The sequence below is a fragment of the Dipteris shenzhenensis genome, chromosome 21 (assembly GCF_047967505.1).
Source record: "Dipteris shenzhenensis isolate YYH24624 ecotype China chromosome 21, Dip_SZ_1.0, whole genome shotgun sequence".
Taxonomy (NCBI): domain Eukaryota; kingdom Viridiplantae; phylum Streptophyta; class Polypodiopsida; order Gleicheniales; family Dipteridaceae; genus Dipteris; species Dipteris shenzhenensis.
This window is the reverse complement of record NC_141616.1, coordinates 47,965,242-48,037,330: the sequence shown is the minus strand read 5'-3', so window position 1 is coordinate 48,037,330 and position 72,089 is coordinate 47,965,242. Positions and strand designations below refer to the sequence as shown.

General features: G+C 43.0%; 1 protein-coding gene across 1 annotated transcript; it reads right to left on the bottom strand.

Moving 5' to 3' along the window:
• Window positions 1-25,164: 25,164 nt before the first annotated feature.
• On the bottom strand, window positions 25,165-67,017 carry LOC147888973 (SH3 domain-containing protein 2-like). Its single transcript, XM_087392545.1, has 10 exons — window positions 66,626-67,017; window positions 66,312-66,443; window positions 66,170-66,239; window positions 65,850-65,998; window positions 49,727-49,828; window positions 40,965-41,165; window positions 40,803-40,865; window positions 40,459-40,650; window positions 40,181-40,255; window positions 25,165-25,623 (listed from the first exon to the last, which is right to left on the bottom strand). The coding sequence occupies exons 1-10, from the start codon at window positions 66,683-66,685 to the stop codon at window positions 25,507-25,509; spliced, it is 1,161 nt and encodes a 386-aa protein (XP_087248671.1). The 5' UTR covers window positions 66,686-67,017; the 3' UTR covers window positions 25,165-25,506.
• Between the last annotated feature and the right edge of the window lie 5,072 nt (window positions 67,018-72,089).

Sequence of the window (72,089 nt, the reverse complement as noted above, 5' to 3'; positions counted from 1 at the left end):
AAAAAAGGACCTTGGCAAGTCTATAGAAGCTAAAGCCAAACCTCATTATCCTCATCATAGCAATCATAAGCGGCCTCTCTACCTGAGTTAGTGTACCCTCAAGTGGGGTCAAGAGAGGACTCCTCAATCTTTCTTCTCTATAAATTGGTGTTGATCAATCTAGCCAAAAATTGCACCAAATGTTGTGCTATGTCACTCTTCTTCACAAACTCCTTCCCATTATCATCGATGAGTAGCGTGATGTTCTTGCGTCTACGTTTTTCCTTAATAGCACAAAAAAAGAAGCTAGTGGCTCAATTCCCCTTTAACATCCAGTGCATGCTCACTTGAACTCTCTTAACTTCATCCTTGTTTAGATATTGTTCCACCTCTTGGAGGATGGTAGCTAAGCACAAGTCATCTGGCTCAATAAAAAGTTCCTGTAAAACGCTCTCCCTGGCTTGGGCAGTATCTCTCCTATGCTATCAAGCTTGATGACTTCCATATTGCTTGTCACCTATATTATTGAGCCCATACAAGTAGACTAGTCATCAATTATGTTTCTTGTAGATAATTAATAAGCCCAAGTAGATTGGACAAAACACATACATTACAACCAAGCAAAATATGCAATGTTGTATCTCTCATATGCTAACGATCCTGATGGCATCTATATTACTTCTTCACCTCTAGTATTGAGCCCATACAAGCAGACTAGTCATTAATTATATTTCTTGTCCGTAAGTAATCATCCCAAGTAGACCACACAACACACATACATTGTAGCCAAGCAAAATGCCCAGTATTCATCTTGGAGGTCATTATATGGGAGTTGATGTTCCTCAATTGGCTCCGATTGCCATTCCTTGTATGCCCTCTCATAATAAAGTTCCAATGCCTTTGATATTTGGTGTCCCTTTGGTTTTTGTTGAGTGTGTACCTGCATGCACTTGAAAGCTCAGTCGAAAGTTGGGCTGGGTTTGAGAGCATTTATTGGAGGGGCCGAGTTGAGTTGGGAGGTTAACTCAAGGAAGTCATCCCATGTACTTACTACACCTCACATTGAGGCCCATGGTGAGGTAGCTTCAAGACGTGAGAACTTTCGCATCTGGAGTCAAATTAAGGTTCTACTTTGACGATTGTGAACAACAAGTTGAGTTGTTTGAGTCAGCGATCATCAATTGCCCCTTGTTGGTTGGTACCAAAGAGTTATTTTGGGAGAAGCATGGAGGAATGTCACAGGCTAAGAGTTGGGAATTTGTCTAAGTGTTGGCCCTTTACGTGGTACATGCCCTCTTCTTAATTCACTCTGGCACACTAAATTGAAAGACATAATAACATGCAAAGGAGGTGATAAGACATATTATACTCAACACTTGACGTGAGGGTTTGCCCACCACACATTGTTAAGTCTTGCCACTTGCCAAGCTCTTCCCTCTTGCTTATTGTGCCAAGTGACCTGACGGGCCTTCATAACCTTATCTAGTAGTGCTGAATCTAGGGGCGACTTTGCTCTTTCAAGGGATATTCATGATCTTTGTTTCTCCTATGATGTTCCACCATCTCCACGCAAGTAGTCTACTAAACTTTGCATCATGTTGAAGTCGCCTACTAGCAAGCCTTTGGCACTTTCACTCCTAGGATTCAACTCAGCCCATAACCCTGCTCCACCACCACCATCTTCATCTTTTGGCACATAGATCAAAATCACTAGCAGTTGAGTATCATCTTGCATCATCGTAATGCCCTTGTTTACTGGTAGATACTAGCTTGGGTTGGAGGTTATGTTAGAAGACCAATGCAGTACCACCATGACCTCTTGTGAAACAATTCATAAAGACATCAAACCCATCCCACTTGGAGAAGTGGCTTATCTCCATCACTCAATTTTAATTCTTGTAACTAGTATGCAATCTGCGTGATGTTGTGGATGACATAGTCTGGAGGCACGAGTTTGGTTCAAGCCACATTCTTCCCACAAGGAAAACCATGTGCTGGGATGTAGAACACAACAACTTGCGAGCATAGAGTGTGGTACTTAACTTCTCAGAGCTATGGCGTCTTTCCAACAACAATGACTATGGAGTTGGGCTTCTCCATATAAGGCAACTTTCAATCGGTTGTCGATGTCTACATTGTTGATTGCTTCAAGAATTGGATCCATCCATCGTTGTTTGTTGCATCGATCAAGCTTGATTCAACCTCCATAGCTGCTACTGGAGTTGTTGCTTTTGTGGATTGTGAGCTCATGCTTGCTCGCTTCAAGTTTGCTTCATTATCAGAGGTTTGCTTCCAATCCAAATGGTTGCTCCTCTGACTTTAGAGTACATTAAAGTTCATGATAATGGGGTGGCAAGTTGCTACCCTTCATCCTCCTTTTAACACTTGTTGCTCCAACTATCATGGTGATGATCACCTAGACCATAGCCAAAGGCTCCCTTTCATCACTTTTTACCACTTGTTCACAACATCAGCAATCCGACATACTTTCTTCCTCGTAGCAGTTTGATCTACTTCTTCCTTGATCACACACCTCAACTTAGATCTTATGCTGATTTGATTTCAAGAACTTGGCTATGATGTATGCTACACTCCAGAAGCTCCAAATTAATTCTTCGATGATGATGACGGTGACGACTACCACACCCTCACCATGGCTTCCTCCCTCCCTAGTGTCCCTCACATCAACCTTGGTTTCCACTGCATAAATCACATCTCCCTCTCTTTGTCCAACATATTGAATTTGTCAGTGCCTTCTTTACGTTCATTACCTTGTCGACATCTATGTGCAAGCTTTCCTTTTTTGCCTCTGGACACTTGCATAGGTCGTGTGCCCCTCCTTATCTTTTCCTCTCTTATTGAAAACCTTTTTGGCTTGAGTATGTTCCCTCTTGGATCCCCTTTGACCCCCCACTAGAAGGGTTTTTGAAGAAAGAGAAGTCCTTACACTTTTGTGTAAGAGGTCTTTGTAGAGAGAGAAGTCCTTACACTTTTGTATAAGAGGTCATTGTAGAGAGAGAACTATTTACACTTGTGTAAAAAGTCCTTACAAGGGAGAAATTCCTTATACCTTTGTGTAAAGAGTCCTTACAAGGGAGAAATTCTTACAAAGAGAGAGAAAATACTTACACTTTTGCATAAGGATGGAAACTCCTTAAAATGTATGTTCCCTCTCGGGATCCCCTTCTAGCTTGAGTATGTTCCCTCTCGGATCTTCTCCTTGCAATGACTTCTCCTTTGGTTCTTCTTTTATAACTCACCTCTGCCACTATTAAGCTCTATGTAGGCTCTTTAGTGCGGGTTGAACTGGTGACTTGGTTTTTGTTCTATGACTTTGGCTCCCACCCTCCGTTCTACTCCTTGTGAGGTTTCTTTGGGCCACCTCTTTTGGCCATTGCTTTCTTTGGGCAGTCGTTCTTTGTTTGGATCACATCTTTGCTCCCACCTCCTTGTCCGTGTTGATTGTTGAGCTCTTAAACTACTTCGGTCGTGCAGTTGCCCGAGTTAGTTTTTGCTTGGCCAACCTAAACTTAGTCACGCACCACCCTTAATCTATTGTGAGCACTTCTCATCGCTTCCTATAGTACCTATGGCTCTCCCAAGATGTTACCTTTATGGCAAGAAGGGTCAATCATTGTGTTTGTGGAGTAGCGACCAAGCTTTGCTTATAATATCTTGAGCTTGAAAGATGGTTTGACGTATCTAGTGGATGAGGATAGCCAAAATCCTCTCTAGAAAAGATCTGGTCATACTTGCAAAATCAAGCTCTAGAGAGAGAATACTAAATCTACACTTTTTCGTAAGAGAGAGAAGTCCTTACACTTTTGTGTAAGAGGTCCCTGTAGAAAGAGAAGTCCTTACACTTTTGTGTAGGAGGTAGGAGGCCTTTGAAGAAAGATAACTCCTTACACTTGTGTAGGAGGTCTTTGTAGAGAGAGAGAAGTCCTTACAGTTTTGTATAAGAGGTCATTGTAGAAATAGTAGTCTTTACACTTTTATGTAAAAAGTCCTTACAAGGGAGAAATTCTTACAAAGAGAGAGAAAGTACTTACACTTTTGCGTAAGGATGGAAAGTTGAAACTTTGGAAAATGTATAATTATCTCTCAATGCAAAGAATCTCCCACTCTTTGGGGTTTAGAATTCATTTCACTTTGGTGAGCATGTGCTTGTTCTCCTTGGGTCCATGCTCCCTCAATGTGATAGCATGCTCTAACCTTATAGTCTACCATCCTCCTTGAGAGTGCTCTCAACGGAAGCAAGAACGGAAGAGGGAGAGAGAGAAACAGAGAGCCACACAAGTTTTGGGGTGAAGAACCCTAATCTTCTTTTTCATTCATTTATATATGTGTTTGAGTATTGTACATAGCCGAGGTAAAGACACAGTGACCTTTAACCCCCACAACCTCCCACTTAAAGGATAATGTGCCTTTAAGGGAGAACAACCAGTGAGCATACTATCCAATGCCCATCAACACATGACAATACTCAAACCACTGACTAGGTAGACTCTTCGTCAGCATATCTGTAGGGTTGTCATCTGTATGAACCTTGACAAGCTCTATGCGCTTGTCCTCAAGTACCTCCCTAATGAAATGGTACCTGACCTCAATGTGTTTGGTCTTTGCATGAAAGACCGGATTCCATGCTAGCTGAATAGCACTCATGGAATCACTATGCAATGTCGGTACACCTGTATGAATCCCAAAATCTCCCACTAGCCGATCAAGCCATATAGCCTCCTTGCAACCCTCTGTGGCTGCAACATACTCAGCCTCTATGGTAGACAAAGCAACGCACTTCTGTGCGCGAGACATCCACGACACTGCACCACCTGCAAAGGTGAACACATAACCAGAAGTGGATCTCCTACTATCCACATGCCCTGCATAGTCTGAACCTGTGTACCCAAGTACACGTACATCTCCTTGGTACCCTTCATGTACCTCATGATGCACTTAACTACCTCCCAATGCCTCTTTCTTGGATTAGCCATATACCGGCTAACAACTCCCACTGCAAATGCAATGTCTGGTCTAGTAGCTATCATAGCATACATAAGACTCCCAACTGCTAATGCATAAGGAACCTTGGCCATCATGGCCCTTTCCTCATCTGATTTGGGACTATCTGTATGACTCAGTTTCACATATGGAGGCAATGGAGTACTCATTGCCTTCCCCCCCTCCATATTGAAACACTGCAATACTTTTGTAACACACTCTTTTTGTGAAAGCCAAAGGAGCTTCCTACTCCGATCACGCGTGATGCGCATACCAAGAATATGACCTGCAAGTCCCAAATCCTTCATATCAAAGGCCTCATGCAACTTGGCCTTTAATGCATCTAGCTCATAAGTATTCTTGCTAGCCAATAGCATATCATCCACATATAGTGCCAAGATTATCAGGCTATTATCCTTAGCCCTTTTAGTGTAGAGGCAGTTTATCAATTTCACTCCTTCTAAAACCCTGGGACCAAATGAAAGCATCAAACTTCTGATACCATTCTCTAGGCACTTGCTTAAGACCATAGAGACTCTTCTTCAGCTTGTAAAATAAATGCTCTTTGCCCTTTTCTTCAAAGCCTTCCGGCTGCACCATGTAAATTTCTTCATGCAAATCCCCATGCAAGAAAGCTGTCTTAACATCCATCTGCATAAGCTCCATATCCTCTCATGCCACTAGTCCAAGCATGCATCTAAGTGTGGTTATCTTCACAACCGGAGAGAATATCTCATCAAAGTCCGCACCCTCTCTTGCTTGAACCCTTTAGCAACCAAATGGACATTGTACCTAGGCACATCATCACCTGTGACCTTCATTTTGTAGACCCATTTACATGGCAATGCTTTCTTTCCATGTGGTAAAGAAACCAAGTCCCAAGTCTTATTCTTCATAAGTGAACTCATCTCTGATTGCATAGCATACTCCCACTTGCGTTGATCCTCTCTGTAGCAAGAAGGCTCCTCGCAATCAATAAGCATCACATAGTCTACCCCTGGAACAAACCTATCAGGCGATCTAGACACTCTAGATGATCTTCTCAAGGGCATTTCAGCTTGCTGTCCCACTTGCATATCAGCCACATTCGGCTCATCATTTCCACCAATAGATGATCCATCATCTACCCTTGATTGTATACCTATGGGAGTACTTGCTGGTACCATTTCTTGCACATTTGGTGCATGGACAGCTTGTTGTCTATCAACATATGCAGGTGGATTCACATCCTGGAAAGTGATTCTCCTCATTTCCACATCCCTCATGGGTACTAGAGTTTCTGGTCGGGGACTCACGAACGAGTGGAGGCTCAGGATCGAGCTTTCAGATTCCCAACTAGGATGGAGGGTGGGCCGAGCATAGCTCAAAGCGCTTTCTTCTAGCATGGGATCCTTTGGCAAAATCCTTCCGGACCTCAAGTGCATGTGGGATGCCTCTGGCCGAGAACACTCAGGCTAAATTAAGGTTCTAGAATTTTCTTTTAATTCTTTGGCTACCCCAGAGGTATCGCACCAACCGGCAAGTTAGCTCTATGGTGGTGGTCAGAGGGATACAGTATAGCACCGATCGGTGGGATACGATTTTAGCGGCGGTCGGTGGCGGAAGCATATAGCGACGATGGTGGGGTAAGAATATACCCATGGGCGGTGGGATGGATGTATCGCACAACGATCGACAGGATAAATATTGCCATGTGGTTGGTGTGAACGGTCACAAGGGCTATCCTCGCGGGCGTAGGGATACGGAATAACAGCAGGCAGTGGGATAGGGAATCGGTGGGGTCGTATTAACATGCCAGTCGAAGGGATAGTATCACGATGGGCATGGGGTTCAAAACGGCAATGATCGGTGGGATAATCGTATCGTGACGATGGTGGAGTAAGTGTAAAACACCGGATGGCAAGATCAATACAGCAATAGTCGGCTAAATGAAAATAGTGATGGGCACCATGTTGGGAGTAAGGCGACCAGCAGAGGGGAATGATTATGACCACGGGCGTGGGGGTGGTTTGAACTTGTCAATTCCTTTCAACTTAAGGGTTGCCTCCCTTAGTTCGCTATGTAGTAGATGTGGAGACAAAACGTTTATATAACTGATATAATACATAAGTCTTCTAGGATGGACTCTTGATCCTTAACTAACACTTTTGTTTTGATGGACTATTAGTCCTTAAATGGTTTTGGTTTCTTCAGTCTCATAGACCTTTTGGTCTTATACATAACATAGATGTGGAGACAAATAGTTTATAAACTGATATAATACATAAGTCCTTTAAAACACTAGGGACTCTTGATCTTTAACTGACACTTTTGTTTTGACGAATCCATTCATCTTGTAATAATAGAAGCAAACCACCGAAATGGTGGCTGTTCATATCCTAGATCAACCAACCACTGCACTGGCGACAACTTATCCTACACTACTACCGTGCTATCCCTACACTACTGCCATGCTATGCTAAAATTTATTTGCACATTTATTTGCACAGTGCTAGTGCCCTTTAGACTTGGTTATAGTTAACTGTCAGATTTCAACCACCAGGCCTTTTCAAGGAAATTCCAGACTCCCAACTATCTTATCAACCTCTCTATAGCAAGCATCTCCTAGCTCTTGAGGCCAGTCTGCTACACAATTGTAGACCTCTTCACGCACCTTGGATTACACACTGCTTGCTTGACTCTGTCGACTTATATGCCCATAGTAACTCCTTTTGCTGGGGGTCCTCTTCTTGGTCTTTGCAGTCTATACATCTTCGCGCCTCTATCATGTCTTGCCAAAAGAAACCTACATCATGAGCTTGACAAGTACCTTAAAGGAGTAGGAAAAATAGGGAGCAGAGCTATAACTCCAAGAACTAGTGCGGTGGTCTCTCCAAGACAACCTTGAATTATGGGTGATGACAAGTCATCAAGCCAGAGGCTACACAAATTGATAGATTACGTCTCATTATTATGCCAAAAACCACCACGGTGGTCTCTCTAAGCCAACCCATGATTTGCATGGGCAAAGCTACAGTGGCAAAAGGTTGCACGATGATAGGTGGTCAGAGGGTGGTGGTCAGGCTAGAGAATACGCTACCGTGCTGTTCAGAATGACAGGATCTCATTATTATGCCAAGAACCAGAGCGGTGGTGTCTCCTAATCATCTGCATGGGTGTGGTGCCCAGTGACAGGTGGCAAAGCTGCGGCAAAAGGCTGTGCGATGATAAGTGGTCAAGCAGCTCAGGCCAGAGACTGCACTGCCTAAAGTAGTGCAGAGATGTCATGTGTCGAGCTCTGCAGTGTTCAGAATAAATAGATTGTGTCTCATTATTATGCGAGTGCGGCATCATGACATTGGGAAATTTCTTGGTGAGAGTGTGGGTCCGTGCAAAATCCAAATATTCACCTAGGAGCGCATCGCGTCGTGGCCCAAAAATGGCCCCAAAAATAGTTTCGCGACACGGAAGGATCTGGATAGAGCGTTGGATCGAGATTCGCTATCGCTGAAGAAAGCAGGACATTCCAACCCTTTGGAATGGTGAAACCTACATGTTCGAGTTGGCTTTCGGTTAAAGCACACCTTCTAATTATTGTTCAATTAGCATCCAAAATGTGGTCATGTTCTGAGGATTTACACAAGTCATATATATATCTCTGAGGTACCTTTTATGTTGATGTCTTGAAGAGCCAACCGTTGTGAAAACGGCACTACATTGCTCAATCGAAGAGTCTCATTTATCACCTAGATTCACGACACCCATATGAACCAAATTTTATTTCACGAAAGCAGTGCTATGTTATCAACATCTGGTTAATGTATCAAAACATGTATAAGCTTTGATTTACCTTATGAGTAAAGGTCATTTGTTTGTAGTCATCGATGGATAGCTTCGCCCCCAGTTCCATTTTCTTTCGAATGCCCATGTGTTCCTCCTAGGAAACTCAGACATTGACAAATCAACGATAAGGAAAAGCTATAGTTGTGACTCAAGAAATCGAAGGACAGTACCTTCCTGACCTGCATTTCTTGCAGAACTTTTGGATTGTCGGTAAGAAACTTGATAGTGAAAGTAAGGACGATTGCGGTTGTCACACCACCACCGCAATCGTCAATTTCAAAATGGGTTAACCCCCAATGCAGTCAATTTCAAAATGGGGACTCACGAACGAGTGGAGGCTCTGTCAATTTCAAAATGGGTTAACCCCCAATGCGGTTGTCAATTTCAAAATGGGTTAACCCCCAATGCAACGTAGAGGTTAATTATAGACAAAGGGTACCTAGGAAGGGCAAACATGGAGCAGATGGAAATCTCCAAAATGATGGCTTTTGTTGCTTTGACCTCAATAGGCAGATATCCATATTCTATCATTGGTTTTGCTCATGTATTGATCCTCTTTGAGAAGACATACCACTTTCTTGCAAGGAAGGATGTGAGGAGGCAAGGGTACTATGCAAGGAGGGAGGAGCACTATGTTTCTAGATAGGGGGGCAACAACACATCTAGTCTAGCTTGCATGGTGCACGTTGTACCCTTTAGATGTGGCCTAATAGAGTTTTCCTCAGCTATAGATTCTCGATGACATTGCATACTCAAATTTTCTTAAGCAGTAGGCTTTACCACATGGTTCTTTCCCTTCTAGAGAAAGATGTTTCCATGGCCATTTGAGACTCACATCTTCGACTCACCATGGCCCTATTCAATGACATTAGTCTCCAAGGTTGGCCAAGACTCATCTAGTTCCATAGTTGTCATATGGACCTCTCTCGATGGAGGACTAGTTTGAGAAGCAATTGGTAAACTGATGTTGTTCAGTAGTTGATCTCTAGAAAAGTATGCTTGAACATCAATTTGAGGGCATGCATTGAAGTAGGCTCTTTCCTACACCTCTGGCTATGGTAGAGCCCCAAAAGAATGTGTGCAGGATGTCATTCAAGATGATGATACTTTCATGTCCTTTCCAATAGCAAATACGCGTTATGATTTGGGCATGCACTCCAAGCCTGTTTCACACTTTTTCCCATGCATCCTCTATGATGGTACAAAAACTTGCCTCAGTGGTCTTCCTAGGATGCAAATGGGAGCCGATGGCCATGATACTTTGCATGGGCCTTATAGAAACATAATTTAAATACCATTAAAAGTATCATGGTAATTTTTTCAATGCATCCTCTATAATGGTACAAAAAAATCCCTCAGTGGTCTCTTAGGCATGCAAATGCGACTTGATGGACATGATAATTTGCAAGAAACTTACAATCATGTTATTTAAGTCATATGAAGATTAGCATGGTCATGAAGTATAAATTTTTTTGTCAAGAATTAATATTTCAAAAAAATTTCCATGCATCCATTATGATGGTATATAAAAATGCCTCAGTGGTCTTCTAGGCATGCAAACGAGACCCGATGATGATGATACTTTGTGAGGGCCTTAAAATCTCCTAAGATAAGTCTCATGAAAAGTATCATGTCCACTGATTACCACTTTCATAGTCAAGAATGAATATTTCCATGTTTTCTTCCGTGCATCCTTAAGAATGAATATTTCCATGATTTTTCCCATGCATCCCCTACGATGGTACCAAAAAAATGTGATGGGAGCACTCCTATGGGTATTTTTTTACCATGTGCATTGTGCATGCTAAGAAATTGGGAAAAATGCATGCCCAACCGATGCAAATGATATCAAGTGGGGGTGATACTTTGCATGGGTATTGTATAAGGTGTGTTTGAGGCTCGTGCAAAGTATTATGCCCATCCAAGGGAATCATGTGCAATGGGAGCGCTCTAATGGGTATTTTCAGACCATGTGCACTGCGCATGCTACGAAATTGGGGAAAATGCTTGCCCAAACAATGCAAAAAATACCCAAAGGGTGTGTTACTTTGCACGGGTATCACATTCAATGTGTTTGAGCCCCATGCAAAGTATCATGCCCATTCAAGGTAATCACGTGTGATAGGAGCGCTCCGATGGGTATTTTTTGACCATCTGCATTGTGCATGCTAAGAAATTGGAAAAAATGCATGGCCAACCACTACAAATGATATCCAAGGGGGTTATACTTTGCAAAGTGTCACTATAGGTGTTCTTGAGTCCTATGCAAAGTACCATGCCCCTCTGAGGTAATCACATGTGATGGGAGCACTCCAATGGGTATTTTTTGCCAATGTGTATTGTGCATGCTAAGAAATTGTGGGAAATGCATGCCCAAACAATGCAAATGATATCCAGATGGGGTGATACTTTGCACAGGTATCACAATAGGTGTGAGTCCCATGCAAAGTATCATGCCCATTTGAGGTAATCACGTGCGATGGGAGTGCTCCGATGGGTAATTTTCGACCATGTGCACTACACATGCTAAGAAATTGGGGAAAATACATGCCCAACTAATGCAAATGATATCTAGGGGGGTTTATAATTTGCATGGATGTTCTATTACATGTTTTTGAGTTTTTTGCACAGTATCATTCCCATATAAGGTAATAATCACGTGCGATGGGAGCGCTCTGATGGGTATTTTTTGACCATGTGCACTGTGCATGCTAAGAAATTGGAAAAAATGCATGCCCAGCTAATGCAAATGATATCCAGTGGGGGTGATACTTTTCACAAGTGTCACAATAAATGTTTTTAGTCCCGTGAAAAGTATCATGCCCATCTGAGGTAATCACGTGCGATGGGAGCACTCCGATGGGTATTTTTGACCATGTACATTGCGCATGCTACGAAGTTGGGAAAAATGCATGCCTAACCGGTGCAAATGATACCCATAGGGGTGATACTTTGCATAAATGTTGAAATAGGTGTGTTTAAGTCTTGTGCAAAGTATCATACCCATCCAAGGTAATTATGTGCAATGGGAGCACTCCGATGGGTATTTTTGACCATGTGCACTACGCATGCTACGAAATTGGAAAAATTGCATGTCCAACATTTTGAAATGATACCCAATGTGGTGATGCATTGCACAGGTATCACATTAGGTGTGTTTGAGGCCCATGCAAATTATCATGCTACTTTTAATGGGCGTTAATCTCACCCACTTCAAGTCCACCAATGCAAAATATCATGGCCATCGGACACATTTTTTCTTGTCTATCATCACCACTCATGCGTGAGGGTTGAAAAACACACATCGGGGTGTCTCATTTGAACTTGTCAACCTCCTTCTAGTATGCTACTTTGAACATCTGTTAATCTCACCCACTTCAAATCCCATGCAAAGTATCATGTCCATCAGATCTCATTCACATGGTCAAGGATGAATTTTTCCTTGTTTTTCACCACCCATAGTATGATTGATTTTGACTATGACCAACTTGGGAGCTCTTGTTATTGAATCTCTCTTCATAAAGAGGTAGATCACAACACCTCCCTTGCCCTTGCTACTCATATGGATGAGTTTAACATTGCTTTTTCTACCATCCTCAATCCAGTCGTGGTCGCCACGATGCACTTTTCTCGACTAGTGATCATTTTGTTATGACACATACTAGACTAGGAGCCCACCATGGAAGAGCGCTACCAGAACCTCCCACTCCAAACTTGTTTTTGACCGCAACACTGGCCCGAATTTCCACAAGTTTTGCGGTTGTACTTATGGGTTTGGAATCTTCACACGAATCACATCCAAACATTTGAAGATCTCCATGACACCCACTTTGGCCACCGCTCCACATCCATTTTGCCGAATCTCCCACAATCTATTGGATCACCACCAAATAATAAACTATGCCCTCAAATATGACATAATGCATTAATTTGATCCATGGATGGATCACGAACAAGAAGGGGGGCATGTTAACCATCACGGCAGTTAACAGTTGTCCATTACATTATAATAGCATGGCGAATAGGGAGAGGATGAGTGGAAGGATAGAAATTATGCCTTGGTGCTACGTTGGCCCAAGAGGTTGTAAAAAGGAGAGAGAGGGAGTGTGAGCAAAGATAGAATAGGGTTGGCCCTCCCTTCAGAAGATGACATGTATAAAAGGCTGTAAGTTTGGTCTTCATTGTTGTATGCACAAGTTTGGGAATAAAAACTTTCTTTCTCATCCTTGGGTTGTTTTCATTGTTCTCTTGTTTCCCTCACTGCTTTGTGATTGCCACTCCATCCCCCTTCATTCTCCTCCTCTCTTCCCTTCTCCCTTTCTTCATGTGGGATCACATTTTGCAACAATTCGGAAGCTACTTGGATGACACAAATGGAAGACTTTGCCTTCCTATTTCTCCTATTACCATGGGAGTCGAGGAGGGAGTGCCCTTGGCATATCGATGAACATCACATGTGAGTCACTATCAAGACTGCACACTCTTGCATCCAAGCTCTCAATCACTCATCCTCATCAGTAGTTTCTTCATCCCCATGGGAAAAGGATGATTCACGTAGAGAAATAGAAGAGGCGACAAGATTCGTCAAGACTTTCTGTGGCCTCATCCCATTAAGGACTTCAAGCATTACACCCTTATGGTACTAGTCTCCAACAATCTGCATCAGTTAAAAAATTTTGAGGGTGAAGGTATGGGACGAAGCTTTGGCAGAGGAGATACTCAACTCTTACGACCGGACCATCCATACCCTGATCATTATAGACCTACATTTTTTGAAAAAGTTTTTGGGAAAGTCTTCAAGCTCACCATCCTAGAGAACCATGGCACTTTAGCTGACAATTCATGGCATGAGCGTTGCTTTGAGATGAACACTTACTCTACCTCCTTGGGATACTTGGTCAGTAAATGCAATGACGAGGACTTGAAAGTGTACTGCAAGTTAGTCTCTAAGCTCATCGGCTTGAAGAAGAGCATTAGTTACATCCCTCGGTAGTATGTTGCTTGCACCATCAATGCATACGAGGATGATGTGGAAGTAGATTGGCTGCCTTTTGTGGATTAGATGCTTGAGGTCCAAATTGGGGTAGTGCACAAGGGACAGACACACTGCGCACTCGGACCTTTTGTATGTTGCACCATAGGTTGGTCAAAGGGAAGGTATTATGGCCCAGTGCTATCCAATTAGTAGGAGCACGTCCCTTAAGAAATCAAGAAAGGGATGAGGAGGAGAAGGAAGTTGAGGAAGAGAAGGAAGAGGAAACAGAGGAGCAAGCTATAGTAGACCGAGAAGACCAAGTGTGACTTGGAGGTGGCAAGAAAACGCGAGGAAGAGAAATCCAAGCATGAAGCTTAGGAGATGGCACAAGGGAAAGGAAAGGTGTCCAAGTAGCAGGAGCTTGTGGTTGCTAGTGGAATAGGCATAGCCTTAGAGTCAAGCAAAACAGCTGGTGTAGTCACTAGTCCATGTTTAAGGGTTTCAAATGCATTCTTACACTCCTTGGTCCAGACAAATGCCACTAAAAGCTTATACAAAGGGTGGGTAATTTCCACATATGAGAAGATAAATCTTTTATTATAGCTCGTATGCCTTGTAAAGCATTGAACACCCTTTACATTTTTGGGAGGGGGTAGCTTCGAAATGAGATTACTTTTTCCATATTCCATCGATATACCATCCTTGGACACTGTGCCCCAAAATTACACCATAATTTACCCAAAATTGACATTTGAGTGGGTTTAATGATATTTTATAGGGTCTACACCTTTTCAAGACCAACTTCAAATATCTAAGATGATCGTCCCATTTGGAATCTACAAATAGATTATTGAGGAAGACTGCTAAAAAGTCTGTTAGATATTCTTTAAAAGACATTATCATCAGCCTTTGAGATGTAACAAGAGAATGTGTGATCCCAAAGAGCATCATTCATGAAGCATATATCCCCATTCGGTTGCAAAGACTATCTTATATTGGTCCTATTGGTTGATGCATACTTGGTTGTAGATAGAAAATCCATTAAGGAAGCTATAAGCTTCTTTTCCTACCACTCCTTCCAACACATGCTCTATGAATGGAAGTGGATAATGATCTTCATTTGGTGGCATTGACTTTCTTGAGGTCAACACATACCCTAATTCTTCCATTCTTCTTGAGAATGATGACTATGGGTGTCTCATCTATGAATCCCATGTCAATACGTTTTCAAATTTATTCCCTTACGATCTTGGAGTATTTTGGATTTATAGGGTGGGGCCTTTGCTGTATTGGGTTTGGTATCATCTATAATAGGATGGTTTGTTTAACCACTTCTATCGTTTGTATTGACTTTTCGTTGGCTGCATCTTTGACTCTACTACCAAATGGCTCTTGTTTTATCCATAATCAGGCTCCAAATGGCTCTTGTGTTATCCTAGCCAATTTGGGTGACCCTCGGCAACTAGTTCGAAATTGAGCCATTTGTGGCTCAAAACCCAACAGCCCTATTACTTGACCTGGGTAACTTTTTGAAATAGCATGTTTGGTTTAAGAAAACGTTTTAGACAATGAAGACCAAAAGTCAAACTTTGTGACTCTACTGACTCCCTTCGTGGAATCGACATGCTGCCGGGGTTAACATGCATAATGTGGACCTATTCATGGTCTGTGCTTTATGGGAAAAAGAAAGAGACATGAATAAGAAAAAGAGAGGCAAAGAGAGGGGAGAGAAGAGAAAAAGAGAGAGAGAGACGAAAAGATAGTAAAGAGAGGAAAAGAAAAAGAAAAATAGAGGAGAAGAGAAAAAGAGAAACGAGAGAGGAAGAGAGAGAGAGAGAGAGAGAGAGAGAGAGAGAGAGAGAGAGAGAGAGAGAGAGTAGGAAAGAGAGAAAGGACAAAAGAGAGGAAAGAAAGGAGAAATAGAGGAAAAGAGAGGGAAAAAAAGAGAGAAAGAGAGGAAAAGAGGAAAAGAGAGGGGGGAGGAGAAGAAGAGAAAGAAAGAGAGAAAACGAGAGAAAATGAGAAAATGAGATTAGAAAAGAGGAAAAGAAAGGAGAAATAGAGAAAAACAGAGGAAAAGAAAGAGTGAAATGGAGGAAAAGAGATGAAAAGAGAGGGGAGGGGAAAAGAAAGAGAGAAATGGGAAAAGAGATGAAAAGAGAGGGGAGAGGAGAAGAGAAAGAGAGGGGAGAAAAGAGAGGGAAGAGAAAGAGAGGAAGAGAAAGAGAGAAAGAGAGAAAGAGTGGGAAAAGAGAGGAAAAGAGAAAGAGGGAAAGGAGAAATAGAGGAAAAGAGAGAGAAAAATAGAGGAAAAGAAAGGAAACAGAGGAAAAGAAAGGATAAGAAAGAAAGAAGGAGAGGAAAAGAGAGGGGAGAGGAGAAGAAAAGAGAGAAAGAGAGGAAAAGAGAGGAAAGAAAGGAAAAAAATGAGAGAGAGAGAGGAGAAGAGAAGATGAAAAGAAACAAACAAAGGAAGAGAGGAAAAGAAAGAGAGAAATAGAGTAAGAGAAAAATAGAAGCAGAGAGAAAAATGTGACGAGAAGAGAAAAACAAGAGAAAAAGAGAAAGTGAGGAAAGGGAGGAAGAGAAGAAAAGAGAGGAAAAGGGGAGAAAGAGAGAAAGAGATAGGAAAGAGGAAAAGATAGGGAAAGAGAGGAAAATAAAGAAGAAATAGAGGAGAAGAGAAGAGGAAAGAGAGGAAAGGAAAGAAAAAAATAGAGGAGAAGAGAGGAAAATGAGAGGAGAAGAGAAAAAGAGAAACAAGCGAGGAAGAGAAAAAGAGAAAGAGAGAAAAGAGAGGGGAAGATTGAAAGAGAGGCAAAGGGGAAGAGAAACGAGAAAGAGATGAAAGAAGAGAAATAGAGGAAGGGAACCGAGAAAGAGAGGGATAGAGAGAAACCAGAGAAAGAGAGGGGATTGGCAAGCAAGGAGAGAAGAAGAAAAGAGAGAAAGAGATTAAATGAGAGGCAAAGAGAGGAAAAGAAAGGAGAAATAGAGGAAAAGAGAAAGGAAAAAAAGGGGGAAATTTGAGAAAAAGAGAAGAGAAATAGAGGAAAAGAGAGGAAAAGAAAGAGAGAAAGAGGGGAAAAGAAAGAGAGAAAGAGAGAAAAGAGACGGAGAGGGAAAGAAAGAAAGTAGAAGAAAGGAAAAAATAAAGAGAGAGAGGGAAAGAAAGAAAGACGGAGAGGGAAAGAAAGAAAGTAGAAGAAAGGAAAAAATAAAGAGAGAGAGGGAAAGAAAGAAAGAGGAAGAAGGAAAGAAATAGAGGAAAATAGAGGAAAAGAAAGAGAGAAAGAGAGGAAATGAAAGAGAGAAAGAGAGAAAGAGAGAAAGAAAGAAAGAAGGAAAAAGGGAGAGGAAAAGAAAGAAAGTAGAAGAAAGAAAGAAAGACCGAAAGAAGGAGAGGGAAAGACAAAAAGAAAGAAAGTAGAAGAAACAAACAAAGAAGGAAGGAAGAAGTAAGTAGAAGAAAGTAGAGGTAGAAGAGTAGAAGACAAGAAGGAAGAAGAAAGAAGGAAGAAAGGAAGAAGTAGAAAAAAGAAAGAAGAAAGAAAGAAGTAGGAAAAAGAAGAAGTAGAAGAAACAAAGAAAGAAGGAGAAACAAAGAAAGAAGAAAGAAGAAACAGAAAAAGAAAGAAAGGAGAAGAGAGAAGAAAGAAATAAAGAAAGAAGAAAGGAAGGAAAAAGAAAGAAAGAAAGAAAGAGGGAAACAAGGAAGAAAGAATACGTACGACGAAATTTCTTTAGAGTTCTATCTAAAATGCATCTTCCAATAGGCTTGACAAAAAAAAAGACATTTAACCGAATTGGAGAAACCCAGAGGCAAAGAGGGCATGCTCTGGCATCTTTCCATACTTTGTATACTCTTTGGAAGAAGAGCTTTGGACATGTTAAAATCCCAAAGAGGAAAAAAATGTTAAAGTGTAATGACTATGATGATCTTAAGCAAACACTTAAGAGTGCAATGTCTCCAAACAAAGAGATTCATACAAAAAAAAACGATAATTTTATCATGGACTTGTTTGGCATTCTAGATTAAAATATGCATTTTGGAAGGAGCAAGCTATTTCTCATCTCAATGAGTATATGTGTGTTATTGTAGATGGTATTGATCAGAATGCAACAGCATTACCTCAATTCGTTAACGCGCCACCTAAGCTACAAGGGAAATACTTTTTCAAGACACATTTATGTGGAGTGCTAGTGCAAGGATCGAAGTATTTTTTCAAACATATGGATTGGTTCCTTGCATCTACATGATAGCAATCAAGTTGTAACATCCATTATGAACAATGTACATGTAGAAAGAGGTCACTTACCAGCAATTTTGAGAATACAGGTAGAAATTTGTGCTTGAGAGAATAAGAATGTACTCTTGTTTGCATTTTGCTCAATGCTAATCGCTCATCAAATCTTTACTAATATTGAAGTTGGGTTTTTGTTGGTTTGACATACACATGAGCATATCGATCAGGTTTTTAACATAGTCTCAAGAGAGCTAAAACACAAGGATAAGTGGAAGGCAAGTTGGTGGCCACAAGGTAGGTACAGTATGCTCAATGGTCGAAAGAATGTATGATTATTCTACGTTTCATACAAAAAGGTGGTGATGCCAGGACAAGTCAATCCACACTACTTTTGCTTTTTCTTGAAGGATGAAAAACCAGTGACGCAGTGGCAACACTATTCTCATGATACAACATGGAAACCTCAAGAACCTTATAGTCTCTTAACTTCAATTCCCAGCAAAGAAATGCATCCAAAATGGGCTCCTATAAAAGAATTCAGTTAGAAATCCAAAGGTTAAATAGAAGGCTTAAAAAATTTTATTACATACAAAGAGGAAATGCCTCGGAGATTTCCTGATTGGAAGCCCTCTTGGAAGGAACGCACTGTTGCTGTAATTAGCAAGACTACTAATTGATAAAGGACCTTGAGAAAATGCGAGAAGGTGATGTTAAGGAAGAACGGCCTTTATTTTGAGCAAATGTTGGCAACGACTTGCACCCAGCTTGTGGTCTCTTTGAAAATGAGTCTGAATAGCTACTCCCACGTCCATATTGTGGACCAAAGAAGAGTATGGCATGTCATTGTGCATACCAAAGTTGAGTTTGTAAACTAGCAAAATCATTGATTATAAAGAAGGCAATGGGGGCAATATTCAGAATACCATGCGTATTTTTGAAAATTCATACATTCAATAGAGTTCTCTTTTCCACAATACCATGCCTATTTTTGAAAATTCACACATTCAATAGAGTTCTCTTGGGAGGAGGAGGAGAGAGGGTGTTGAAATATCACTCAAATTTCAATTCATTTCCTAAGCCTACGTGGCTATGCTTGGGTTTGTGAGATGCCCCTTGATAGACTTGGCCTCTCCTCCAATGCCACGGATCAAGATGCCACTATGGCAAAGCTTCTGCGAACAGACCTAATGACTACGCTATTATTCTTCAAAAGCTGACTCCGTCACCCTCGCGTGTCTCAAACCTGGTCTCCAATCCATCAACGCTTGCAAATAGATTGTGGCTTCTGTCACGTCTCCATCTCCGATGGTTTTCAAAGCTCGAGCCAACATTCGGCCAAAGAGTATAACTGCTTCTACGACTGTGGTTTCTTTCTACTTTTCCTGGGAAAGGTCCCATCTGAGGATGAATTTCCTAGATGGTTTAAACGCTCATGTTTTTCAAGGTAGATTGGCATTGCGTGATTTTCCATTTTATTTTATTGGCAAGGGGTTCTTGCAGATGACTATGGCCTCCAACGCAGAACGAGACGCTACTTTCATGCTCTATTGGATTTTGTGGCAATCTAGTTTATTCTATTTCATGCAGTGCAACATTCTTTGCAGAATGAGTACTTCGACATGTGGATTTAGTTCCCAAACCTTACTAAATTCTTATTTGGTGAAATCGACACAATTGTTGGCACCCTTGGCGAATACTGGATCTGGCTCGTCCTCAAACCAAGCGGTCGTCACCAAGAGTCTGAATTCAGTAGGATCGAAGGATGGAACTTCCTAATCAATTGGAACTCACTACACCGAATAAGTGGGAGCTGGTCATTTCAATTAAGTTTGGTGTTTTTGCAAAGGCCTGTTATCATTGTCAACAAACAGGGCAACGAGTTCACTCGTTGAGGCCTTATCGAGCTGATGCTCAGGTGAGTGGAAGCTCTAAAAAGAATGACAAATCGATATATACTACTGTTATGGGCCCAAGTAAGTAGCAACAAACTGTTTTGGATACAGAAAAGATCACAATCTCAAAGAAGCAACAGATATCAAGGGTTGACGGAACGTCAGCCCGTAATAATGTGCATCGCCAGTATTTCGACGGAACATCGACGAAACCCGATTCTTCTATGTCTCGTCATTCTCGAGGCACAATCAAAGATCGCAAAGCAACACGGATTTGCTTTCAATCAAAATAAGACACGAGAAAGAGAAAAAGAAAGAGATTGAAAAAAGAAATCGTCTTACAATTGTTTGCTCTTGGAGAACTTGAAGCTCCTCGCCTGAGCACGTGAGAAGAACCATTGAGATCTACCCGAAATGAGAATTACCCAAGTCGGAACCAGGATTTATACAAGCAATATACGGAGGATGGCTGGAGGAAAATCAAAATCAGTTGGTCTTTTGGATCTATTTCGATAAGAGAGCATGAGCTGGAGATGGGGGACCAAAACATGTTCGGTACTCTTGTTTAGGTCTGGCATTATCTACATTTTCGGTATCCTTTTTACAGTCATTGACGAGGCTTTCAAGAGCACCTTGCTGTCAACGAATGCGTTTGCGTGAAGGCTATCAGAGATCCTCAAGTAAAAATGAACCAATTGTCCATGTATCTCTCATTTGGAAGAGGGAGCAACAAGATGCTGTAGGATGTGCCAACTCAGGGCTAAGATAATTTGGCGTTGGATTACACACGAAGAAAGCGAGTCTGTGCCAGTAATGCTTGAATAAAATTTCGCATTGGATTTTCCATCTTTTTAGTACAAAGGCTGGTCTGAGCATACAGTTTGCAATTGATAGCGTTGTAAGGTCAAAGGATGGATCAACAAATTTCTCAGCAACCGACGAATGCGGCCAGTGGCTAACATCAATTGCAAATATGCCTTGGCATCTGGAAAGATGCAGGAATCGTATCAATGTTATTGAATCCCTTTGCAATTTCCATTTCCTGGTTCGGTGAGGAAATCATCTAGGATGGAAAGGAAGCACGTAGGTTGCAGCAAAATCAAATAGCCGAACTAACAGTGCGAGAGTTCCTTGGAATCGGATATTGAAAGAAAGATCAGAAGGTATTAAAGGTAGAAGTATTTGCTTGAATCACATGCAAAACATAAATATGTCCCCTTTGGCCTTTGGCCTTTTAATCTCTTGAGGTGGCCACGTTGAGGACTCCTTGCACACGCTCCAGGATGCTTTCAAACGAGTTTCTCACCCAAACGAATTCAACATTAAGATCAAGTTCATTTTACAAGCAACCTCATCTGAGCAAGCTATTCATTTTAATTCAACATGGGGGAACATGACATTATGTGGCTTGGCAAGGGATGTCTTTATCAAAGCTATGCTTACATATTAATATAAAATCTTGGCGCAAGTTTTCAAGATCATTTTTTTAGTTTCACAATATTGGTAGAATGTAGTGATTTTTTCTATATTTTCTTTTGAATTTTGAAGGAAAAAGTGTAAATCCTGACGAAACTTTAAATTCTTTTGCAAAAAAGTTTCAAATCTTGGCGAATGTTTCAAACATTTATTTTTATTAAAGCATACAAACTTTCGATGCCAATATGAAAAGTTAGCTTTTTAACGAAACTAACTTGAAAAAATAATCCATACTTGAAGTACCCACGAGCTATCCACTAGTTTCCATAAACGGGAACTAGTTTCCATAAATGGGAACTACTTCAGTTTTTTCCCCCTACAACGATCAATGCGACAAGGGTCTCCTCGTGCTCCCTTACTTTTCGCCATTATCACAGAACCCCTCCTTAGGTAGATTGACCATCTTGCTACTTCTGGAGTCCTGGCCAACCTACCGAGGCCTGATGGGTCGATCTTCTCTCCGCACTTTTTTTCTGATGACAATTCAAATGTCCTGCTAGCTGACCAACGCCACCTTAACAATCTGCTTTCATCGTATGCCGACTCGGATTCAAAGGTTAATCATTCCAAAACTACTATCCTTTTTTAAAATTGGGATGGACTACCTAATTAGAACTCGCAATATGGTTTCAAAGTTATTCGAGCAGGATATCCTCTTAGAATTGGAATCACTATGGTTTCAAATTTATTCGAGCAAGGGAAATATTCAGATATCTGGGATATCCTCTTGGAATTGGAGTCCCCATGGAAAGGAAGTATTAGTATTGTAAAGTATATCTTCGCCTCCCTCATGGGCTTTGGCTCACTATTCACCCTTCTCTAGAGATGGTCTTGACCAAGTGGAGCGCCTTTTTGATGACATGGTTTGGTCCGATCAATGGCACGCTTTCCCCTAGTCCTATGCCACCACACCTAATGATGAAGGCGGCTTGGGCCTTCAAAAATTGGAGAAGGGTGATTTATTGTGCTCCAAATGGCTCTTTCAAGCTCCATTCCACGCAACCATGGGCAATCTTAGCACGACACTGGATAGAAGATGCAAGAATTTTCGAGTTCTCTCATGGCATGCTTTCATGGCAAGAGATCGTGCTATCTAATTTTCCTGTGAAAATCAAAGCCTCAAAAACTCGACATGTCGGTTACTATTTGGCATAAGACGCTAGCCGATTGTGATGGGCACAAACCGAATCACCTCAGTGCATATCAATCCACTAGGTTTCAACACGTGTGGGCAAATGGGCTTACATCAATAAAATTGCTCTGATCCAAATTAGACCGCGACTTTCCAAGTAGCTTAACAATAAATATATGCTTTCTTCGCTCGATGTTTGGGACCAAAAGTCTCACAAAATTCTAGAGACCACATATAGATTTAACCTCTCTTCTTGAGAGAAACTCTTTGTGGATCAGGCCAGCAACGTTCTCAAGGCTCGAACCAGATTGACCAACCAACGTCTTCAATTGGTCTCTATATATGGGGGGGGTGAATAAATGCATTGGGCAAGGATCTCTGACGCATTGACATCAAGACACTTCCTCCTACTAGTATTAGCTACTAGGTAAGCTTGGAGAGCCTTTGCTCCACTTGGCTCTGGTGATATTTAGAGCATGAGAGCACGGAGAGTATGGAAACTTACGCCATTTGCTCGCTTGAACTTTTTCCTTTGGCGAATCCTCCATTGCAAACTTCCGACTAAAGATAGAATCGTCAAATGGAAGAACATCCCCCCTATTGTCAACTTTATAGAATTAGCCTGAAAAAATCAATATCATCTCTTTTGGGGTGTATAGTAACTAGAGACGTTTGGGTAGCAGCCAACCAATGGTTTGCATGTGCGCATCTTCTAATGGTCTACACCTAGAAAAGTGCTTTGCTAGGGCACAAAGGCAAGATGAGCAGCCCTCTTTTTGAGGTTTGGCAGATTACTCAAGCGGTCACAATGCAGCATGATTATAAGTGTGAAATAACATAGTTGTTCAAGATGTTGCGCAACCTAATAATCTCTTTAATCAGATTCAAAATGCATTACTCAATGTACTGGATTTCACCAAGCGTTATGACACATTGCTAGAGTAGGAAAGGTCTTACACAGTGCTCTGTGAGAGCAATTTCTTTTCTTTCTAAGTAATTTTCCTTCTTTAATTTAATTTAACTTATTTCCACACACAAAAAAAGCTTTGGCAAATACCAATTCCCACACTCACAAACTATATGAATCGTATCAAAAGGTTTTAACAAACAAAGCTATATGGAAGACTCCGTGTAATGTTCTTTGATGCACCATCTCATATTAGAGAAAAATGCAGTCCTTGAATCAACTTTTGAACTCCTGCTCCCCTTGAAGCATTGGCACTTGATCATGTATATTTTAAGAGTCCATGGGACTAACTTAGCTTTGTTTTTTAGGACATATTGCACAAAACTACAACTTAATCCACATCGAAGAGATCAATCTGACATATTTTGCTCCACAAGCTTTTAAAGCAAAAATTACAATTCAACTCACAATGAAGAGACCAATCTTACATGTTCTCCTTGAAAATCTTCCAAAGCACTCACATCTATGTACATTAAAAAACTTAGCAACCACCTTCTATGGTAGGACACCCATGGATTGAATCCATATCAACTCCATTTGATAGATGGCAACTCCATTTGATAGATGGCAACGATCCACATACATTATAGTCACCTTAAATATTTATCTTCAATTGAACCCTAAACAATAGCAAGGGACTGAGTGAATGTACATGCCATAAATTCCCCTTTGTTTTGTAGTTGCCATTCAAAATCCTCTTTTGGTGCCCAAAGAATAGATCCCCATCTCCATGGTCCCAAGCCTGCCTGTTCAATTAAGGCCTCGAACTCATACCTCGACCTTGCTTCATTTCCTAGGATCTACCACCTGAAGCATTTGGATGTGTTGATATTCGACGAGTTACATGCACTAAGCTTATTAGTGAAGGCATTTTCTATGCACTCGATTGTCAATAGATCTGCAGCTACCATTTGTAGAAAAGTGGACAAAAACACTAAAAACATCACTACCTTGGAGGCATATGTGTCTAGTAATCTAAACCAATTCTTGCCGAGAGATTGCACAACAATGTTGGTGTCGGGGTGGAAGAAACAAGACCAAGTTGACACAAACATAATATGGACACAATCTAGAACACTAAAATGTTGTGAAGAGGTGGTCAAGAGGAAGCACACTAACACGAGACATCAAAATACACACTAATCAATGCTGCAACAAAACTATGCTTCAATGTACACACCATACACATACATATGAAGTCAATGATTCTATATTACTCAAACTCACGAGAACATATGATGTTTCGATCTAAGCTTCGGTGCCAAACTCACTATGATGGAGGTTAGTCGACGTATGACTACCGACTACATAATGTTGATGAGAGCCGTCCCAAAGGCTCTCAAAAATGAGTAGGACAATCCTTCTAGAAAGAGCTTCCTCCATTGCCCTTGACAAGTCTTAACTCAACTCGGTTTACATCTATAGTGTGTTCCCCTTATCACATCAAGTTCCTTCAATGTAGGGGAACTCCTCATGAAAATGAGGATTATTCTCCTCACATCCATTCATAGTTTTAGGAATCCTAAAATTGACAACCTATGAGAAGACATCAAATTGATCCACCATGGATCTTGCGTCAAGATGCAACTTTGGACTGAATATATTCAACTGACCCAAGCCCTATACAACAATTACTATCATTATTAAAATAATGCCTTCTTCCTTTGAAATACAACTTTGTACTGAAGATATTCAAAAGAATTAAACCCTATACAACTGCTACTAATATTATCAAGGTGACGTGTCACCGAAAGAAAGTCTCTCTACCACATGAGTACTTGATGGCATACTTAACCAGAATAGAAATTTTCATCTACACGCAATGGGAATAGGCATAAAGATAACTCACCTAGAAACATGCCAACAATAGGCCAACCATTTTCTTTAACAATGTACCGCACCTAATAGGTGACAAATCAATGATTTATGTGTGCTATTTGGATATAATAGGTGCAGAAACACATCATCACCCTTTTAAGATATTGAGATCAGACAACATTTTGAGTGGAGGAGACTCAAAAGGCCTCAGTTAGCTTGCTAGCTGGCACTTGTTGTCGATGCTCAACATAAGCAGACGGGAACCAGCCAGCCTGACCTTTACACTCTCCTTCTGACCATCCAGATTGGGAAACCTGGAAAAACTCCAAATATTAATTTCTAATTCCCATATTTTAGATTGCACACTCCCTCCCCCAAAAGAAGGCAATCTTCAAACAACACTTGAACAACGTTCATAGCAGGGAGTAATGCAACCTTGAATTGTAACATCTAGAAAGAGTATAAAAGACAAAGTGTTTAAGACAAACAACATACTTTTCCTCAGACAAGATAGAAGTAATTGAGGCCAAACCAGCCCAACTTTTGGTGATTCATGTGCAATCATAATAACTGTCGAGTAAATAATCTAACCAGCCTTCAAAAAGGAACAGGGTCTTTTGCAGCATTCGACTGCTGACAAACAGCTAGGTTACCTTGTTTATATGACATACCACAACTTATCCCCATTGCATTTATACATAGTGCTCCATGTGCTCAAAACAGTATATGCTCAACACGTGCAAGATCCTCCACATCAATATATGCTTAACATGTGCACGATCCTCCACATCCAATCAACCTCCATCCTCTTGCCCCCCCCCTTCTCTCTCTCTCTCTCTCTCTCTCTCTCTCTCTCTCTCTCTGTGCATCCTCTTGCCCCCCCCCTTCTCTCTCTCTCTCTCTCCCACCTCAGCCTCGGATGCCGTAGCAGCAGCTCCTTCCCTTCTTCAGCGCACAGAGGCGCAGCAGCAGCAGGTCCAGGTCCTCGCGGCAGCAGCCCCAAGTCCAAGTTGCAGCAGCAGCAGCAGGTCCAGGTCGAGGCAGTAGCAGATCAGCGTCCCAGGCAGCTTCAGCTCCACTGGGACGACTTCAGCTTCAGGTCACATCGCAGGCAGGGTCAAAACAGACAGCAGGTCAGGTTTTCTCAAGGCTGTGATGAACCCCCAGCCAAGCTTGGGGGTTAGTTTCAGCTGAGGGGTTTTCATTGATTTGCACAGGCCACTACCACAGAGTTTCCTAGGGTGAAGACATTCGTCACCACCCCAATCAGCAGGCTCTTATACTGACGTTGCAGCCTCATCAACACCCAGCCCCTACACATTGACGTTCAAGCGGCGGATGTTAGATATCAACCAACAGAGGGTACGCACAACGGAAGACTGATAGAATAGCCCACAAGCTCACACAGTGTGTGTGGGGTGTGGAATCACAAACTTCCTTAACTTATGTGCATCAAATAGATGTGCAGACTCATCAATAGACAATGATCCAGCTAGATATAGAAGCTACCAAAAGAATATATTTCCGTCCAAAACTATGGACACAATATAAAGAGAGAGAGAGATCCAAAGTCCCACCAGAGCATGGTCCTTTGATCTTACCACCATGTACTCCTACAATCTACCAGATATCTCTAGAGCCTGCGTGCTCTTGGAGTGCTGGATGGCTGTAATGCCCATCAACAGCCACATACCTAGAAGATTCCAAGCACTCCATGATGTTCTTCACCTTCGCAAAGGTTTTTGACTCCTCGTCGGCCCACATCTCAATGTCAGACATCTTCTCTGTAGCTTCTAGGGCGGCATATCTTACCTCAGTAACACATGGAAATGTCACCAAGAACAATTCTCCGATTGCCACATTAGCTTTGGCTTTGTGTCACTCTTTAAATTTGAGTCAGGCAACTCCTCCTTGTTTTTCTGATCCGCCGCCTTCTTTCTGCAATCCTTCGCAAAATGGCCTGGCGTGTCACAATAGAAGCACTTCTTCTTCAGCTTCCTCTTCTTGGAAGTGTCCTCGTCATCTCCAGAGTCATCCTCCTTGGGCTTGCCACCGTTAGGCTTGGCCTTTCCTTTGCTAGCATTATCCTTTGCCGGCAACGCCTTGTAATCGTTGTCAATGTTGTAGAGTTTCTCCTTAGCTTCTTCCTGAAACAGTAATGGACCCAACTCCTCAAAAGCCAAAGGTTTGGTCCTCTGTCTTGCTGTCACAGTGGTGACGAAGCTTTTGAAACTCCGAGGTAGCCTCCTCAATACCATCAAGGCCAACTGGCGCGAGTCCACCTTCTAGCCAACCGATGCTAATTGATTGTAGGCCATCTTCTGGTGGTTCTAGTGATGCCCTATAGACCATGGTATGTGCCTTGTAGGCATAAGTGTAGGCACTTATAGTGTTAGTGCTTTTTAGGCCACATAGGACACTTAGTCCTATGTGACACCTAGGACACTTAGTCCTAGGTCTAGGTACAAGTACTTTGTACTTGAATGTTTTTGACTATCTAAGATTTTGACGTGACGGCTGTTCTACTACGACTTCTTGCTACCTGCACTCTCTCTCTCTTCTCTTCGCTCCTTCAATGGTATCAGAGCAAGTTTTGCTCTTGTCTTCCAGCTCTCCTCAGCCCCCGAGTCCTCCATTGCTCATTGGGAGTCTGCAGCCCTGCTGGTCGACACATCTCCAACTGCTGCAGTTTTTTCGAGGTCTCCTTCAGCACCCGTGGCCATCAGTCGCCATTTTTTGTGCTGTAGATCTAGGCGTCCAGCTTCACCTGTTCCATACTGCATATAGTACCTGCGCCGTACAGCCCGTACGTGAACACGTACATTGCCGTACTGCATCGCCGTACCTGCGCGTCGTCGTACATCTGTGTCGCCGTACATCTGTGTCGCCGTACATCTGCGCCGCCGTACAGATCAGTACCTGCATCGTCGTACTGTCTGTACTGATCTACGCAGATCTTCTGTACCTACACGTGGGAGCCTCCGTACAACTGCAGTACTTCAGATCCCCGTACAACGTGCGACCGTACAACGCACAGCCGTACTTGAGCTGACCGTACACCGTACAGTCGTACTTGAGCTGACCGTATAGCCGTACACCGTACTTGAGCTGTTCGTACAGCTAGTACTTCTCTCGAGATCTCCGTACCGGTGTTGCATGTGTGAAGTCTCTTGCAGGACATTGGCGAAATTTGGGGCTTTCAATACCTTTCATCTCCTCTAGTTGCAACTTCTTGCAAGAACACTAGAGATTCGGGATTTGGTCTGCAATTTCTTTTTTATTGCAGTACATTGAGTCACATTTGCAGGACATTGAGTCATTTTACAGAACATTGAGTCACTTTTGCAGGACATTGAGTCAGATTGCAATAAATTGGGTCACATTTGCAAAATCTCAGCAAAATTTGGGGCTTTTTTGCATTTGCCCTCTTTTTGGCCTATTTGCCCTCAATAAATTTGGGGCTTTTGCCAAATTTGCTGTTTTTTGCAGTGAACATTGCCTATCACAGTCACATTTGGGTCAGATCCGCATTTGCCCTTTGATTTGGGTCTGAAATTTGCAGATATTTGCTGTCATTTTTGGGACAGCCAGCTTTTTGCAATGATAGCCTTGAGGCTTTTGGGTTTTCAGGTCTTTTTCACGGTATCACATTTGCTATGGCTGGGAACAATCAAGATTTATTTGGAGTTCTTCATGAAGATGATAAGTTGGATGGCACCAACTATCCGATGTGGTCTTATCTCATGAAACATATTCTTGTTGCAAAGCATTTGTGGGGCTGATATGAGGCCAGCCAATTCTACAGTGGTTGCCTGTACTGCTGGTCCTTCTGCAGGGGGTACTCCTCCCGATGCCTCTTCCTCTAGCACTCCTGCTGCTGCTCTTCAAACTCAAGAACAGTCAAGATGGGATGCAAGAGATGCAAATGCACATTCATGCATTGCTTTATCATACAAGAGAATCATTATTCCACACATCCGGTCTTGTAGGACAGCAAAGGATGCTTGGGATAAATTAGCTTCTCTCTATCAGATTCGCAATGAAGCTCGTGTTGCATATTTGAGAAGGCAATTACAGGAAGTCAATATGAATGAAGGTGAGTCAATGGATGCATACTTGACAAAGGTCAAGGACCTCATGGAACAGCTTGCCAACATTGATGAGGTGGTGCCAAATTCACAGCTTGTCAGTACTACATTGAATGGACTGCCAGATACATATCAAGGGTTTGCTACAACCCTTCGATTAGTGGCCATGGGTAATCCAGACCACTATTCTTTTGATCAGCTAGTTACTTTAGGAAGAGCAAAGTAGAGCTAACAGACAAGCCATTATTCCTGATCATGCATTTGCTTCATAGCAGACAGGAAGAGGCAAGGCTTCCAAGCCTATGGGCAAGCCAAAATCTGCGCATAGCAGCTGCAATTCCTCTGCGCATAGCAGCTGCAATTCCTCCCATGCATCTAAAAATACAGCAGATAAGGCAAAGAAGAAAAGATGCAACTACTGTCGCAAGCCTGGACATGACACTTCAGAATGCAGGAAGCGCATTGCTTCGGAGAAAAAGAAAGCAGGATTGACAGTTAATGCCTCACATGCTATTGAATCCCATGAGCCAGCAGATGCTTCCCATGCACATGCTCTTCAGGATGATTGGGTGTTACGCTCTAGCCGAGGTAGCATGACCTCGGAAGAATCAGTCGACATTTCCCTTATAGGATCTATCTTTGTAATATATGTGTTTGCGCTTTATGTAAATGATCGGGAGGGATTAATGTCAAGGTCCTAGGTGAGGGCTGATAGCACCAGACTAGATAGATCTGAGACCAAGGGCCTAGTGCAAAGATTGTGCCTAGGGGCAAGGAATTAAATGCATCCCAAGAGAGGGGTGAAATGTTGCATTAGGAAGGCCCTATATGGATGACATGTGGCATCTAGATCTATCTAGGGATTTGGGGTCTGCCAAGGCTAGTGAGAGAAGAGGAGAATTGGATTTTGACGTGATTTTGAGGATAGATCTCTCTCTTGCTTGGAAGTCTTGGCAGAATAGGCTGGGAGGAAAAAATCAGGGTGCTACTCCCGTGATACGTAAGAAAAGCCTAGTATAGAGACAAGGAAGCTGACAGTTGGTATCAGAGCCCAAGGTTGGGAAGGAGAGAATGGATGAACGCTGGTTCACGTAGCTGTCGCAGAGCGTAAGATAGAAACGAATCGACGCTGGTCAGCGGAAAGTCCTAGGGGAGACACCGATTGATGCAGCGGCCCGTGAGCGGCGAAATTGAAGGCTGGCTGGTCGACGAGCAGTGACGGGTTGATGGCGCAAGCAAGAGCTCACAAGCGGGATGTTCGACAATTGCCCAAGGATTAGTGTTGGCCGTCGCGTGAGCAGGGATCCGTCCGAAGGTCGTGTGAGCTCGTGAAGGACCTGGTATGCACGTCGTCCGGGGGCTTGGCCAGAACTGTCGATGCACAGGTTGGTGGCGTGGGGGTTAGCTGGTAGGTTGGCGCTAACGAACCTACGCTCCGTTGGTTGGGAGATTCATCGACAGGAACGGAGAGCAAGGTTCACGTAACCCTGACGGAACAGTGAGAATAGCAAGAGCGTAGAATTACCTCGTGGAGCTCAAGCATAGCGATGGGCGACGTACGGGCGACGGTATGGTCGTATGGGTGACTCGACAACAATGCTTGGTTGACGGGTCCCCCGCTTTTTAAAAAAAATCACGCTGAGGCCTTCAGGTCATCTAGCAGCTATTCAAAGCAGTCGACAGCTTATCATTCGTTATAACTAGCGGAACTCGGACTCAACGGAGACCAGAGAGATTGCAAAAGATTGTTTCATTTGCTGTTATGCAGGAGCGAACCACCAGGGAGCAGCTCTTTTTCTTTCTGTGCAAAATTTCAATTTACAGTTCATTTATTTCTATACAGCAGAAGGGAATAAGAAGTGAAAAAAAAAATAAATTTTGTGGACTGTCTTTCAGATTATGCTTGTGTGCTCAAGTCAGTTTGATGCAGGAATTTCCCTAGTACAGGGAAAGTGGTTTGGGGTATATTGTGATATATGCTTGTGTCAAATACTTGGTCAGTATAGTTGTCAGATTGCAGGTATTCCCTAGTATAGGGAATTGTGTCAGTTTGTAAGTACAGTGTTTTAGGGGTGTTTTTTTTTTTTTTTTAAAAAGCAAAACACCCATTGATTTGAATGGAAGCAGAAGAAGGAGCTTCCAGGAGGGACCCTGGTGAATCAGGAGTCCGGCCGACCCAGCAGGGATCGCGCCCAGTAGCTCACACTTTATCTGGCAGGATTGCATTGCTGGAGGATGCCTTGCAACAGTTGTTAGCGCAGCAATTACAAGCCAACGCAGGGCAATCTGAACTTAGAAGAGTGCTACAGAGTATGTCTGCCAGACCTTCTCGAGAAGAGAAGGGAAAGGCTCCAATGGAACTGGAGTCTAGTGTCCATACGGTCGAGCCTAGGAAGGCTAAAGTGCCAAATATTGCTAATTACACACCGGAAAAGTATTCTGGTCGGATGAACGACCGTAGCTCCGATGTCATTGAGACCTGGTTACACAAATGGGACGAGGCGTTCGCCATTTGTGAGATCAGAAATGACATCAAAAAGATCCGCGAGGCCACCCATATGTTTAGTGAGGCTGCGGATCGGTGGTGGATTAAACAACAAAAAGATGGCATAGCATCCACCACCTGGGAGGGGTTTAAAAGAGAGTTCAGGAAACACTTCTTACCTCCTGACGAGGCATCCCGAGCTTGGGATCAATATAGGAACCTTCGTCAGAGAAATTTATCAGTGGCAGAATACACTGATAAGTTTCGAGAGAGTGTAATGAAGGTTGACGAACCCCTGCCTCAATCAATCCAAGTGAAAGATTTCATATTTGGATTGAATGATCGAATAAAAATGGAAGTTCGGGCTAAGTACGCGAACACGCTAGATGATGCAATAGCTATAGCCCTGAACTACGAGGATGCCAAGGGCAGCAAGCCAAGTGGGTTTGCACAGGTCGGAACCCAGTATGGGTATCCGAAGAAATCTGGGTTTAAGAAGAAGTGGGCTAGTAGAGGGAGTGGTTCGCAGCCGAGTGGTCAAGCCAAGCAGGCGAGACCGGCTGAAACTTCTAAGCCAAGTACCACCATTGGAGTGAAAAGGAAAGTAACTCCAATGGCAGCCCGGGCTTGGTCTAAGTCTCCCTTGAACCCAGAACAAAGGGAAAAAGCGAGGAGAGAAGGCTTATGCTTTGGTTGCCTTCAACCTCATCAGTGGAGAGATTGTCCACGTAATAAAGATCGTCGGATGGCTGAGATGGTGATCTCAGAGTGCGACGTGGAGATGCAGGGAAGTCCCAGAGCGGAAGAGATGTAGATTCAGCTAGCGGGATCTTCTCAGAGGTTAGTACCTTGTTTGTTCTGTGTGTCTGTTACTAAGTTAGTGACGAGTGCACCTGATAACATCCTATCTAAGCCCGCAGCAACGGGGTATACAGCCTTCAATGATACGGAGTTAATTAAAATGAAAGGGCAAGTGGCCAGTCATGATGTCATTGTGTTGTTTGACTCGGCGTCAACTCACAATGTGATTAACTCCAAGCTCGTGAAGAGGCTGAAACTAAAGAAAGTCCATCTGACTATGCGTACACAGTCAGGATGGCAGATGGAAGTTCAACTGAAGTATGGGACCAAAGGGTTACCCAGTTGGAGCTTCGGATTCAGGACTATGCTGAGAAGCTGGATTTTGAAATAACCAAGCTTGCTCATGCGGATATAGCCCTGGGAATGGCGTGGCATTCTAGGAAGAATCCAGCCATTGATTGGAAAAAGCACGTATATCAATTCAAGATGAATGATGTGCTTTATGTCTTGCGAGGTGAAAGAGATATACCTCAGGGACCGTTGGTTTCCGTGATGGAAATCAGAAAGGCTCAAGTAGAGTTTTTATACCTTTGCACAGCGTCGGTAGAGTCGGTGGATGAATCTTCGGCTAGCACTGATGTTACGCAAAGTGATGAGATGGCCAAGCTGGCTAATCTTATAACAGAGGAGTTCTCTGAATGTTTTAGGGATGAACTACCTTATGGGTTACCTCCAGAGCGGAAAGTTCAGCATAAGATTGAACTGATCCCGGGGGCAGAACCTGTAAATAGACCTCCCTATAGAATGAGTTTTACTGAAGAAGCGGAGGTGCGTAGGCAACTGGAAGAATACCTCAAGTTGGGGCAGATTCAACCAAGTTTCTCACCTTTTGCTTCACCAGTGATATTAAAGAGGAAAAAGGATGATACGTTTCGCCTCTGTATAGATTACAGAGCATTGAATAATATCACTGTTAAGCACAGGTATCCGATGACTCGGATTGATGATTTGCTAGATGCATTACATGGAGCCGTGATTTTCAGCAAGATAGATCTTAAGTGCGGCTATCATCAGATCCGGATTAGAGCCGAGGATGTGCATAAAACCGCTTTTAGAAGCAGGTTTGGTCATTATGAGTTTTTGGTAATGCCCTTCGGACTTACCAATGCTCCAGCGACCTTCGTCATGCTTATGAATGATTTACTACGTCCGTATATTGGAAAGTTCGTAGTACATTTTATTGACGATATCTTGATATTCAGTAAAAGTGTTACTGAGCATTGTGAACACTTAAGGATAGTGTTCAGTACTTTGAGGAAAGCCAGTCTTTACGTGAATAAAAAGAAAACTATACTGTGTATGGTTAGGCTTGAGTATTTAGGGTTCATAATTACTCCACAGGGGGTAGAAATGGATCCGAAGAAAGTGGCTGCGATACTAACTTGGCCAATCCCTCAGAGTCTGACCGCGTTGCGATCATTCTTGGGATTTGTCCAATTTTATAGAAGGCATATCAAAGGATATTCCGAAATAGTATCGCCATTGACTGATCTGACCTCAGATAAAGTACCTTTTATTTGGGGACAGAATCAACAGGAAAGTTTTAACACCATAAAACAAGCTGTGGTCACAGGACCGGTGTTAAAAATAGTTGATCCCCAGAAACCGTTGTTCCTAGAAACCGATGCGAGTGGCATTGCGGTAGGAGCAGTTCTCCTTCAAGAGGGAAGGCCAGTAGCCTTTGAAAGCAAGAAGCTTTCTCCCTCTCAAAGGAATTGGCCAACTCATGAATTGGAGTTGTATGCTGTTATCCATGCTTTGAAAACATGGAGGCATTATCTGTATGGTTCAGAGTTTTATGTGGATGTGGATCATGATACTCTGAAACATTTCTGTAAACAGCCTGACTTGAGGGGCCGCCAAGCTAGGTGGGCAGAGCTCATGCAGGAGTTTAATCTTACGATTCGGTACCGAAGAGGAAAAGACAATAAGGTTGCTGATGCGTTGTCTCGCATTATGCATAACCTGAGTTTCACGGTATTAGAGAGTGCTCTAATGACCGAGATCAGAGAAATTCAAAAGGTGGACGAGTTTGTCCAGAGCTTATGGCCTAAGGCTCATGTGTTAAAACCCAGGGAAAATGAAAAGGATGACCTGGCATCCAGAAAAGGCCAAACTTATGCAAGATATACCATAAGGGATGGTATGCTAGTTAGAAATGACAAGGTTGTAGTACCTGGTCAGAATGATCTCAGGCAGAGAGTCATTCGACAATGCCATGATAGCCCGTGTGCGGGACATCCAGGAGTCGAGAAGACATATGATCTCGTGAAGCGAGATTTCTTTTAGCCAAAGATGAAAAAGCATATTCATGAATATGTGACACGATGTTTCTCGTGTCAGGTAAGTAAGGCCGAGCGGGTGAAGCCACCCGGACTTTTACAACCCTTGGAAATACCACTAAGTAAGTGGGAGAGCATTTCCATGGACTTTATTGTAGGACTACCTGCAACACAAGGAGGGTATAATTCTATCCTTGTGGTGGTTAATCGTCTAACCAAGATGGCTCACTTCATTCCGACTAGAGAGTCTATTAGTGCCCCGCAAGTAGCGGATTTGTTTATTAGACATATATTTCGTCTGCATGGATTGCCTAGATCCATAGTGTCAGACAGAGATGTCAGGTTTACCGGTCACTTTTGGACAGCGGTATTTGAGACACTAAGAACTGAGTTGGGAATGAGTAGTGGGGATCATCCTGAGACGGATGGTCAGACGGAGAGAGTCAACCAGACTTTAGAGGATATGCTGAGGGCATATGTGTCATTGAGGCAACATACATGGGACAAGTGGTTGCCATTGTTGGAGTTTGCCTACAATGATAGGAAACATTCATCTACTGGGTTCAGTCCGTTTGAGCTGAACTATGGTTATAGACCAGCCAATCCAACTATAGTTGGAGTACCTCAGAAAGTGCCTAGTGCCGCGAACTTTGTAGTTCAGATGCGGGAGATGCTAGCACTTGCGAGAGCTAATATCCGCCAGGCTATGGATAGAGCCAAGGTGTATGCGGATGAAAATCGGTCTATAAGAGTATTTGAAGAAGGAGAAAAAGTTTTTCTCAGAATTCCTTCGCACTCGAAGTCGTTGACTTCAGGAGAGTGTGCTAAGTTATCACCTCGATACTGTGGGCCGTGGTTAATTCTAAAGAGAATAGGCAGTGTAGCCTATAAATTAGAATTGCCACAGGGGTGTAAGGTGCACCCGGTTTTTCATGTTTCACGTTTAAAGAAATTTTTACATACTGGTGACTCACTAATCGAAGGTGTGGTTTTGTTTCAGGAGATAGAGGATATTGCAAGGTGCAAACCAACAAGAATCCTGGACCGAGGAACAATGCAAATACGAAATCGAAAGATACCCACGGTGTTGGTTGCATGGCATGGTCAGCCTCTATCCGAAGCTACCTGGGAATCCGTATATCAGTTGCGGAGAGTGTTCCCAGACTTTATCATCGAGGACGCTGATGTCTGAAGAGGGAAGGAATGTTACGCTCTAGCGGAGGTAGCATGACCTCGGAAGAATCAGTCGACATTTCCCTTATAGGATCTATCTTTGTAATATATGTGTTTGCGCTTTATGTAAATGATCGGGAGGGATTAATGTCAAGGTCCTAGGTGAGGGCTGATAGCACCAGACTAGATAGATCTGAGACCAAGGGCCTAGTGCAAAGATTGTGCCTAGGGGCAAGGAATTAAATGCATCCCAAGAGAGGGGTGAAATGTTGCATTAGGAAGGCCCTATATGGATGACATGTGGCATCTAGATCTATCTAGGGATTTGGGGTCTGCCAAGGCTAGTGAGAGAAGAGGAGAATTGGATTTTGACGTGATTTTGAGGATAGATCTCTCTCTTGCTTGGAAGTCTTGGCAGAATAGGCTGGGAGGAAAAAATCAGGGTGCTACTCCCGTGATACGTAAGAAAAGCCTAGTATAGAGACAAGGAAGCTGACATTGGGCATGGGCTGTCCATTGCTCATTTGATCCCTCCAAAGCTGATGCACTTTACTGCTAATGATGCTCGGTCCTGGTACTTTGATAGTGGTGCTTCCAAGCATGTCACATCTTGCAGACAGTTGTTTCATTCTCTAGCTGATGCACCTCAAGGGGGGACTGTTACATGTGCTAATAATGCTTCATATGCTGCAAAAGGAGTTGGAGATGTGCAGCTCACATCCATTTCCAGCCATCCTGTCACTCTCACAAATGTTCTTTTTGTGCCTGGCATTGAAGTCAACTTGATTTCAATTTCAGCAATTGCTACTTCAGGTTTCAGAGTAATTTTTGATGGCTACATATGCCTAGTATATGATCTTCATGATGACAATGCCATAGTTCTCACTGGCACTTTGCAAAAAGGGCTTTATCACCTTGATCATCATCCAGCTGCACTTTCTATTGAAGCATTGGCTATTTCAGATTCACAACTTGCTGAAACTCATCTTTGGCATGAGAGAATGGGCCATCTCAATTATAGAGCTCTTGCAAAGCTACATTCACAGCAGATGGCAAATGATGTACCTCAGACTCACATAGTTTCCAAACATGTGTGTGAGGGTTGTCTTTTGGGTAAAATGCATCGATTTCCTCTTCAAAAGAATTGTCCAAAAATCTCAAAAAGGAAATTGCAGCTAGTACACAGTGATGTCTGTGGCCCAATGAGGACAAATGCCATTGGAGGATACAAGTATTTCATGACTCTCATTGATGATTTCACAAGGTATTGCTGGGTATATCCTTTAAAGGCCAAATCTGAAGTTTTCTTATGCTTTCAGAGATGGCTGAATATGGTTGAGAATGAATCAGGAAACAAGCTTGTCACCCTCAACACAGATAGGGGGGGTGAGTATATGTCAAAGGAGTTTGATGCATTTCTATCCTCACGGGGCATTATTCACTCATGCACTACTCCTTACACTCCTCAGTAGAATCCTATTTCTGAAAGGAAAAACAGGTCCACAATGGAGATGGCCAGATGCATGCTTAAGGCCAAGTCTTTGCCCAATAAATTTTGGCTTGATGCAGTAATGCGTGCCAACTATGTGCTGAATAGATCACCTACACGGGCATTGAAGACTACTACACCTTATGAAGCATGGAAAGGCAGGAAGCCTTCACTTTCACACATGAAAGTTTTTGGGTCTCTTGCATATGTTCATGTACCATCTCAGCTGAGACATAAGCTTGATGAAAAGGCAATCAAATGCATATTCATTGGTTACAACCAGGAGAGCACAGGGTATAGGTTATATCAACCAAATACTGGGAAGATTATTGTCAGTAGAGATGTGATCTTTGCTGAACATTCAGCTTCTCCTCTTATGGACTGCAAAGCAAAGCTAGATGTTGACATGTTTGATGCCTTTGAATCTTGGTTACCTCTACCATCATCAGAAGAGGATTTTGAGCAGCAACATGAGCCTCTTGCAGGCCCTATACTAAGCATACAGTCTCAACCTCATGCTGATTTGCAGGTTTCTCTTCCGGCACAAAATGATCCCACTACTCATGATGCAGTCATTGAAGAAAGAGCTGTCAATAGACAGCGAAGGCAAGTTCCCAGATGGCTTCTTGATACATTGAGGGACAACAAACAAGATCAGCCTTTTGCTGCCCGGACAAGATCAGGGAATAGACAACATGGTCACTTTCTTGAGTTTGCCCTCCTTGCTACAGCTTGCAATGAAGAGCCTTTGTGCCATAAAGATGCTTTTGACAGCAAAGAGTGGATGGATGCAATGAGAGCTGAGTTACAATCTATTGCCAAAAATGACACATGGGAATTAGTAGATCTCCCACCTGGCAAGCATGCCATTGGAACGCGGTGGGTCTACAAATTAAAAAGGAAATCTGATGGCAGCATAGATCGATACAAAGCCCGTCTTGTTGCAAAAGGGTATGCCCAACAACAAGGCATTGACTTTGAGGAGACATTTGCTCCCACATCCAGGATTACTACCATTCGATGTGTCATTGACATTGCAGCCCATCATCATTGGCAAGTGCACCAACTTGACATCAAGACCGCTTTTCGATTCTATTGAGGAGTATAAGGCACCGTTCATCAATGATGGATGCCACGTGAAGCCAAAAAAACAGCAAACTCCTTTGACATGTATTCACCCCCCTTATCTGTATTAAGGTGAGCAATATGCAGCCCACTCTCATCCTCAGCCAAGGCAATAAAATTCTTGAAGCATGAAGCATCCCGAGCTAGCCTTTTGTGCTCTCTGGCGGCCAGCTCTTCCCGAATCTCCTGAAGCTGGGTCGAGAGCCTCGAACTGTTGTTGTTGCATCTGCATATAGCCTGCAACATAGCTGTCATGGCAGACATGGAAGTATCTACAGGATTCTATGGTGGGGGTGGTGGAGTCATTAAACCCTCCCCCCTATGTTGGACTGCTCATTGGTGCTCGTGGTGTCCTTACCGGATCTTGTCTGGACCATAAATGATGGGGCTATCCCTGACTGTCCTAAAGAATTTCCCCTCTTTACTACACGCTGTAAGGTGTAAACACCTACGGGTGAAGACAGGAGCCGGTCTGATGTGCGATGGAGTAAGGGAGGGAGCGGCTAACGGAGTATGGTACTACCACTAGTCCGGGGTAGGCACAAAATACAGAAAATACTTTTTAAAAAAATAGGTACCCCTACACAACCCTCTGTCTCAGGAAAGAATATGAAGCTCTGATACCAATGTAGCAGGAGATAGACTATCCTCACTCTCTCTCCTACTCACTAGCTGCAAACTGAAACATGATGCACTCAATACCCCTTCAGACTCTAGGGAAGGACGAATATCATAGAGTCTTTAGATATTCCACTTTTTCCAAGTTTCACTATTTCTGGATGTCACTCAGACCATCCTCTTATGTTTGTCTTAGTGCTCGTCAAATAGATTCCTCTGTCTACTTGTCTTAAATTGAAATATTATGATATTTGTAATGGCATGTTCCCTCTTTGGGAACTGCTTCTTGTAATATAAACAAATATGGATTTCACCAAAAAAAAGTGGGTGTACACACACACACACACACAATACATATGTATGTGTGTGTGTGTATGTGTGTATAGGTTATGTGTGTGTGAGTGTGTGCGCGTGTGTGAGTGTAAGTGTGGGTAAGACAGACAGACAGACAGATAGCATAGCATAGCACCAACTCTACCACAAGCATGAACTACCTTTTTGACAACCTTACTATAGCTATATACTTTGTAGGCATCTAAAACAACCTATTGTCAACCAATAAGCATTTGTAACCAGTAGACCAACAAAAAAAATCCATCTATCAATGAGCTTGGATCTGACACTGACGCCTCAAAAATAGCATACATTGGAAATATGTCAAACGTCTGCAAAGTAATCAAAAGTTTTCTTTTAATATAGTTCATACGTTAAAAAGCAGTTACAGCAACACAGAAAGAGAGGCAGGAGCACCTGGCGTACAATAACGAAGTCACCAATTGCTAGACTCAATTCACCATCTGATTCTGCTTCGAATGGATGCATGACCTGCCAAAGATCAAAACATAACAGTCATCCAGTTTTTCTTCTAGCAGCATTTTGTGAAGACTTGATAGGAATATGATGAGATTAAGTTTATAACTCATTGTTAAGGGTCACATTTATTCATTCTATAGAATAAACAAAGGCAATTGAGTTACATAGCTTCTGGCACAATGGCCTTGCTCCTGGCAATGGACAGGTCAACTTACCTCAGCCAGATACATGTTGGGCTTTTTATGTGCATCATCTAAAGCTAGACTGCCAACAGACTGAAGTATGTCAGCATGGTCTCCAATCAGCTTGGCATTCACATTCACAGGCAGTTTTGCCAATGTGTCAATGACTGCAATTTTGGGCTTCGTAGGGGGTGCAGACTCAATCTGCTGGCGCTCCAATACCATCTTCAGAGTACCAAATCAATAAAACAGTATTACTATCACATGGTCCCCCCCCCCCCCCCCAAAAAAAAAAGCAAGGGAAATCCTTATCCGTACGGCAGTAAGAAAGATAAACTGCATTTCAAAAACCCAAGGGGAAATAAAATGCAAAGTACTTGAGCCTGGATTTGATCCAATATTTCTGCAGCATGCTGATGGTAAGTTCGTTGGGCTTCAACCTGATAATTTGAAAGACCAAAAGTTTAACATCAGATCACTGTTGACCCTGGAGAAAAGAACAAAATCCTTTAGGCAGAGGTAGTAGCCAGCGTGCATACCAAAGCAATAAGACGGTGGAGTGTGAGGCGCTGCTGCTGGGTGTCCACAGAACTCATCGCAGCCGCTGCCTCTTTTCCTAACAAGGCCATTGAGGATGCAAGCTCTTGCATCTTAAATTCTGCCATTTGCAGCTTTGATGCAGTCTCCATGCCCCCTCCAGTATCTTTTAACCGTGCTTGGCGTCTTCCCAAGTCAGCGGCCTGTGGAGCACATGGCATGTGGTTAAATAACTGACCATTATTTGCTCTCGAACATGGCCCAGTTAGGCTATCTTTGTTCTCCTGTACCCCATTAACCACTCTCTTTTCATATAATCCACTTTTTTCCACCAAAACAGCCACCAGACAAACTCTGTTTTTTGGAAATTTGAATACAAACATATTATATTGTGGTGGCCATCACCTCACAATTACAATGGCCCAGTGCTGAGAGGCCATGCTGGAGTTTCAAATACATCAACGCTCAGTGATGGATTAAATCAATGTATTACCTACTCAAACATTAAAAAAAGGCCCTGTTGCCAATTCTAACCCCATGTATGTTTCTATGGCATATATGCATTTGCCCTTGGTTATCTACCATAATTATGCCACAAACCCTCTCACCCCTCTAGAGGATTTATGTCCTCAATCCTGTACGACATGCTCCTATTTTGGAATAGTTTAGAATAAAAGCATAAATGATCATTTTCAAAGTGGCAAACGAAAAGCATCTCTGTATTGGAAAGACCCTTGGCCGGTATCTGATTTACATGTCTTCTCTCTTATATATGTTTTCATGTACCATATGTTCTTCATTTAACTCAAAATCCTATTTGGCATATGTCACACTCACAACTACAGGTTCGGCCTTTAAGCATCCAAAAGTTTGCAGTTTCAAACATTTAATGAACAATAAAATAAGACAAACCTGTTTCCAATGAAAGTTCTCCGAAATCCCTGTATTTCATACACAACTGCCTTCCCCCCCCCAGGCTTCCTCGACATCCTAGGCGCTCTTGGACCTGTGCACGGGTGGAGTTGGCAGATGCAACAGCAGCCCATAAGCAGGGCTTATGGGCCCTTAAATAGGGCTGGCCTAAGCCGGCCTGACCAGCCAGCAAAGGCCAACCAATCAGGTCGGTTGGTGGGCTGGCAGGTCGGTGCCGTGGGCAGGGAGCCAACTCCCTGGTCAGCCAAAATGAGGGGGCCTAACCCCTCCTATAAAAATCCCCCACTTCCCCCCTCATTCCTCATCACCTACACTTACAACCTTGCACACAGGCAAGCACACAGGGGGAGGAAGAGGCTCAGCATCATTGACAGCACTCAGGCTGTTTGTACACACTCACCCTTGAGCTTTTGTTAACCACAATTGTGGAGGAATACATCTGAGTTTTGTCCTATCTCTCTTTCAGTTTTTCTGAGTGTTGTATGAGCTAGATAGGAAGTGAGGTGTGAGTGATTCTATCCTCTATTTCCAACATGGTATTAGAGCTAGGTTCACAGCTCTAGATCGGAGTACCTCTGCTAGAAGGCGACTCCAATCAACACTTAGGTTTGCTGCGTGGTCAAGTTCTCCGCTGTAAATTCAGTTTACTGTTCTTTATTACAGCAAGGATGGAGGACAAAGATTCTACTGTTGCCTCTTCAGCACCTTCTCTTCCTTCCTCCTCCTGCAGATTCCTCTCATTTACAATCCCTAACTTCGGAGAGTCAGGGAAGCTAGACGGGTCAAACTACCCGATCTGGAAAATGAAGATCCGGAACCATCTTGTGGCCCGGAAGTTGTGGAAGCTAACGACGAGGGTGGAGGCAAAGCCGGAAGACTTGTTGGACAACAAGGGGAAGATTCTCATTCTAGTGGATGGTGAAGAGCTTCAGAATTGGGAAGAGAGAGATGCCCACTCACTAGTATTAATCATTGGGACCACGGCGGACTCTATTCTTCGGCACATCTAGGTAGCCGAGACGTCTACAGAGGCGTGGGCTATCCTGAAGGATTTGTATGAAACGAACAATACATCTCGGATTCCGATGCTCCAACACCAACTGTACAACCTAGACATGAATGAGGCAGACAATGTTCATGACCATCTGACAAAAGTCAAGATGGTGAGGGACCGGCTCGCGGCAGTTGGTCAAAAGGTAGAGTCAAGTCAACTGGCACTGTTGCGCTTACACAAGCTACCTAGAACCTTGAAGAGTTTCATGACTACGGACCAAGCCTCTCACCTTCGATAAGCTTGGGCCTTTACTATTGCAGGAAGAGGCTCGAGAAAATCTGTTTACGCAATCGGACGAGAAGGCTCTTGTGGCGAGGGACAAGCCCGGCAAGGGTAAGTTCAAAGACTCCAAGAACAAAAACAAGACCGAGGATGCAGAGAAAAAGAGGCAGATGAAGTGCTTCTACTGTGAGAAGCTTGGTCATTCCGCTAAAGGGTGCCGCAAGAAGAAGACGGACCTCAAGAAGGAGTCGTCCAAGTCCAAGGAGGAGCCAAAGACCGAATCAGCAAACGTCACGACCGGCACTCTCTTCATCATCACTGAGTACTGCTCTGCTTATGCAGTCAGTGAGGGAGAGGAAGGTTGGTATTGAGACAGTGGAACTTCAAAGCACATGTCCAACAAGGAGTGGTTCAAAACCATGGAAGGTACACATCCCAATTCCAAGGTATCTATTGGGGATAACCGGTCATGCCCTGTGAAGGGTGTCGGTAGTATTCCGTTCATTACGACTGCAAGAAACGAGGAGTTGATTTCCAGTGTACTATATGTACCGAATTTGTGCAAGAACCTATTGTCTGTCAGTCAAATGGACAAGCACAATATGTCGGTATTATTCAACAACGGCAAGGTCACTATCACATCCAAGGCAAACGAACAGGTGGTGGCTCAAGGTGTCGAGGAGCATGGGCTATATCGGCTCAACGCTCTGTTGGTGCACGGGGACCATGGAAGATCGAGATTATGGCATGAGCGGTTCGGTCACGTCAACTATGACACTCTCTCCGCGATGCAGAAGACAGAGATGGTGGATGGACTTCCACCGATTGCAGGCAATGATCATGTCTGCAGGGCTTGCATGGAAGGCAAGCAACACAGGGACAAGTTTCCACAGGGGGCCTCATCACGAGCCAAGAAGCCGCTCAAATTGGTTCACGCCAACATCTGCGGCCCAATGTCGACAAATTCATTCGCATGTTCGTGGTCTCTCTTACTTGTTGATTCAAAGACTGGAAGGCCCAGGTAGAGAAGGAGAGCGGGAAGGTAATCAAAGCCTTTCGCACCAACAGAGAGGGAGAGTTCACTTCTACCGAGTTCAATGGATTCTGCAAGAAGCAAGGGATTAAGAGACAGCTTGCAGATCTCAGCAAAATGAAATTGCTAAGAGAAAGCACACGACCGTCACAGAGACAGGGTTGACCATGTTACGAGGGAGGAATCTCTCGAAAGCCTACTGGGGTGAAGTCGTAAATACTGCCGTTCATATCCTCAACAGAACCAAGACCAAGGCTGTTGATGGCAAGACTCCATACGAAGCTTATTATGGTAAGAAGCCCATCATATCTCATTTGAGGATTTTTTGTTCTAAAGCATTTGTGCATGTACACAGAGATGAGCAAACAAAGCTGGATCCCCATAGCCGGAGCTGTATCTTTGTGGGATACAGCGAAGAGTCCAAGGCCTACCGCCTATTCAACACAGACAAGAAGAAGATTCTTATCAACTGAGCCACAGCCTGCCAAAAAGGTTCCAGAACTTCTAGCGTTACCCCCACTTGTGCACCAAGATCCAGCCAAGGTGAAGGACCTCGTGGATTGGGCAATACCAACCAATGTGTAGGAGCTTCATATGTTTATGGGCAATTGTCAGGCATACACAAAGCATACCAAAGACCTAGAAAAGACTATGGTACCCATTGTTAACCTTTTGCAACGAGAAGCCCTGAAGGCCTTCGAACTACTTAAGGAAATAGTCACCATAGTCCCCTAAACTGCTGGAAGGTTTGGCTTCACCGACCTATTTGTTGGACCACTAGGTTGTTGAAGCCATCTCAACGCCCGGTGATCCGTGTGAGCTATGAACTATTGCTCATAGAGGAAGTGCTTCTAAGTATTCAAAGCATGGATGACTACCAAAAATTCCTTGTCATAAACTGAGTACTCGGTCTCGGTTGAAATAGAGTCAGAAAAAGAGAAGGGATGACTCTAAAGAGAGATCACATTCCAGGAAGAAGAAGACAAACATCATCACAGATCTCCAAGTTCTTCTTTCAATTCAGCAAAGACTAAAGAATTTAAAGAAGGTGGTAAGTCTATCAGAATTATTACTTTTAATGGCCAATATGGTCATACAAAGAAGGCCGTGCAGTTTATAAGGCAGTTTGATGAAGCATTAGGTATAGGAAATTTTTCTGAGTCTTCCAAACTGCGCATGGTCAACTTACATTTGACAAGGACAGCCAGTGCACGGTGGAGTGCATAGACCACAGATGGTTCTGCTCCAAAGAATTGGAAGGACTTTCAAAAGACCTTCTATAAGCAGTTTATGCCTAAACAGTTTCGAGACCATGTCCTCCTTAGCTGGAAAAGTTTGCATATGAATGATGGAGACACACTGGAAACCTATAACCAAAAAGTTTTGGGATGCATATTTGCATTTTGCACCCTTTAAGAAGGTCCCTGAAGTATAGGGCTGGTCTTAATCCAAAGATACAGGCTGTGGTAAATACCCAGCATCATAAAGGCATATATGATATTATGCATGCAGCCTCTATGGCAATATTGCTGCACATGCAAGATCCCTACTACAGTGCCTTCTCTATATGCCGGGACAGCACAGAAGAAGAAGTCAGCCCCTCCCCAGTGTGAGAAGAAAGAATTTCCCAAGGCTCAAACGAGGGAATTTCAGCCTCAAAAGCCGAGGGGAAACCAAGCGCAAAATGTCTATAAGGGAAACCATAGTTTACTCATAAACAGATTGCCACGATGCGAAAAGAGGGCAGATGCTTCCAGTGTGGCAAAGAGGGCCATGTGGCTGCCAAGTGCCCTGGAGCCTTCGGACTCGAAGGAGCAAAGTAAGCCCCAAGTACCGCCTAGGCGGTGGCAGGTGGAATTCCTGATGTCTTGGGAAGAGTATCAAATCCAGAGGAAAGAGAGATGTTGCTTTCATGAGGCCTTGGTACGAGACCAGCAAGCACTTATTCTGTTTGATCCAGGGGCTGCTGATAAATTCATATCAAAAGATTTAGCCCTGAGGCTGGGAATAAAGACCGAAGAGTTGGCAAGGGCCCTAGATGCCGATCAGATGTTCCATGGGGACCCTTTGCCTGTTACTCCCTTGATTGGGAAGCTTCATGTCCATGTACAAAGTTACGTAGATCAGGAGGATTTCTTCATTTCCCCTCTTAAACATCATGATGTAGTTTTGGGAATGCCTTGGTTTCATCGCAAGGCATTGAAGTTGTCTCTTCTTGAAAGAGTGCTTAAGTTTGTACATAAGGGTAAAGCGCAACATATCGTTGCCAGGAATAGAGGGGAGACCATCCCCATTATATCTCATGTTTCTACTAGCAAGGCAATACAGTCTGCAATTTCAGTGTACATGGTTTTCATTAAAGAAAGAGATTTAGAAGAGCATGCTGATTTGAATGATGCTGATAGAGAAAAATTTCAGTTTCTTGAAAATTTTAAAGATTGCTTCTCAAATGCATTGCCAGCAGACTTACCCCCTGAGAGACCAGAAGACCATTATATAGAGCAGAGGCCTAGCAGTGGCTGTCCAAAGGCTTAGTTCAGCCCATCTTCTCTCCGTTTTGTTCTCCTGTACTCCTTGTGCAAAAGAAATATGGTTTGTTTCATATGTGCATTGATTATCGGCACTCGATAAGATGACCATCAAGAGTAGATTCCCAAATCCAAGCATAGATGATGTGCTGGATCAGCTCAAACGAGCTTCAGTTTTCAGCTAGATAAATCTGAAAAGTGGATACCACCAAGTCCACATACAACCATAGGATGTGCACAAGACAGCATTCTGCACTACTTTTGGTCTGTATGAATACTTAGTAATGCCATTAGGGTTGACAAATGCCCCTACTACCTTTAATCGAATGATGGATCGTATCTTCCGTCCTTACAAGCAGTTCATTGGTACCTTCTTTGATGACATCATAGTTTTTTCCAAATCCAAAGAAGAGCACAGGGAACACCTTGCTACGGTTTTCCAAGAGCTGCGTAATCATTTCCAAGAATGGAATTCAAATGGATCCTATAACATTCAAGCTATTCAGGAATGGCCCGAGTTGCATGAAGAACATAACCTTCTAGGTCTTTGCTCGTACTGCAGAAGGTTTATCAGGACTTTGCTGATATAGCTGCCCCATTTCATGACTTGACTAAAAAAAATGCAGCCTTCAGATGGCATAAGCCACAAAGAATAGCATTCAATACACTCAAACGCAGGCTGATTACGAACCAATTCCAGTAGTTCCCGATTTGTACAAGGCTTTTGATGTGGATCGCGATGCTTGTGGAGAATGTGTTGGTGCTGCACTTCATCAGAAGGTTTATCAGGCACTTTGCTGATATAGCTGCCCCACTTCATGACTTGACTTAAAAAAATTCAGCCTTCAGATGGCATAAACCACAAAGAATAGCATTCAATACACTCAAACACAAGCTAACTACGAACCAATTCTAGTAGTCCCCGATTTGTACAAGCCTTTTGATGTGGATTGTGATGCTTGCGGAAAATGTGTTGGCACTACACTTCATCAGAATGGCCATGTAGTGGCTTATGAAAGCCGGAGACTACGTGATGCTGAGAGAGACCTGGGAATCTATGAAAAAGAATTGCTAGCTGTGATTCATGCCGTGAATACATGGAAGCACTGTTTCTTGGGTGCAGGTTTTACTACAAAGACTAACCACCGAATTGACACAAACTAAGCTCTCAGAGGAACACATGAAATGGGCAAAGATGCTGTCAATGGATCATTTTCAGATTGTTCCATACTCCGGGAGCACAGAACAGAGTGGCTGATGCTTTCTCTTGAAGACCCCAGGTAAATAATGTGACTATTGCCTATCACAAAGATCTTGAAGACATGCGGGAACAATATGCCAATGATGCAGATTTTGGTGAAATATTGCAGCAAATGCAAGAAGGGCAATCTTCAAGTTAGTATTCCCTGAAAGAGGGGTATCTAATGAAGGATGACTGCTTATGCATCACCCGAGATATGAGGCAAAAAATTCTAGAGGAATGCCATGCACCTCCATATGCGATACTTTCCCATGGTGCTTGAGGAACAAGAAGAGGCATTAGTATGCTTGGGCATCATGAGTATCCCACCACCTATACTCAAGGTAATACTTGCAAGTGCTTGCGCTTGTGCTTGCCCTCTTGGTGTAGCGTTTGTCCTTATTGCCCACGACTGCAACCCTATCCCCCCCTGTTGTGAAGGAGTACCTGGCACGATAGGACTGAGATGAGCTTCATCGCTTGTGACATAGTCGCACAGACCCTTGACAACCAAAAAGGTTACAAATTATAAAGCTTGGTGCCCTCCAAGATCTCCTCCTAGGCAAGCATCTAAAAGATATCATTTGGATTATTCTGTGCCATTTGAGCAAAGTAAAAAGAGGCAAGGAAACCCAAAACCCTGCTCAAAAAACACAGTCAAAGCCAATACTTGGCTCGAGGATGCACCCCAAATTGCCAAAAAACTCCCTTGCTAGGATATCTACTACAATCTCAGAATTCTCTGCTCAACTCTCACTCAACAAGGTAGAAACCCTCTGAGAATCACCTATGTCTGAAAACAAACATCCAATTGCAAAGCCCATTTCCTCTCAAGGAAATAAACGCGTGACAGGTGAAGTTGGGAGCCGACCTGATGCATGATAACATAAGGTGTGGGTGGCTTCTAGTTGTATGGTTAATCATCCAGGGTTCAAGGCTGCAACAAATGAGCTGTCTTTTCACAAAACTGCTTAGATGTATCGACAAGCAATCTATAACTTACCCCTACGTAAAACATGAGATTTCAAAACCTAAGGATTCTATAGGTTGTATTTTGAAATAGGAAGTTAGCCAATTAATGCATCTTGAAGGCTTGAATGATGAGGAGTTATGGGAGGCTACGGGCAACCTCATGTGGTCAGACTCACTTATAACACATCAGTGGAATAGAAAATATATGTTGCATGGTCGTTAAAACAATGCTTCTTTGGAAGCCCTTCAAAACCTAGTGTCATAGGCATGTTTCAAGCATCTCTTCAAATCTTGCAATAAATATTCAAAAGAGCTTTGACAACATAATTAAATTCCTAATAACCTCTTTGTTGGTTTGTTTACGAAAAGCTATAACCTCGATGTATTTTCAAACAATTATTCTTCAAGAATCAATGTTACGAGAGTATTAGAGAGATCTCAAAGGCGATTAAGTACAAGTGTGTGTGTGTGTGCGTGCATGCGTGTGATTTGTTATGTTTTAGAAACTTAAGGTACTCGGCCTTGAAACGTCCGTAATGTTTTGTAACAAACAACCATGATCTTCATCCCTTTCAACACAGTGACGTTTCCCTAGGGAGGTGCTGGCAATCAAAAGACCTTGTTTCCACATTAAAACAGCCTTTCACTTAGCCATATAAGTGTATTCAAACAGTAGAAAGAAGAGACATAACAGCCATCTTAGTTACTTGCACCACATGTTGCTCTATAGAGTACAGCGTTTTTCCATCTCTCCAATAAATCCAAAAAAGTATAATGAAGACCTGTGCTTCAGCATCTTGCCTCATACGATCATATCGTAGTGCCAAATGACGAGCATCTTCCAATGGGGCTCCGTGAACCATTGCTTTCAATGGTTCAACAACCTGAAATCGATGCCACAAAAACTTTGCTGAACCCTTCCACATAATGACTAAAAATACTAACAACACATTGCAACGTTCAAGAGATGAGGAATATAATAGAGGATGTATAATATTCATTTTTTAAGTTTAAAATGATGTGGGCAGAGGACCTGCAACTCAGCAAATGTCCAATAAACATATAATGAAATGCTTCAAACATATATTGTGATATTATTATTGAAAGTTGATTTAACATTTGCATAATTACATTATCAATCAGCACTCTAACTCCACAAAAGCGTAACGTTCTTCAGTCTTCCTTTTTGCCTTGGATTTGTCCAGCCAAGCTTGCCTTGTATATTACAAACAAAAAGTTGCCATGTCATCTTGCAAAAGTATACTCCATACTTGAGGCTTCTACAGAAACGTGCATCACTTGGAGAACATTGTGTGCCACCTACATCAGCTAACCTAGAGCCAAAATCAGGGAAACGTCACCTTTTTGTAGACCGCTTGGTTTCTTAGATACATATTGCCCATCATTGGAATCATTTCTGCAGGTTTTGGGTCTATTGCACATCATTGCATTCATGTTTCACATATCACTGAAATTTGTAGAAAAATTGCAAAGAAATTTATACAATTTCACTAGTGTGAAATTTCCAGATTGTAGCAGCATGTCTGCGCTAATAAATTTCATAAATTGCAAGAAATGCAGAATTAGCCACAAGTGTAGGCATAAATTTAACTGAAAATGCAGATTTAGCATGCATTGTAATGTGTGCCGAACTATAAACAATGCAAACAGCAGAGAGTTGCAAGAGTTTTCAATTTTTATGACTGCTGTAATAATTTTCGGCAGTTTTGTAACAGCTTGTCACACAGAAGTCTGATTGTCATACTTTGAAACATAATTCTGCAAAAACTTCAAAATTTGCAGATAGAATTTGAAGCTTCTGCAATTCTGCAGAAAATTCTGAGCACGATTGATTGAAAACCACTTCAGTCCGTGACCAGATGATTAGAGATGCCTATAAGTTGGAGGAATCATCTAGCTATCACATATGGAAGCACAAACTTAAAAGTTGTGATTGCTTTGGATCTATGTGAGGTTGTTGGTGGTAAAGAGAAGAAACCAGAGGCAGTTGCTATCATTGAGCTCCCATTAAGACAGCATGTCGTAGAGCTTGCCATCACTGAGCTCCCATTAAGAGAGCATGTGATAGCACAAATGGAGGAATCAAGGATATTGCTACTCGAGATACAACTTGGAAAGCCTTGAAAATCAAATATGCCACAAAGAATACACCATGTATTCTATCCTTAAAAAACTTACTTGACTAGAAACGTGGGGAAATTTTGAAGGAATAGCTGCATTCAACTCAACGGCCAAGGAGAATCGGAATGAATTAGCTTTCTTCGATGTCAAAATTGAGGAATCAAACTAGGTTCAGATAGTCCCATAACTTGGTCATTTGGGCACCCAATTGAACCCCGTCTGCACCTAGATTTTACACATGGACAAAATCAGCCTTCCGTTCTATGCCCATCCTAACTTGCTGCACAAGAAAAATCCTCCTTTCGAAGAACTCATGAGAAAAACTCTCCCTTGGAGGAACCAATTAGACATTGCTTCTAGATACATATTGCTTGAGTGATTGTCAATGTGGAAAGAGGCATAGCAAATACAGCACTACTGGCCAAGGGCAAGAAGCACATATCTCAATATGCCAGAGGTTGTGGGATGGGGGGGGAGGAGGCAGTCCCTCCTGCTGTAATAGAACTGTCCACACCTGTATATCTCTAGATGAATCCAGGAACATGCCCAAACTCATCCTCTAAAAACACAACATAGTGGAGTTTCAATCTCATGATAGTCACTCAATCTAGGAAAATGCCCAAACTCAGCCACTAAAAGCACAACATAGTGGAGTTTCAATCTCATGGTAGTCACTCATAGCTTGAGAACCATAAACTCCATCATGCATAGCAGGGACTAGCTACTCTGACATCCTCATTGACATCATTAGTGCAGAGACCAAAATCTCTGTAGGAAAATCTCTGTAGGATCCTTCATCTTCTGCATATAACCATAGGATTTCTTGCAAGGAAATCTTTAGCTTTCTATCTCCATTGAGACCTTCTTCTAGCATTCTTTGCTGCGTGTCTATTTTTCTTCCCCTCCACCCTAATCCAAATCCCAATTGTAGGAGTAATTGCAAGGGTCCGAACCGGTGGGAAACCTAGACATGGAGGAACTAAAGTTGTGTTTTTGGGAAGAGGGCTGGTCCAAACAAGTGTATCTTTGGTACTTTGAAATTTGTGGTCCAAAGCCCTTGTCAGTGTGTTGAATCACGCTCCAATAGATGAGATGGCTCTCTACACCTTGGGGAGGATTAAAAAAAGAAGAATAATTGGGAATCCAGGCACATGATATCTCGAGCATCTATAGTGAAACCATGGTACAAACGGATGAACACCAAGTGTGGGCCTAGATACACCAAACTGTGTTGGAAAGGTCACCTCCCCATCTGTAAGCCCCCATATGAGGAGAGCATGGGGGAGGGAGACCTAGGGCAGTACCCCACAGAAAAAGAGAGAAAGGGGCTGCCACATAGACAGCATCATGGCTGTCATGTGGGCAGCACATCTAGAGCTGTTATGGGCAGGTCAGAGGGCCAGGATAGTGGGGAAGCATGGCAGATCTGTACAGATTACAAACGCCTGCTGTACGGCTGGTTTCAGGGACGTGTACGGAGCTTGGGCAGGAGCCCTAGAGCTGGAACAAGCCTGGAGCAGAGGCAAGAAAGTCTGGGACAGGTGATGGATCTAGGACATGGAGGCGCACTGTTTACTGCAGGTTTGGGGGGGGCTGGACCCTGAATATATAGGAGGGCATCTGCCCTTGAAAGGAGGGCCAAAGCCCTACTGTTGTGGGCCAAGGGCCCTTGTAATGAGAGCCCTTTAAGGGAGGTTTTCCAGCAGACTGGTCCGCCTGTTTGGGTCGGCCAGAATGATGCTGCTGGTCGGTTTTTTGGAGCAGGCCTTGGGCCTATATAAAGAGGCCATTGGGCCCGGGATTCATCGCCATGTTGTGCTGCTCCAGATCTGTCTCTTCCAAGCCAGATCCATGCCACAAGGGCTCGCCATCTGCTCTGTCCATCAGCTCCATCTAATGCAGCCATCTTGTCTCCCGGTATGTCTCTTTTCTCTGTCTGATCTTCCCAAGTCGCTTCTGATAGAGGTAAACCATGCCATACAAGTAACATCATGGGTATCTTCTGATTGTGTATTTGCATTGTCCTCTATCTCCTGAAACAAATCAATACCCTCAAGCATCTTCTTGCCCTGTCCTATAGCCAAGAAGATGGTCCTTTTATTATGTAATCCAAAGCCTCCAGCTACGAGCTTCTTTCCTACTTTTGGTTCCTCAATGAAGCAAGTGTTTCCATACTCTCGTTTCCACTGCAAATCTTCCATCTCATCGCCCACACAAGTCAAATTGTAGAACTGCACACAACCAAAATGATTTCACAACCCCTTGCCCAAATGTGTCCTCAATGATGAGTTCTAATATGACCAAATTCGAGAAGGAAGTATACATGGAGCACAGCCTTCAATTGCCTCTATTGGATACATGTAAACCAATCTCTACCGAATGCCATAGCCCACACCCCACTTTCCCTACGTCAATGCCACTACTCCCAACAAATTTTTGTGTTGCAAAATTGCAACAAAAAAAAGGGCATGCGTTAAGAAAAGACGGGCTGCTGATAAGACTAAGTGAGTTAAGAAAATTCATACCTTGTGGACAAAGAGCAATGGTCAAGATGCAAATGCTGAGGATGTACAAGCCTCATAGCTAGTCGCCAAACACTGCATAGTTGGCTCCTCAACAGTCTTAGATTGGCATGTCAAGATTCTAGAAGGGGGAAGATAGCAGCCACATAAGGGCTTAAACAGCAGTGCTCACAGAAGAGGGAATAGAGAGGGACAGAATAGTGGATAGTGGGTGAGCGAAAATGTGTTTAGGACACAGCTTGGTACAAGTGACCAAATGAGCCTCTTAGTTTTGTAGAACATTTTGCAGAATTAGTCAATTTAGCACGAGACAACACTTACTCTTTTGGCATAGAGCTTGTTCTTTCATAGCATGTCAAGGACTTTCCTTAAATGTCTATCATGACTTCCTTGCTCTTCGAATAGATTAATATATCATCAAAGAATACTAGGACAAAGTCATCTAGCTGTTCTTGAAGAAGATCTTGCATAAGAAAATTGGATGTTGTAGGGGCATTGGTTAGACCAAAAGACATAACTACCCCTTCATAGTGACCATATCGGGCTTTGAAAGCGGTCTTAGGGATATCTGGTTCTCTTAGTTTGATTTGGTTATAGCCTGAATTAAGGTATAGCTTGGGAAGGATTTAGGCTCAGTGGAGATGATCCAAGAGTTCATCTATCCTAGAGATAGGGTACTTATTGTTTATGGTCCTCTGATTCAATTGCCTACAGCCAATACAAAGCTTAAACGTGCCATCCTTATTTTTTTGAAAAAGGACGGGGGCTCCCCATGGAGAAGTACTAGGCTGGATAAATCCTTGATCTAGAAGTCGATTCAGTTGGGTCTTTCGGTGAATGGATTTAGGAACAAACATCTTGTAAGGGATTCGAGAGATTAGTTGAGCTCCTGGTATTAAGTCTATGGGATGATCTATGGTGGAGGTAGTTTGGTTAGCTCCTCAAGAAATACATCCATGAAGCCAGTCACGTAAAGAGACCTCCGCTCCTTAGCTGAATCAGGAACAACGTTCCTTCCCTCTTGAGATTCTTTTGGAAGGCCCTCTTCCAAAGAACTTTAAGTTGTATGAAGAGCTATTAATTGAAAATTTCTTTGCTCGCCTTGGGAGGTGTGGACTTTGACACTAATCCTTTTTTAACAAAAAAAAAGAGCTTCATAGGTGGCGACCTAGTCCATGCCCTATTACATCCTATGTTCCTACATCTTTATTATGGAGCTCATGAAGACATACCAGAAGAGGCTAAGGAAGATCCTCACGAATTGAAGAAAAAGATGACATTATTGAAGAGGCACACGAATTAGAAGAGCAAGATATTAATCTTAAGGGAGAGAGTAAAATATTTATATCTTGAAACATTTAAAGAAGCAGTCTCTACTGAAGGACTGGATTTTGAGACATATAGTCCTGCTATCCATTCCCATGCCCCCATCTTTTTGACAAAATATGAAGAGGAGAGAGAAGAAGAGTGGAGATGAGGAGAGAGGGCATAGCTAGAGAGCACACTAACTGTATACTAGATTTAGATGAAAATGTAGAATATATACAAACCCATTTAGGGTCAGGTAACCCTTTCCTTTATAGCACTCTATATGTGTTAGTGCTATGCACATGTAATCACATGATGTTGAGCGTGATCTCTCAACACCTTCCCTCAAGATCAACATCATGAAGTAGACCTTCTCTCAAGATGATGATTCTAGAGAATCGAAGAAATATTGAACATTACATTCCATCACACCTCTTTAATGGGAATGTCCTTCCTCTGTGTCAAACCAAGACCTTGTTGATATTTCTCGAAAAGCTCTTTACCGAGTGGTTTGGTAAAGATATCTGTAACATTCTCTTTGCTATTACAATGCTGCAATGTGATATCACCAAGTAATACTTTCTCTGATGAAGTGCTCTCTGACATCAATGTGCTTTGTCCTAGAGCGATATACTGGATTCTTAGCCAATGCTTGAGCCGATTGATTATCACAGTATATTGTTGTTGGCTTTGACTCATCAAAGTAATCTGTTTCTGACAATAGTCTTATGAGCCATATAGTCTCACATGCACCAGTAGTGAGTACTCTATATTCTGCTTCAATCGAAGACAAAGAAACAGTTGGTTGTTTGTTTGACAACCATAATATAGCATCTTGACCAAGAAAAAATGCATATCCCTGTGTCGATCTCCTAGTCTCATGATCTCCGGCATAGTCACTATCACAGTATCCATGCAACCTTGGATGACTTCCTCTGTATTCTATTCCAAACTGTCTTGTACCTCTGATGTATCTCAAGCCTCTTTTGGCTGCATTCCAGTGAGACTATCTTGGATTTCATGTCGAACTCTGCAAATAAGTCTTGTTTTAGCTTTCTAATGAAGCTATCATTGCTTCTTATCACAATCAGATCATTTACGTACAAAAGTGCAATAGTAATGTCTTTCCCTTGAACTTTGTAATAGAGTATGATCTGCATTACACTTCATGTGTCTCAGATCAGAAAAATACTTGTCGACTCTGCTGTACAAACTTCTAGATGCTTGCTTTAAGCCGTAGAGACTTTTCTTAAGACGACAAATCCTATTCTCCTTTCCTGGTTCAACATAACCTGTTGGTTGTTGCATGTCTACATAACCATTGAGAAATGCATTCTTGACATCAAGCTAATACACATTCCATCTGCTGAGTGTCGCTAGTGATATCAAGAACCGTATAGAATCCATCTTTGCTACTAGAGCATAAGTCTCATCAAAATCTTGATCATATTGCTGTGCAGATCCTTTTGCAAGTAGTCTGGCTTTGTATCTTTGAATACTTCCATCTGGATCGTATTTCACTTTATATACCCATTTGTTTGCTATGGTCTTCTTTCCTGGTGGAAGGTCGCATAATTCCCAAGTATTATTCTTATACAAAAGCATCCATTTCTTCATTCATAGCTATTCGCCATTCTCGCTTGTCTACTGCATTTTAAAAGTACATTGGCTCTTCTGTAGCCATGATGGTAGTCATAAGAGCATAGTTGGTGGTTTCAACCTGAATTGCTTTGCCTTTCTGAGCGTATGTCAATTAGCTGGAGGTCTGCTTTTCTTGACAGACCGTCTAAGTTGCTGTGGCTCTGCTTGGGGTGTTTCTGACAATTCTTGCTCTTCTTCATCAATCATTTCTATAGATGACTATGAAATCGGTGCGTCTATCCCCTGTGTGTTTAAGGTTTTTCATTCTGATTTCTCATCAAAGATTACATCTCTAGAGATGACGACCTTGCGGTTTATGGGATCATACAACTTGTATGCTTTGCTTTCTTCACTGTAGCCAACCATGATGCATTTGTGTGACTTCGCATCCAATTTTCTGCGATGGTCGTCATGTATGTGGGCATATGCTATGCAACCAAATATGCAGAGATCCTCAATGCGTGGCTTGTGTCCAGTAAATGCTTCATAAGGTGTCATACCCTAGATCGGTTCGATAGGAAGCCGATTAAGCAAGTAGTTTGCAGTGGCTATTGCTTTTGCCTAATACTGCTTCGGAAGATGCTTCTCACTAAGCTTTTTTTTTTTTCCCCAAAGAAAAGAACCTTCTATTACTACTTAAAAGATTTCATACAAGACAGCCCCGAAGGTGCTAAGTATGGAAAAAACTGAAAAAGACTGAAATAAAAACCCGGCCTGTTCTAGAGAAACCCAGCGCACTGCCTAGGAGATCTCTGGTACTGGGGCTAACAACCAAGTGGGAAGACTATACAACCAGCAAATCCCTCGCGGGGTGAAGATGTAGAAAACTCCTGCAGGCCGAGCCTTGCAAAAACGAGCACGCTTCTCGATAGTCGCCTTGGAGCCTAGAGTCCCATGCTCCCAGGTGGATCGTAGTGTGTATATGATGTCCTGCCAGATGGCGACCAAGGTAGCCGAAGGTGAAACCGGGTGCTCACCCATCACAAGACTGCAACGAGCCACCCAAATGTTACACGCCGTGATACTGGCTACCACCTCCCAAGCGTTGTCCTCCCTAGTAGGAGGAGGAGCTAGGCTGTCAGGAGGGACTACCTCATGGAGTGCTATCCTCTTCTGACCTTGTATCCGGTAGACTAGGAGATCTCATCAATTTGAAACGTGTGTCCTCCCTCTGTCAACCACGCTACCATCCCCAGATGTAGTCTCTCTGAAGACTCTGCATACGTGTCATGATCCTAAGGACTCCCATCCAAATCCTCGCTGCGTTACGACAACTCCACAGGCAGTGCGAGATAGTCTCCAAAAGACCATCGGGACAACAATGGCACTGCCCCTCCACTTGCATCTGCTCTAACCACGGTCCGATGGACAAGCCTCCATGGGCAGCCAACCAGAAGAAGTAGGATATCTACCTCGGTCACAAACTGGACCATAACTGCGTTCAAAACCTCGAACGAACATCCCAGGGCACTCTCTAGGTCACCCAATGCCACTCCCTCGAGGGGGTCCGCCTCGACGAGTCCATCTGAAGCCTCCTACCAATCTGTGTGGTGTAGGAAAAGAAGGGCACCTCATCCACCTGCTCGGCTAGGCCGCCCCTGGAAGGCCAGAACCACTCTCTCCGATCCCACTGGACCTTCCTCAAGGGTCTACCCTCCCACAGCCAAAGGTGCCATCTAGGGGCATCCTGCTCTAGGATAGTGGGAGGGTCAATATGCCACTCCTTTCCCAAATGTCCCACCACTCTGATCATCTACCAGTGAATCCCATCAAGGCTCCCATCCATCTCAGGGTCTCTCTCAATAAGTGGCTAAAGTAGGCCTCCAAGTCCTACACGGAAGAAGCCGGGGTGCGTGCTGTCTCGCTGCATCAGCATTCTCAAGGGGACACTAGTACAAGAAAACTATCCCAACCATCTGCTGTCTCTCCATACGCGAAGTCCCTCCCACCAGGACTCATGAATGGCTAAGTCAATCTCGCTCATCCGTTGCCCTGCCCCTCGCAGATACGCTAGGGCGTCAAGCCTCGCCTCTGCCTCCATGGGTAATCTGCTCCAATGGCCAAAGGACCCGGCCAGACCACTGCCCCACTGTGCCCAACCAATGTGAATCTGTTGTCCGAGCATTCGTCCCTCCAGATTTCTTTGGAATCTTCCTCGATTGGAATGATTATCTTTACTGATTTCGATCTTGTTGAGGATGATGCTGATGTCGATCCTGACTCTGTTGCTGATGATGACCACTTCTCTGGAATGATCCACCTCTGCCTCTGCCTCTGCTTTTGTCTGAAGCTGTGAATGCCTCATCATTAGAATGACATTTGCATACATGAATGGCCTAAGTCCTAAGTTCTTCACCAAGTAAGACTGACTCAAGTTCTTCCAGTGTCGGAATTTGCCATTGAATGGCAATACTCTGGACTAGATTCTCGTATCCCTCTCCTAGTCCATTCACGATGACTTGAACCATTTATGCTAGATTCATAGTCTCTCCTACTGCTGCGAGTTGATTGTTGTAGTCTTTGATCCTGAATACGTAAGCATAACCGGTTTCGCTGCTGTTACGAAAACTCTGGTTGATTTGAATTTTGGTTTCTCAGTGTGAGAATCTTGGAAGTGTTCTTGGACTCGTAGAGAGCTAGGAACATATCCCATGCTTCTTTGAATGTATTGACGATGTTGAGCTGTCCTAGCATGACATCTTGCACATTCTACTTGATCAGATGATATGTATACTTATCTTTCTTATCCCACTCTGCCTGTACTTGGGCAATGACAGGATCTGCTACAGGTGCGGAGACTATTTGTGTAGCTGTAGATCCCACTGTAGATCCTGCTGCTGGTGGTGTGACAATAGGTGAAGTAGAGCTACTGCTGGCTGGATCATCCAATGGTCTAGGTGTAGATCCATCGACATACTCCAATTTGTCCTAAAGTACAAGAATGGTCTCCGTTGGGTATTTCCATGTGCCATAATTAGAGTTGTCTAGCTTAGCAGATGCCTCTAGATTGAGGTTGCTAGATGTAGACATGATGCACGAAATGTACTCAAAGTATCGTGAAAATCACTGTCTGAATCAACTACAAAACACTGACTGTGGTAAGTAAAATCTGAACTGTCGGTGAAGGTAGAACTGCAATATATAATCGGATCTGAATTACAAGGCTTGTGGCAAATGATGCTGGGAATAGCCAAGAGGCTTTACAAGGCTGGAATAAAGTGCACAATGCCGTGAAATAGCCGAATACGCTTTACAATGATGGCATGTGTGTGTGAAATCAAATCACGTGCTATCTGCCCACTGATCAATCGGCAATGCCTCTATACACTGTGAAGTCTGCTCACTAAACTGATGAACGTCAGGTTTCAGGTAATGTGGTGATGTGAAACCGTATGTGAGAGTAGGGACTGACTCCAAGTAGGAACTAGTTGGCATTGCTTAGATTGGCAACTTAGAGAAATTCAAGCATATCCTCTATGGCGATCTAGTCTACTTCGATCTAGATCTATACCAACCGTCAATCGAAGAAAGAACAGAAAATAATTTCTTTTCTTTGGTTCTTCTTATGTGCTGGGTCAGATGTGTCGATGTAGAGGCTAATGTACGTGTAGGAAGTGGATTTGTCGGCAGTGGATTTGTCGGCGAGACTCAAAAGTGAGTGATACTTGCACCGAAATGTGCGTGTGATGTGACGAGCGCGTAGAGCACGAAAAATTGAGCGATTTTTCTTTTTGGAGCGCCCTTAAATTCTTCTTGAATCAAGAGATACAGCTTGATCTAAGTGGAGGGGCAAAAGGAGTGCAAATATGCTCAATGATGATGTGGCAATCAGGGGTCACATGCAGAAATAGAGCCTGTGAAGAGACTATGCATGTGGAGTAGTGTGCTAAGGTAGCGGTGAGTGGTTACATGCCAAATGAAAACTGTGCCTGTGGAGAGACAAGGGTGCCAAGCTGGCACTGATGAGGTGTCACTACCACGTGGCATGCTGACATGGCTGCTGAATGGGCAGGCTGATGCTGATTGGGCACTGATGAGGTGCGCTGGTCAGAGATAACCAAGGTTGGCCAACGATATGGTCAAAGGTAACTAGGGTGATGTGACAGATAAGGTACAGTTGACATGTGGCCAAACACTGACCACTCTTTAAACCCAAGCTTCACTTAACCTAACCATGGGTGGACTTAATCTGCCACGTGTCCAACGGTGACCAATCTTATCTAGTATTAACCCAAGATTGACAGTACCTGGGTTAGATTAACACTTATTTGCCACGTGTCCTTTCCTAAGGTCTCAGAACCTTTGTGGAGGAAAAATGAGAAACGACGAATTGTCGACGATGACGGAGAGAGGCTATGGCAATGTCAGAGTTGGCCGTTGGACTGTCGTGCTCAGTGCGTTGATAGACGGAGTATTGAAGCCAAAAGCTGAAGGCCGAGGCCCGGCTGCTAGCTATTGAAGCTGCGTGTCGTGAGCTGCTCCATGAGCCGTTTGGGAGCGCTGAGTCATTGCGGTTGTGGCCGAGGATGAAGTCGAAGGGCTAGCTGTTGGGCTTTGCACGGTTGTCTTTTGTGTGCTTCGAGCCTTGGATGTGCTGTTGGAGGCCGGGTCTTACGTCGCTCACTGATCGGAGGAGCCATAGAGGCTGGTTGCTTGCTGCTCCGAGAGCTTGAAGCGAGCTGCTAAGATTGCGCAGGACTTTTGATATTTGGCGCAATAGAGGATGGCGTTGCTACGACGTCTAGCTAGGGCTTTTGTCTAAGGCGGTCTTTGCATTGAAGGCCCGCAAGCGTTGTGGTCGAGGCAGCCATCCTTGTTGCTTTAGGTGGAGACATGCAAGTCGTCGTTGCTTGTCATGCCAACGTTTGGAGGTGGTGGATTGAGTAGAGCCGTCACTGTAGAGTTGCTTTAGTTGCTGCAGATGCGCGTTGGCTAAGTCATTGCATGCAGGCTTTGATGGAGTAGATTGCTTGCGGCTGGAGCAGCCTTTGATTGGATGGAGATGCTTCACGGAGCTGTTGGCCGAGGGTCGTAGGAGCTTTTGCCAGTCAAGTCGAATGTCTTTGCCTAAGAACTTGCTTAGTAGCCGCCTTGAATGTAGTGTCCCAGTTGGAGTTGGAGGTTGGCAAGGTTCTCAAAGTTGCTGCCAGGAAGAAGAGCCCTGATACCATGACAAAATATGAAGAGGAGAGAGGAGAAGAGTGGAGATGAGGAGAGAGGGCACAGCTAGAGAGCACACCACAAATGACTAACTGTATACTAGATTTAGTTAGAATATATACAAACCCATTTAGGGTTAGGGTTAGGGCGTCTAACCCTTTCCTTTATAGCACTCTATATGTGTTAGTGCTATGCACATGTAATCACATGATGTTGAGCGTGATCTCTCAACACTTTTACTATTCAAGCTCAAGAGTATTATCTGCCCGATCAGATGTACTCATTCTCTTTGACTTGAAAGAAGATTGTGCCATTTGACCCCAAGGAAGTCCTATCTATGTGCTTTGAAAATTCCACAAATATCAGGGAGATAGATGATGAGACCTTGAATCACGTCAAAACACAAATGAATATTCAGCCAAAGGTACAAGAGCAAGGAAAAGCAAAGAGTAAAGAAGCACAGACCTTTGGAAAGATAAAATTTTGGAGGATGTTGAGAACGTCAAGGTACGCTATCACTCTTTTCTTTGCTAGACTCATTTTTATTATGACTTGTGTTAGAAATTACCCAACAGAGAGTCCGCACAACGGAAGACTGATAGTAAAGCCCAGGAGCTCATACAGTGTGCGTATGGGGTGTGGAATCACATACTTCTTAACTTAATGTGCAAAGATGTGCAAGCCAGTAAATAGACAATGCTCAGAGACAAATATAGAAGCAACACTTTATATTTCCGTCCGTCCACAAAGTAGGACAGGATACAATACCAACAGGTTCTCCTGCTAGATGCCAAGCACTTCTAGATCTCTGAGCCCGTGTGCTCCACCTCGAGCAAATGTAGACTCTTTGTCTAGAGTGATCCTCTCCACCTTGCTGTCTGGAAACCAGCCTAGGTGGGCAGCCCTCTGAGTGAGCTAAGTCTGCAGGTCTCCAGCCAAGTTCACCTCCCGGATGAGGCCCAACTGTTGCTGCTGGTGCTGCACCTTTCTGCTCCTCGAAAGCTGCTCCAGATGATATGGAATGAGGGCATGGAATCCCTCCTTTTAATGGACAGACCAGCCAGCCTCATCCTGGCCGACCTGGTTGGCTGGTCCAACCAGCCCCATATAAGGGCCTTTGGCAGCCCCTTTTGGGCTGCTGCTGCCTTTGCCCCTCCTTGCGCCTATTGCAGGCCTATTTGCAGGCCTTTATGCCTGCCCATTTATTGCACCAAGCAGGCCGCCATAGCCAGAGACTGTTCCGTCCTTCTGTCAGGCCTGATGCAGGCCCCGAGCCTGCCCATATCCTCTGCCAGACAGTTCGCCACGTGGCTGCCTCCAGCCTGCTCATCTGCTGTCTCTTCTGTAGGTCCATGGCCTGCCCTTTGCTTTGACAGCTGCCCACATGGTAGCTCATGTGCTGCCCATGTGACAGCCCCAATATCTCCAGGTCCACCTCCCCCATGCTCTCCTCATATGGGGGCTTACAGATGGGGAGGTGACCATTCCAACACATCTTTCAATTATTGTTTGTTTGATATTGCAGCTATATATTGAAGATGATAGTTTTCTTAAAGGATCCATGGGGAGCAGAGAAAGGGGACTTTGACAATTGTCTACCCTTTCACACTATATCGAGAAGATGTCTTCCACCAAGGCTTTAATTTACCATAGACAATCAAGCAATGATGGAGAGGTTGATGTCTATTTTTTTGAGCCCGAGGCAAAGGGAAGCCAATTGAAGAGGAATGGGCTCAAGGAGGGTCACTTCAGCAATCTCCAAATGTCTTCTATCACCGACGTGCAGCACAAGAAAGCATGAAACGCTCTGAAACACTGGCACGAACCTCTAGGCAGGTCAAAACAGGTGCAAATGCGTCAAATGAAGACCCGTACAGCCCTAAAATCCGATGCAGCAGATCCGTACAGCCAGAGAATAGTCCCGTACAGTCATAAATGCAGTCAAATCTGTCCGTACAGCTTCGAAATGAAATTAAATGCTGGCAAAAATGTCCGTACAGCCTCCGTATTGTATTAAATGCTGGCGCAGATTTCTGTACAGGCCGTACAGTGCATTAAATGCTGGCAGTCTTCCGTACAAGTTCGTATAGGTGTACAGAATCCGTACAGCAGCCTGAATACCACACGTGTGAGCTTAAAATGGTCCGAAAATGCACCTCCTTTGCGGTAGATGCTCCAAAATGTGATCTTCACATGTCAAATGCAAAGTTTTTGCGACAAAGGTGCTTGAGGAGGCCTCAAACGCTCACGGGTGTGTAGCAAACCAGCAAACCAGCAGTAATGAGAGGTCCAGGGGCTGCCAAACAGCTTGAACAAGCTGCCAATGGCTGAGGGAACGGATCCCCAACCTGCTCTGATACCACTGTAGGCTAGGGCAAGCAATGGAAGCTCAAAAATGAAGGAGAGAAGACAAAAACGAGCTGCTGTAATGAATTGCTGCAAAACTAAGTGGAGGCTCAAGAGAGAGCCAATATAACAAAACCCTAGGGCTAAGTGTCCTAACTGTCCTAAGTGGTCTAGGAGGGCCTCGTGGATAATGGCATCTGCAAGGTCTCAGCTCTCTCGTCTATCACAAGTACCCCTCTTAGTTACTTATAGCATTTGAGATACGGTCACCTGAATCTGGATGTGTTGCCGCAAGCGTCCTCCTACAGCACATGGTGGATGACTTACCTGATGCGGGCAACAAACAAGGAAGCTGCTGTTCTTGCATCTGAGGGAAGCAACACAGGGAGGCCTTCCCGAAGAAGGTTGATAGGTGGGCTTCAAAACCCTTCCAAAATTTGGAATCAGTGCATGTATTGCCATTGAGCTGACATTCCTAGAATCAACTCAAGACAAATGCAACTGATGCAGCGACCAAGCAATCCCTCACTAAGGCGCACTTATCTGACTCTTGATGACCTTTCGTCTCCCAAAGGTACATGTCCTTTAGACATGGGAGATGATCTGACATGTCCACAAGCTCAAGCTGAGATCTCCTTCCAAAGGTTCTCACCTCCAAACTCCACACGCTTGTGTTTCATCCTCAAAGCTCTGATACTATATTGGAAAACACAGATGAAGGTTGCTTTGCTGTAGCCAACAAAAGAATGTACATAGAAACGTAACCCAGGAAATACACAATGATCTCGCTCCTTTCCTCTGTGCACACATGTAGATAGAGATAGACACAGACACTGATCTTGAACAAAGGACAGTAGAGTAGAAACAGTAAACATGTATTGGTCCAAGATGGACAAAACCTGATACAATAGTGCTCAATATGCCACCATCTAGCAGAACGGGTTATGCCTAGATAAGGACACCTAGACTTGTTTAAGCATGCCTTTGTGCTTTTTTGTAACCCTCCCAACATGGCATTCCATAGTCCTTTGTTCGTAGTGTTTTGCTCATGAAAACTCAACTGATGTCTACGTACATCATTGGATATATTTTTGTAATAAATTGCAAGGCAAGAAGATCTAGACTCTTCATCCATAGAAGTACACTTCAGTATCTTTAGTGGGGCTGCTTCTAAACACAAGACACTGTTACAACTAGCTGCTAAGTTCAAGCATGTGGACTTCTCAACAATTCCACTTCTTTATAGAAAAAGAGCAGCCACAATCATAGGTTTTGAACCAATTCCATGCGTTCTCCCTATCCTGTCACAGAACTACCCTTTTACTGTTCAAACTATGTGTGACATGTCCACACGAGCAAAGCCTTCTAAGGGAACACAATCCTAACATCATATATAGCCCGTACTCGGCATCTTTAGCAGGGCTTCTTGTAAACACAACGGACTGCTACAACTAACTGTTTATAACTCAACCTCTTGATAGAACAGGGGCCACAACTCCATGCATTCTCCCTATCCTATCACAGAACTACTCATCCTTCTATCGTTCAAACACTGTGCGATAGCACAAGTACAGATTTGCCACGCATATAAACTAAGGACTAACCCAAAAATTAGATACTGTTGCCGTAACTTCCAAGAATAACATGAGAAAAGGCAAGAGCCCAAGAAGAAAGAACTGATGATTTAACATCTACTCCTCAAAACGTATGTTGATTATCCTCCATCAAAAAGACAGATGGATAAACAACTCCCAAATAGGAGTGCTAGTAAAAAAAAGCTTCAAACCTGGGTGCTGAGAGAATTATGCAGAACTTCTCTTTCCCTCTCGACCCGAACACGGTGTGTACCATAGTCAAAAGAAGCCTTTCCAAGTAGTCCTTGAGCTCCGGGACTGTCTGAGGCATATTTGCAGAACTCCTCACAGAGCTTGTTTACTGAAACAATGTATACTTTTGTAAGACTAGAATACATCCAATCGTACAAATTCAGACTTTTGTTGTTCTAAAGTCCCAATTTCTAAAATGCATATTTAGAAAAAATAAGAAACACAGAACTTTCCTTTCCTTTATATATCTCAAAGACCCTCATGTTAGAGTGTCACGCACCCACTTCAGTCTGACGGGATCCAGTCAGAATTACATTTTCCACTCCTTTGACAACGTCCCGCTGGAAGTGCTGCCACGTGCAACCTCCAATAAGCCACTTTACATAGCAACCCTCAAAACGCAAATGTCACAAAACCCAAACCTTGCCAGCTCTCGTCGAATTATAAAGCTTCTCCAATTGCAGGTGACGTTGAAGCTCTGTCTCGTCCGTAATAATTGTATCATTACTTTGAGAGCTCCCGTAGCCACCAGAAGAAAACTGTCTTACAACTGCCTGTACATGTAAGTGGACATGTCACAATGTGAACACACCCACCCGTACCGAACAGAGCCGTATTAGACTGACGTGTCGGAGACAGAATTCTTTATTAATAACCCATTGCAATTCCCATTGCCACTTTATCAATCTAAGACTAAGGAACCGAGGAATACGGTACCAAACAAAAAAATAAGCACCTGTTGCTGTTTAGCGACCTGCTCCCGAAACTTGCTTGCATGCTTTCGGAAGGCATCCATGCTTCGGCAGATCGCACTTGAGAAATCGCTCACTACGTACAGCCCCTGCTCGACTATTTGGGCAGCCACGAAACAGGCAAGAAGACTTGCTTCTGCAACGGCTAGCCCGGATCCGACATGAGGGAATAAGTATTTGACCACCTACTGACAAACCCAAGAAGGAGATCCGGTGGAGTAGGACAACGTTGGTGAGTCCACGTGCAATCTCTGCTGAGGACGTGCGTCAAGCAGTCGCTTTTGGACCATTTCTCAAAAAACCCGGCCACACTAATCCACAGCTAATCCATGTGGCAATGCCCATTTGGATAGGTATTGGAATCTGATTTATATCCTCGGAATGAGCTGTCCAATCAACTAAGGGTGTTTACACTCTCACTCTCCCTGCCGTCCAGGCAATAAACGAATCTGCACGGTGGTCGGCTTGTGGGCCGGCAATCTTGCCCGTCCATCAGCCTAATCTTACTTTTCTTCTCTTACTCCAAACATGATCCAAATCAGAAGTTGTTTCGTGATGATGATTGGAGGAGAAAGGAGGGGATCATGTCCAAGACATAGAGTATAACATCAAGAACTTGGCTTCAATGAGATTGAGGACTTCCACTAAATGTAAAGAATGCACTCAATGGCATATAACTATGTTTACTAATGGTTAGAGTATATTTTTTTATAATTGTTGAGAGAGAGAGAGAGAGAGAGAGAGAGAGAGAGATTTGGTCATCCATAAATCCTTATTGTGACCAGATAGGTTTATGCAAATATAAGCATCGTCATAAATTGTTATTTTCCTTCTATGTCATTTTCTAACAAATAAAAATTATGGGTATTCTTACATATGCCTTTTAATTATAGTCTTTTGATATGTGTACTCTAACAATTTATTAGATGCAATGTTTTTTTTTAATAGCATAAGATACACATACATAAATGCTTCTTGAATGTGGAGTGTTATTAATGAATACTATAAGATAGTATAATGTTAAAAATGCCACATTTAGGTATACTTCTCCCTTTGAGCTTACACTTGGCCTAAACTTTTCTAAATTTGTACTATCCTATAGTAGGGTGATGGCAAGCATACATCATCCTCATACTTGTGCCTTTTCCTTTGGTAAGAAGGATGAACATGTCAAGGCCGAATATGATCTTTATCATTTGGCTTTGATAAAAAGGCTGAATGAGATGTATCACTTGTCTTGTTGTCCTCCTCATTTAGGGGTTCACATGTGAGGCAGTGAACACTCATGTATACCCAAAATAGGTATTTTATCAAAGCTAGTATAATGACTGCATTTTCCTTATATCCGATAAGATATTATTGATGAATGGTGGACTAAAATTATAGGCTATAGCTTTTGAATTTTGTGTTTTGAGTTTCAGGTTTTGGGTTCACAGGTCTAACGTGTTGGATATGGGCTAGACCCCTTGGGTGCTCTTGTGTGGATAATGGGTTAATGGAGCTCTTGCCGCAGTGTGACACGTGTACTATGGGGAAACTAATCCCATAAAGCTATATGCAAGTGGTGGCCTTGTGTATGAGGCCATAGATCATATCCCTGGTTGACCTTTTGGGGTGTTGAGGAGGCAGTGTGGCTATAGGGTGGTTTGGGACCTGCATCCAACAGCGCATTTGGCCACATGGTGCATTTGGGAGCTCGAACACAATGTTTACTTGTTTTGGATGTTGAGTTTCAAGTTTTGGGTTCTTGGTTTGGGTTCAATTACTTGTTTTGGGTTTACTTGTTCCAAGTTCACTTATTTTGCATAATAATATTTTAAGGATTGATTGTATTTCTTAATATACTTTATGGATGGTGGACACGAGGACATGGTAGAAATATTTTTTTGGGTTATGATTTGCTATCTCAAGTCCAATATGATGAGGAGGTTTGGTCTATACTTAATTAGTCTAACTACCTTAAAGCTTGCGTAATGATTGATATGGAAACTTTAGAATTTGTGACGGAGGCTTCATGGAGTTTCATGGATGCATTGGACTTATAAAAGTGAAGAAGCAAACACAATAATTTAAGAAATATACCTTTGATTTCTTGAGGAAACTTTTAAAACGGACAAGAGTAAGTAGTTGGATTGACCTATATAATTAAGAGATTAAAATAGAATTATTTTTACTTAATTCTTTTGTCATTACTTCCATAGGTAAGCCTCCACCCCTGCATTTTTATGTGGAAAACAAGCAAGATCCAAACTAGGAATCCCGTATGTCCTTCTCGAACCATATCTTATGGGAACATTCATAGCTCACAAGAGCTCCTTCAAATGGATCACTATGCACACTCCTGTATTTTCTCACAAATCATGAGATAACCACTTTAACACTTATTAATGTATGTTGGCTTCCACTAATGAAACTTAGTGGCCATAAGGGAAGCGATCCTAAGGGATTATGGCATTGACATGAACTTGTTCTGGTTGATAAAATATAGGTATTAATTTGCCATCTGAAACCTGATCATTTTTTATTGCAGACATTGGAAAATGCTATGAAAACATATGCTTGGAAATGGGAATTTGCTTTGCAATGGTACTTACAAATTCATGCCTTTCAAACTGCACATGGAAGTATTTTGCTATTACACCCACATTAAAGGCAATGTGGAGTGATTTTTAAACCTTGAATTTGTTCATTTCCCTAAAAAATGGTTGCTAAGAAATACGCATGTAAGGCTAGCTAGCCTGATGTTTAAAAAGGTGACATCCCTCTGACAATAGCGCATTCCCTAGTGTGGTGTAACTTATATTTCTTTTTATTTTAGTATTACTTTATTAAGAAGCAAAAGAGAATTCAAGATTTGGAGACATTGGGAAATTTAGATCTTCCTTTAGCTTTTCTTTTTTGTGGTAACTTCAAACCCTATGACATGGAAATCCCCCATTGGCTCTATCCTCTCCAATTCCTTGGAGTAAATAGCAAATTTTTTATTTAAAAATTCTTGGATTGCAACTTTGGTGGGCACTAACCCCTCCTTTTTGGGCATAATGTTTACGATCACAAACTTGACCAATTGGTTTCTTCACTACTACTAACATGATAGGATTAGTACACTTGAATATAAAATTTGTCTTATATTCATGCTAATTCCGATAGCCCTAGATAGTTTGCTTTGAAAGTCCTACTCTCTCATGTTATGCCTACTTTTTGGGCACTAACACCTGCTTTTTGGGCATAATGTTTACGATCACAAACTTGACCAATGGTTTACTACTAACATGATAGGATTAGTAAACTTAATATAAAATTTGCCTTAGATTCATGCTAGTTCAAATAGACCTAGATAGTTTGCTTTGAAATTCCTACTGTCTCGTGTTATGCCTACTTTATACATTTTCATCACAACCTTTAACTTCACTTATGAGGAAGCTCGAGGAGAAGGGATTCCAATGGAGATACAATAGAAGGGTTATAGTAAGGATTGGGTTTTGCAAGGTATGGCATTTCCTTTGTAAGTTTTCCTCACTTTGATTAGTTTCTAATTAGTTTAGTGCAACAAATCCCTTCCTATGGCAATAAGAGGGACTGTTGACCCTCCTTGCATAAAGAATGAAGATGAGCTATTGTGGGTTTGAATGTGGATGGTTAGTCTCTCTCTCTCTCTCTCTCTCTCTCTCTCTCTCTCTCTCTCTCTCTCTCTCTCTCTCTCACACACACACACACACACACACATACACATGTGTGCGCACGCACGCACGCATGCACACACACACATGCATGCACGCATGCACACGTGTATGCATGCAACTCTAGTTTACTTAATATTTTGATCTATATAAACTTTGATTTGCATTGAAGAGAAGAAGATTGCCTACATGTTTGCCCAAGGTTGAAGGCTTACTTGTTTTGGATTTATGGATTATGTGTCCTATGTTCATGTGTTTTTTGTTTTGGATTCACTTATTCCAATTCCAGGTTTACTTGTGTCAGGTTATAGATTGTCTAGTCACACATTATGTGTTTCTAGTATCAGGTTCTATGTTCACTCATTTTGGGTTCCAAATTAACTTTTTCGGGTTCAATTGTTTCGATTTCCAAGTTCCCTTGTTATGAGTCTAGGTTTAACTGTTCTAATTTTGGGTTGTAGGTTTTGTGTTTTGGGTTACTTGTTTCACCATAAAACAATAGTATATTCCATCCAAAGCAGCCAAAACATGATTATAGTAGAGGTGGGAGACTAATCTCCATCCCACATTCTCCATGAAGAAACCCAAAAACGGGCATAGGTGAGGAGAAACAATCGACCCCCAGCCTATCAAGAACAATAAAAAACCCCTACTACCTGTTGTACCTACAAAAGAATCTACCTATCCCTTTCCAATTCATTGATAGGAGTAGCAAAAGCCCTCCAATGTCAAAGCTGGGGTTGATTAAAGAAAGGGGGAAGAAAACACTTCATGTCCTTACCGAAGAGTATTGACGAGCAAGGGATGCAAGGGGGGTGAGGATAAAGAATAGTGCAAGGTAGATGGATTTGTTTCCCTTTAACATGAAACAAAAACCCCAATAGACCATCTAAGAGGGGAAGGGGTGGCATTGAGCATAAGCTCAATGCTACCCCCACTTCGAGGCAAGGGTCTTGGAAGCGGTGCAGTATAAGAAAATAATTTATACAAGGGGTGGGAGAGCAAGAACTCTATCCTGACCTCTATAATATGACTAATAAGACAAGGGGGTGGTCTATAGTGCCACGGCATCCCAAGTGGTATCAAATGAAAAAAAAGGGAACAATCCTAGATCCTCGTGAATGAGATCAATCTCTCTTGCGCCATTGCAGAGGACCCAATAGATCTCTCCCACTGACTCTTTATGGTTAAAATAAGGTATGGCCAAATAGAGGTCAGTATGTTAGCAGAACTAGATTGCTAGCTACCTAAAACATGTGCACCTCTTGAACACCAAATCTGCCATAATGTAGATCCATGATGCTAAGCTCTAAAGGACCATATCTTAGGTGATGCTGCATGAAGAAAGCATGGTTACCAGCCTGAGACTCATATAAAGCAAAGGCATCAAACCCTCTGCCCCATATAGCTACTCTTCATGTCATAATAAAGGACTCTGACATGACATAAGAGAACAATCTATAAACACCAGTCCAAACCACCTTGGCAATGTGACAGCACCATAAGCAATGCTTGCAGGATTCCTCTGTAAGCTAAAATCTCATACAAAGAGAAGATCTACCCATCTATTGTAACCATGAGCCCACTAGAATGCCCCTATGAATGGTAAGCTAGAGAAAGTATGACACTTTCTTAGCTCTATTAATCACCCAAAAATGGGTTAAGAACCTCACCAAAAGCTGCTTCGTAATCCCCTGTGACTTCAAGTATTGAATTGCCATGGGTGTATGGGGAACATCTCTCTACTGGATCCTTGTCAAATACTGGA

Excerpts from the sequence above, each read along its gene's own strand:
- LOC147888973 (XM_087392545.1), bottom strand. The coding sequence starts at position 66,685 with ATGGATGCCTTCCGAAAGCATGCAAGCAAGTTTCGGGAGCAGGTCGCT. Across the intron at positions 40,866-40,964 it reads TCCACCGTCTTATTGCTTTG|GTTGAAGCCCAACGAACTTA; the intron begins GTATGCACGCTG and ends TCAAATTATCAG. Across the intron at positions 25,624-40,180 it reads ACTTCGTTATTGTACGCCAG|GTTTCCCAATCTGGATGGTC; the intron begins GTGCTCCTGCCT and ends GAGTTTTTCCAG.